This window comes from Gadus macrocephalus, chromosome 14, assembly GCF_031168955.1.
Source record: "Gadus macrocephalus chromosome 14, ASM3116895v1".
Classification (NCBI taxonomy): Eukaryota; Metazoa; Chordata; class Actinopteri; order Gadiformes; family Gadidae; genus Gadus; species Gadus macrocephalus.
In genome coordinates, this window is record NC_082395.1 from 6,159,345 (window position 1) to 6,231,208 (window position 71,864).

Here is a 71,864-nt window from a genome sequence, read left to right on the forward strand (position 1 = left end):
CACCTGCCTCCCTCAGAACACACCTCGGGTCCAGGGTCTGCTCCAGTCTGTCCGGCACACCCTGGACTACCGAGAGAGGACATTTACATTTGGTTAAGCGATGTTTAGTAGGTGCTTTTATTGAGAATGACAAGTAAGGCTGGAAACAATCCAACCATCCAATAACAATTGGAGTAGCTACAACATAGTGGGCTAAGGAATGAAAAGTCAAAGTTTTGGAGTACAAAAACTACAGTAGAGTACATTTCCACCTGAAATAATTATCCGTTGGTCATTATCAGTTGGTAGCCCTGTAGTTCTATGAGACACAAACAGGTAGATATCTCGAGAACCCATTGTACAATTTTGACACTTGACCCCTCTATTGAAAGTTTGGGGCAGATATAACTGAATGACACCAAGCCAGACACTTGCAAATACACCATATGCCCACCTGATGGCGATGAGGACATGTATTTTGATTAAAGGCGATTGAAATATTTCATCAGAAACGTTCTCTTAGTCATTGATTTTAAACACCATGTTAAATTGCAAAATTTAATTAGGAGGATCCCATTAGGAGGATGTGGTTGCGAAGGCATATCTCTCCACTGTCTCCACCTGACTCTGGATGTTTCCAAAGTTGTAGGGTGAGGAGGTGGAGTTAATAAACGGTCCTTTAACGTGGGAGACAGACCGCTGACTGGAGCTTCTCCAGCTCATCTTGGGGTTTCCTGCTGGGCCATTCAGGAGGCACTGAAGATGGCAGACAGGAGATGTGGTAGCAAGCAGACCAGATTTCCTGTAAATCGTGTCAATAGTATTTTTGGATTGTATTGCTATATATCAATACGTTTTATTGATACAAAGCAAATATGACGGAACGGTTCTAGAGATAGGTAGGAAGAAGGTTTATCCAAAACGGCGTGCTGTTATTTCAGTTGTAGCCGACCACTAGCGATTTTTTTTTTTTATTAGGGTGGTTAAAAAACAAAAGCTCAGCGACTCTGCACTTTAATCATGGGATGGATACTAGTTTTATGTATATCGTTTTCAAATGAGATTAATCTCAAAAGGAAACTTGATAGGATATTTTTTATGTCATTACAGAGTCTAATATTTGCTGCAGCAACAAAAACAAAACAATGATGTTGAAATTGAGATGTGAACAATGTTGTCCTAACTGATTTACTGTCATTCATTCATTATACAATATTAAAACAGCTTACCTGGATCTTGGCTTTGCTGCAGTAACAGATTACCTGTCAGGAACAACCAATACACATTTCAATAAACAGTGTGTTACGTTCCTATGTATTTGTGAGGTTTTGGTTTCCCCCCATTTCTGTTTTTCTTTCCCTGTCCTTTGTTAGAGGACCAAAATGATGACTGTTCGGGTGTCCCAACCCAGTCTCACGGAAATACGTGTCATTGTCACGTCACGTCATTTAATCTATTCATTCGTGATCTGGGACACGTAATTTATTTATTTTCGCGCCAAAAGCACTAATTTCTACTCATTCTAAAAAGAAGAGATGAAGCAGCTACCTTTTTCCAGTAGCGGTTTGCCTACAGAGCAGCGCACCTGCATTAAATAGGCCCTATATCCTTGAATTTTCACAATTTCTCAGAATCAAAAGGTGAAAGTAGAAACGGGTGGCGAAAAGTTGTCATATTGTTAGAAAAGTGGGCTTTTTTGGCACGATGACAGTGTCACGTATTTCCGTGAGAGTGGTTTGGGTGTCCAGCTTGAATGATGATTGGTGGAGGCTAACCAACTCATGTTCGTGCATGATCACACAGGCACTCTTGTGTCCCTGCTGTTAGCTGTGCACTTTCTGTGGTTTGTTGCCACGGTGGCCATTGGTCAAGTATTCTTATTCAGTAGGGACTATAGCTGCCCACATCAGTGGCGTGCACAGACTTTTTGAAGGGCAGGGGCGGAAAGAGAAAAAAAGGGCACATATAGCGCGTTCTCACCACTGAAGAGGGCACTTTAGACACGTTTTATATGTTATACAAATGAGGGCACTCTAGCACGCGTTTTGGCTTCAAAGGGGGCAGTTTAGCACACGTTTTGGTTCCCGAAAGGACACTTGAGGGCAGTTTAGCATGCGTTTTGGCTCCCAAGGGGCCCCTTTAATACGCGTTTTGGCTCCTGAGAGGGCACTTTTGCACGTGTTTTTCAACAATTGGGCCACAAGGGGGGGCGAATTCTCTCCTCCTTTCACCACTGGTATTTTAACACCTTCTGACACCATGAAAACTATGAAAATGGACAGAAATACAAAGGCCATAGTACCAGATTTCAGTAAATAATACATAGAAATCATGTTCACATTCTAAACAAATAGTTTTACTTTTAGTAAACTTAAGAAATGAATTGTACATTAAACTACCGTTTTTAAACCGCTATGAGTTGCAGATCTTATTCAAATCGATCGATATCAGTTGGTTTCACTTCCTTGACGGGAAACACTTTTTCTGACCTCTGATCTCTCTGATTTCATGTTATAGACGATGCAAGAGAATGTTACCCAAGCATTTCACGTGAAACTTCCTGTTTGAATGCTTATAGTGGCGACTGGCGAGACAGAAAGACAGAGAAAAAGCATGTTTTGTGTGTGGTCATGTTTCCTTAGAAATATGGGACACAGTAAGGCTGGATTAATCCTGTGAATAAAATGAAGGTCCTACAGCAGCAAATTACAGAAATAGAGAAAGAAAGAGTGCATATCAAGCCAGAATAGCAACACACCTCCTGATGGCCTAATTTATAAACCTCAGGCTCCGTGAAGATTGGGGAAAAGCCATTATTATTCCCCACTATTCACTTAGCCTTCAGCGAATAATTGTTGATTATGATGAAAATCATAAAGATTGTGTTCAGGATTGCTTGTAATTTCGTTCAAATATAAAATAGAGCCTACAACTAAAACGTTATTTTCGATTAATTTAATGTTTTGAATGTAAGTTTAGATGTAAAGGCTAACAAAATAGTTTTCTACATACACAAGGATTTAATTATGAACTAACTACATTGAAACACCAATACTGTATATGGTCATAAATTAAAACATTGACTTTTGGGTAAAAACGTATCACATGTTGAGCATGAGATATCTGATCCCGCCCCAAACAGAAACAAAACCGCCTGTGACATGTAAGAGAAGTCACAACAACAAAGCCAGGTATTCACAATAGCAGAAGTCGGCTGAACATAAACCGCTTGAAGAGATGGCTCCACTTATAGTGTTGCTCATCTTATTCAGAATATCTGCAGTTCAAACAGAGGGTGAGTTATTATAGTTATTATATTCCAAAATATGTTATATGTTATCATTTACAAAATATGTAAATTGTGTGTGTGTGTGTGTGTGTGTGTGTGTGTGTGTGTGTGTGTGTGTGTGTGTGTGTGTGTGTGTGTGTGTGTGTGTGTGTGTGTGTGTGTGTGTGCGCCTGTGGAGCGAGCCGATAGACTAGCCTACTGTAGCCTATATTTGTTTTAAGTCAAAGCAAGTAGGAAGTAGGCTAAAAGATATGCATCTTGGCTGCGGCAATGTATGAACATAGAAGATACAGTTCAGGGTCCATCAGTGTTCTATTTAAAAAACTAGTGTTCTAGTTCTATTTAAATAATATAAATATTTTATATTTGTGTCTTATTTAATAATTTGATATACATTTGTATAGATCGTTGTATTATTTTAGATACATATCTAATTACAATAACGCAGGCAAAAGTGAAGGAATGATCCTAACCCTGAAGTATGTTCTTACTTTATTTTGTCTCAACAGGCGATGTCACAGAATTCTGTGAAAATGTTGAAAGGGTCTGTGACAAGACACCAGAGGATAGCGTTCCAATGTAATGAGTTTACACACTACACTTCATACATCTAACACGGCAATGTTTCTATCTAGTAAATAACTAATTGTAAACAATCTCAGTGATGACAAGTAAAGTATCATTACAGCCATGGTTGTTGCGCTGAAACGATAGTGTATTTTAAATCTGCTTAAAAAGTTGTAAAGAGAAGGAGTAACATAGAGTAGAACAAAAGCGAGAAGATTTTGAACGATAAAAATGCCCCCTGTATCAGCCCCCTCCCCCCTATGTTTCTCCAGAATTGAGAAGTGGTGCCTTCATTCAGACGAATCCCGTTAGGACGTTTATATTTGACTGTGTGGTGCCCAACCCACGGAAGATGATTCACGATTCGTGTGCCGCGATCCTCAAATACATAGTAGCTGTGCCTCGTAAAATGCCATTTATATTTAGCGATCCACAAAGTCAATGAGTCATTCTGTACAGTATTGATGCCGATCTGAATCAGATAAGCATTCGCCACCAATGCTCCTTGGGAATCCCTGCTGCGTAAAACGAACAAAAACGAGGAATCCGAGGTAAACCTACCCTCGGATTCCTCTGTTTACCCGTGCGCACAGATTTAGGGTATTTTTTCTACAATTAAGTGACCTCAGAGGAGCTCCGTACCATGCGATCCACAAATGTGTGAAAGAGGGTACGGATTTATTTTACAAGACACTGGCAGTCAGAGGCGGAGTGGCCATCGGGACGATCGGGAGGTTTCCTGGTTGGCCGGTCAATTTATGTGGGCCGCGGCAGTAATTTCGGTCCGCCGGCAACCCCTAGCGGCCGCTGTGTAGTAGGTCACGTGAACGAGCAATCGCGAAATGCACGAGATGCTCCCGGTAAGAAAAAGTGCCCCACGCAGCCCCTGCTGGCAGTCATTATGACTTTGTGGATCGTGTGTAATATCCATGTGAATATCATTTTACGATGCACAAGCAACATATTTGCACTTGTGAATCGCTTAATAGCCTATCCATGTGGATATCATTTTACGAGGCCCAACTACAATATCTAGATTTGGATTGCGGTAGGCCTAGCCCTACACGAAACGCAACTCATCTTTTCTGGGTTGCGCAGAATAAAGTCCAATAAAAACGTCCATACCCCTGACTTCCCTAATTAGTCAGAAATTAGCCGGGTCTGGAGAAGTATAAAATCGAAATTGTCTCAATCAGAGGCAGGCGCATTCTCATAGTGCATTTCACTAACAGCTGACGGATTGTAGGCCTAATGACATTTCAGACGAATGACACTCAAATTATCGCTATGAATTTGTACCTATACAACCTTTAAGTCATTCAAAATCATGTTGTTAGAATAATTTGATGGATGACAATCGAGATTGTGTCGTAGGTGTTTAGACGAAAAAATGCGTAATTGTAGACGAGGACGAACCTTTCTGCCGGACTTCATACATGAGCAGGTCGACACATCTCAGCAGGTGAGTCACCGCAAGACACTCACACACACATTTATACACACACAGAAACAAACTCACATACACAAATGTATACAGACAAACAAACAGACACATAACAAACATAAACACTCACACACACATTTATACACTGTGGCAACCCGGCGCTCGGTTGGGCCAGGTTCCACGGATGAACGACACTTTGGTGTGAAGTATAAGCCATTGCAGGCATTTATTAACAATCAACTTAAATCAGAACAACGAAGGAGACGCGGTCTCTAGGGCCTCCGTGGGCCTCCGCCCTCCAGGCTCCAGGCTCTCTCGCACCAGAGCGCTACCTTCCTCCTTGCTCTCCCGTGCCGTGCTTGTCAGTCCCTTTATATCGCCTCCTCAGCTTTCGGCCAGGTGTCCCCCAATCACCCTGATTGGGGAGCCAAAAGGGCTGCTCTCGGCCGCCATCTGCTGGGTGACGGCGGTACACGCCGTCCAGGACCAACCCTCGGGTTGGTCCGAGCCGAGGCTTACGGGGCGGGATGCCACAACACACAAACCATCCCATACACACACACACACACACACACACACACACACACACACACACACACACACACACACACACACACACACACACACACATACACACAAACATTTATGCACAATTCCACATGCATTTATACACACTCCCGAGCTTACAAACACACACTCTCTCTCACACACACACACACACACACACACACACACACACACACACACACACACACACACACACACACACACACACACACACACACACACAAAATTGCACGCAAACACTCTAATGTGCTGTCTTTGAAAACATTAGGTTGAAAGGAGTCTGAAGAAGCACAAGGTTATGATTCCCTTTTCGGCTCTGCGGAGCAGCCAGAAGAACGGGAGCAAAACACTCTTGGTCATCACTGTGTTCAACAGCACCTATTTCCGGGTAATGTCTTCTTTTATTTTTATTTTCTTTCCTTTTTTCTTTTCTTTTACTCTAATTCCCGATTTCTTACCCCAGTTTATTAACCCATATTGGGCTTGTAGACCTGTTACATTCTGTTCCTTGTATTGTTTATATCTATTTGCTTATAAATCTACATTGAAAATGCATAGATTTTGTCTGTAACAGCACTTTCCCAACTTTATTCCTAGTCAAACTGTAATGATATTACTGTCACTGCATGTCACAATGCTAATTAACCTCCCCTCTGCTGCTGAAATATCCGACCTTGTCCGCAATTCTAAACCTTCCACTTGCTAACTTGATCCTCTCCCTACAATACTGGTTAAAGGTTGCATTCAATCCCTGACCCCTCTTATAACTGCAATTATCCTCTCATCTCTGGTGTTCTGTCACCCCTCAAATCAGCTGCAATAACCCCTATTCCCAAGAAACCCGGTGCTGACCCCGGCAACTTTAACAATCTCCGCCCAATCTCCAACCTCCCCTTCCTTTCAAAAATTCTGAAAAAAACAGTTGCCTCTCAGATTCATGATCACCTCTCTCACAATACTCTTTACGAACAGTTCCAATCAGGCTTTCGCCCACTTCATAGCACCGAACCAGCTCTTGTTAAAATAACCAATGACCTCCTCATGGCTGCGGACGCGGACTACTCACCATCCAGATCCTCCTGGACCTGAGTGCAGCTTTTGACGGCATTTCCCAGACCATCCTCATCGACCGATTAGCCTCTCTTGGAATATCTGACACACCTCTGGACTGGTTTGAATCATATCTATCTGGACGTACTAATTTTGTCCAACTCAAAAATTGTAGACCCCATTCTTCCCCCCTCTCCTCTGGTGTACCCCAAGGTTCTGTCATTGGAACCCTCCTGTTCATTATCTATCTCCTCCCTCTTGGCCTTTTTTTCCGTAAATATAATATTCAGCTCCATTGTTATGCAGATGATACCCAGCTCTACTTGTCCACCAAACCCCCCACGACCCTCCCTCCAACCTCCCTCTCCGATTGCCTCCAGGAAATCTGATCCTGGTTCTCCCAAAACCTTCTCAAACTCAACTGTGACAAAACTGAAATCCTCCTTATTGCCACCAAATCCACCCTCTCTACAATAAATAACTTCTCCATCTCCATTGACAATTCATCAGTTTCCCCCTCTCCCCAGGTCAAGAGTCTGGGTGTAAACCTGGATGGCCCCCTATCATTTCAATCCCATATCAATAATGTCACTCGGTCAGCATACTTCCATCTACCTAACATCTCTCGCCTGCGCCCATCTCTCTCCCCAAACAGTGCTGAGATTCTGGTTCACACCCTGGTCGCATCGCGTCTGGACTACTGCAACTCTCTCCTCTTTGGTTTACCTGCTAAGTCCATGCATAAATTACAACTGGCACAAAACTCTGCAGCCCGTATCATTACTAAAACCCCCTACATCAGTCACATAACACCTGTCCTGCAGCAACTTCATTGGCTCCCCATCAAATATCGCATCATTTACAAGATCCTGCTTCTCACTTCCAAGGCCATCAACAATCTTGCCCCTCAGTATCTTGATTGATTGATTGATTATTTTAATGACCACACAGCCAGGCTGGTGGAATTTGTTGTCAGCTGGGTACAGGTTCCAACTTACAAAACATATAACACAGATATACATCGAGAAAATACACACTACACAATACATAAGGGCCATGCATCTTACCGAGCTTCTCCATATCAAGACACCCACCCGTTCTCTCAGATCGTCTTCCTCCATCCAGCTCACCCTCCCTCCAGCTCGCCTGGTTACCATGGGGTCAAGAGCATTCAGTCGCTCAGCCCCCCACCTCTGGAACTCTCTGCCTCGTGACATCCAACACTCCAGCTCCATCACCTTCAAATCTCACCTCAAAACTTATCTATTCACCCAGGCCTACTCCCTTTAAGTCAGTTGCATGCTTTGGACTAGAAACACACTGTTTGTTTCTCTTGTACACTGTTATATTATGTTGTTGTTGTTGTTTTTGTTTGTTTGTTGTTTGCTGCTATGGATGTTTGATTTTATAAGGTGACCTTGAGTGTCAAGAAAGGCGCCCATAAATAAAATGGATTATTGTTACATTATTATTAATCCAGAAGAAAGTGTCAAACAAGATATCAAGAAAACAGCAACATTATGATAGATTTTACCCCAATTTGCTTCTGATGTTGAGTGATATGCTTGATCCCCTGTATTGACTTTGAAATTCTCTTCTTGCAGGTGAATGCACATCCGAGGGGAAGAATGTTGTCCCATCAGCCATATGTCTTGGGAGGCTTAGTATTGATGGTGAAGGTAGGCCAGAAAGCAGTGAGCAACCTGTCCGAATGCATCCAGCTTGTCTTCAAAAATAACCACACGGTAAGCTTTGTAGACACATGGATGAATGAATAAATGTATGGATGGACGGATGGATGGATGGATGTATAGAGTGCTATATTTATATAAAATGGTGGTAAAATACTAGTATATATATATCTGTATGTATAAATATATGTGTGCACATGTATATGTGTCTTTCAGGAAGGAAACGGGAAGTGTGTGTTCTGGAATGAAGTGCAAAGAGGAAATGGTGGGCACACCAACGATACATAAACAACATTTAAGCAGACTTATGTTCCACAGAATCCTACGTGCAAATACAAAGATTATACACAAATTATGTGTGTGTGTGTGTGTGTGTGTGTGTGTGTGTGTGTGTGTGTGTGTGTGTGTGTGTGTGTGTGTGTGTGTGTGTGTGTGTGTGTGTGTGTGTGTGTGTGTGTGTGTGTGTGTGTGTGTGTGTGTGTATATAGGTCACTGGAGCCCAGAAGGCTGTCGTACCACTGTGGCCGGTGACACATTTCTTTGCAGCTGTGACCACCTCAGCTTCTTTGCCGTGCTTGTGGTAAAACTATTATCTTCAATAGTTATAAACATAGTTCATCTATACATCCCATGAAAACAGTATCACACAATAAAACTATGTATACATTTAATATAATTAGAACTATAAATGACAGGTAATGTAAAAAATAGTAATACAAAAAAATAATAATAATAATTAAATTACATTATTTTTATTTATAACAGTAATGTAATGTAAACAAAGCATAAAGTGTGTTTTCGTCTCCCACCTTGTACTTTCAGAATCCAATGGTGTCGGTCGACAGCAAAACTGCCGTCAACCTGAGCTTCATCACCGCTGTTGGATCTGCTCTCTCTGTCATCTCCAGCCTCCTTAGCCTCATCATCTACACCAGGCTACAGTATGGAGTCGTTTAAACCTTTGATGAAATACTTGAGTTCAATACATTAGTATCGTAATATATCCAATATTTTTTACTATTTATTTGCGACACTATCCTCCCAACTGAAACACATATAGATATGCTGAATAAATCTTGCATTGTGTACCCCAACTGCCCTTCCAGACGCCGACGTCCCGACAAGTCCATCGGTGTTCACATGAATCTCACTGGGGCCATTCTCTGCCTGCATGTCAGCTTCTTGCTGGGCTGTCTGTGGGCCTGGCTGGAGGGGGGTGGCTGGCCATGCAAGGTCTTTGGGGCTCTTCTGCACTGGTCGTTATTGGGCACCTGGACCTGGATGGCCATTGAGGGCTTCCACCTCTACATCCTATTGGTCAGAGTGTTCAATGTCTACATCAGGAAGTATCTCCTCAAAGTCAGCTTGGTAGGATGGGGTGAGTGCAGTGAGCTTATATTGACAGTGATGATAGGATTTTACTGATCTGGTTGACTAATATTAAATCAATAATTTAAAGCATGCGACACCAAATATCTGTTACGTCAGGACTGTGGTATCTCTTACATCAGGACAGCATCATGTCTTGTTGAAGTTAAAATGTTCAACTCTTTTTTATTTCTACCTTGATGAAGGTGTTCCTACAGTGATAGTGGTGACGTGTGGATTTTTGGACGTCTACGGGGAATTCACACCACCAAACACCGACCCCACCAACACAACGTCCAAAATGTAAGGCTTAGCGTTGGTCGAATCGGTTTCATTCCTAACTATGACTGAACAAATTGGGATCAATGTGACATTTTCTCATTCGCTTATTTCTGAAATGTAGCTGCTGGATCAAGAATATGGATGGGACACCACACATCTACATCTTGATGTGGACTTACATGGGCCTGATGCTCCTGTTTAATTCAGCCATGCTCGCTCTGGTTGTGGCGAAGCTTTGGACCATGAGGAGAACCAGTATTGGCTTCAGCAGAGGGATATCCAGTCGTGATAATAAGTGGAAACTGGACAAGGAGAAGCGCTCGAGACTTTGCAAGGATCTTGCCACAGTGATGGGCCTCAGTTGTGTGTTGGGCTTAGCCTGGAGTTCTTCCTCTATAACCTACTCTGAAGCTGGTTTGTACCTGTTCACCATACTCAACTCTCTTCAAGGTTAGTCTCACCTTTACTATTTCTACATTGCTGAAATAACAATTTGAAAAAAAGTTTATGGATATTAATTGTACCTACATTGAAATGAATGATTTATACATTTTATTCACAGGTGTATTCATGTTCCTCTGGTCCCTGGCTCTAACTTGCAAGTCTAGTTCAGAAAATGATTCCTCTGCCCAATACTCCACGAAGAAGACCATGGAGACCAGCTTTAATAGTTGACAAAAGTGTTATGTCATAAATCTGTCGTCGTAAACACTCTTGGCCTGCATCAGGTCTTTGTTCTGGACAGTAATAATTTACTTCTGACCTATGTTATGCATGAAGTTATATGCAAATAAGAATGAATGATTTTGATATATGTGTGTATGATTAAATAAACAAATCAAAACAATGACGTCACCGATTATTGGCCCCACCCCCATGTTGTATTTCTTTCGCGACATACGTAGCCTTTTTTCCGGCAAGCAGAAAAGACAGCGTCACAACAGATAGCGAGAGACATAGGCGAACAACATGGACCCAAACACGACGATCCTGCGAGTGAAGAGAAAGCGGGGAACGGATCCCGCCGACGCTCTGTTGTTGGCTTGCAAGCGCATCCGACCAGAGAGCTCGCAGACCCCGGGGGAAACGGTTCCGGAGCCCGGTGAAGCCGAGGTGGACAACACGGTCTTCAAACTCGTGGCGACTGTAGCGACCCAGGTGAGCAGGAGGGAGGCCCCTTGGTTCAGAAAACGCCATCACGTCGTTAGCTTTAGGAAGAGATTCATGGCGTTGTTTGGAGAAGACCATGATACGTTTAAACGGTTTACAAATGTTTGAGCACATGGACGCCTTTTTACGCCGTTCGTGGCCCACCCTGTTTAAAGTCTCATTGTGCTGGGTGGCGGACTCTTTAGCTAGCGTTCATAAGAGCTAACGCTGTTAGCCTTTCTCATTAGCCCTTTTCCTTCTGTAGAGAGCTTTTTCTTTTTAGATGTCGACATTCCGGTCCTCAATGAATAAAGTAGATTCCTAAATATCTATCTATATATGTATAGATATATATATTACATTTTTTTTACATTTTACCAAACCTTTAAAATGGACACAGATGAAAGAACAAAGCTAAACAAAGCTCAATTATTGAGTTTTCTAAGAAATGAACATATTTTTTTATCCGTCATTATTCAATGCAACTGATTATATATACACATGTAGGTTAATTATTTAGAAAACGCAAACACTTCATATATATTTTTATACTACAGTCAGATGAGGTTGTCTGATTGGCTGACGATGCTGTCATCAATTTGTATTTGGTAACCTGGATCTTGAGACCTGTATACCTGACCTGTGCCTTTTTATTACTGTTGAATACATATAATTGGCCTTATATCATTTACGACGTAACAATATTGATGCGATGTCAACAATATGTTGCATTCACAGAAATTCAAGAAATATTCGAAACTGTGTGATAACACATTAATGTTATTCAAATGTTCAAAATAAGAATAAATAGTCGGGCAGGAGGCCTAACGTGTCACCGTGTGACTCCTCCCAGGATGCACCGGTCCAGGCCCAGGTGCGCGAGGCGCTGGCCCGCCCCCGCGTGGCCCACGCCCTGCGGCCCTCTGCCACCAGCTCTCAGCGCGTCGTCGGAGACCTGCGCAGTGCCAAGTGGAGCACGCGAAGGGAGGAGCGCTACCGCATCCTCTCCAGCCACCGCGCCGGACTGTCGGCCGCAGAGGGGCGGCCCGCAGAGCCCGTGGGCCGCGGGGACGAAGTCGACGCTGCCGCCACCGCCGACGGCGAGGAGCTGAAGGAGAAGGCCTGGGCTCTGGGGAAGCTGCAGGTGGTGGACCTGCTGTGTGAGCATGAGGAGGACCAGGGGAAGCCGGACAAGGTGAGCTCTAGGGAGGATGCCACTGGGCCTGCTTCTGTATTTTACTTTCTCTATCCTGTCAGTGTTTTCTGACGCGAAGGAGATGTTGTAATAGAGTCCATAGGGTGTCTTAACCTAGTCACCCTTTGGTGTCTGAATTGGATTATTCGCGGATCCATCCATCCAAAAAATTACTGGTGATATTCGACTCCCTCCCTGAATTACTTTTGTGTGTTAGGCTTGGGCAATATGAAGGTATACCAGGGTGTTTATGTTTATGTATTTTGCCCAAGTTTGACGTGTAATTTTTCAGACTGAGAAGGGCTTGTTTTCCACTAATAAGTGGCCAACCTCAAAACTGAAAGTGGGATTTATAGCAGTATAGCGCTGCTGTGGTAATATTTTCAAAATAATCACCCATCTCATCAGGTGTTTATGTAGTTTGAATGTCATTTGAAAGTTATTTTTATGTAAGAAAGACACTCGTAGTCAACCGCTATTCATGCTCTGACTTAAGCACTCTGACGCGGTGGCCTTAAAACAAGATCAGGGGTATGAGCCCTGTGTGCTTACCTGCCGTGGAGAAGGGGCCTCCAAGAAAAACTGTCTGGCAGTAGCACTCCTTTCAAGAGCCATTCAGTACGTTTACATGACAATCAAGAAAGATGAATTATTGGCTTAGTCCAACTATGACTGGATTATTAAGATGCATGTATACACCTTAGTCGGACTATAATCGAATCGAGTTACTCATAGTCGTATTAAGACGCCTAGATTATTCGAATTAAGAGTGCATGTAACGGATTGGATTGCATGGACTCGGATTTTGCGTTCTGCGCATGCTCGAGGTTTTTCCCGGGGGCCTTGATCCGGAAGTATAAGGAAACGATAGTCATGTTGTTGTCGCCGTTGGAAAACGAGAGACGGCAATTTATTTTAAAAGGTAAGACGAGGATGGAGGAAGCCAGTGTCGTGCCAATGTAGTTACCCCTTATAAGAAGTGTATAATCAACATGCATTCAGTACACACTACGCTTCTATTACGAGAGTAGCGTATGTGTGTGCGCGAGAATGGCAGTGTGTGAGTGACTTCAGCGAGTGAGTGGACGAGCGAGGAGAGCGAGCGGTTGCGTGTGTCAGTTTAGTGAATGATTGTGTCTTTGCAAACTAGGGCTGGCCCGAATGCCATTTATCAGGCATTGAATACTCGTTGGTTTTTCCGAGCGAGTATTCGAATAATCGTTCCATAAAAACACACCATCGAAAACAACGTTAATAATCCCTATATACTCCCTGGAACCGATTTTGACAGTATCTGCATTTTTCTTGAAGATTTAATAGCTTTTGAACGTTAATTAGTAGGCCTAAGTAAGTTGGAGTTCCTTACTTTTTCCCCGTGAAAGCGACCAGCTGTAGTTCCGTTCCAAATCAGCTGTCCTCTCAGTCATCTCAGCCCTTACGGGAGCATGTATTAATTAAGGACATAGACTATCGTTCTTGGATCTCAGGGTGGGTTTATTTATTGCATAAAGACCCCAAAAATAAGCACAAGTTCCAAGCTGGATAAAAAAAGCTTCTGTAAGGACTACAATCGCACCAATGGCCGTTAGCCGTAGCAATGGCCGTTAGTTCCCGAAGCCGACAACGGCATTTTTTTTTTACTACTTACGGATCAAAAGTTATTCAATAATTTATTAACCTACACACGTGTGGTGTGCTGTACAGTAGCTCGGGCTCAGATAGTTTTAGTTATTATCAAGTAGGGGTGTAACGGTACATGTATTTGTACCGAACCGTCACGGTACAGGCACTTCGGAGTGGTTACAAAGGTGTACCGCGGTACGTAAATGTGGCGTACATAGCGTTCACATCTCATATGTTGACTACAAACCATGTAAGCAGTGTTGTAAATAAACGTCCAAAGCTTTTCAAATCTTATTTGGAGTTTTATTGGTCCTTAAGGTGCAATGTAAACAATGTACAAGTAATTAAGGTGCAAAGTCAAACCGGAGAAGTGATTCCGGAAATGAATTTGTGGACCAATCACAGCCCTTGCCGTCTCCGTTGCGTCGACCAATAGGTCCACGGCGTCGACGGATAGTTAAAAAATATTGGATGCTCTCCGGCTATGGAGAGGGCTCTCCGTGAATGTTGGTCATCAACAAGGTTGTAAAGTAGTAACTTCGGGCACATCTGTCAAAATATTTTTTTTTTTTACGATCTTTATTCATTCATTGCGCCGCAGCCAAACTGACGGGGATATTCTCTGATATTATGAATCTTAAAGACTGCGTCAGGTTCTCCGACTCTCTGGTACTTCAGCAACTAATAAAGACTCGTAGTGAGGGTTATCTCGGCCATGGTGGAGAAGGAATTGGGGTAAGGAACTTTGGCTTTGACTCTCTGAAGACCATGTTTAAACACGACATAGAGGAGAAAGGGATTGTTGCCGTATGCGGGACAGCTGTCGGTTCACTTCGGGTCAATTTCTCCGACGCTCCATTGTTCCGTCTTCTCGGTCGTATGCGGACTCCTCCGGCTGGACTCCTCCTGCTGCTCCGCCGGTGGAGGAGTCCGCATACGACCGAGAGGACGGAACAATGGAGCATCGGAGAAATGGACCCAAAGTGAACTGACAGCTGTCTACTGAAAACATCTTTCTCGAATGCTACAGCCGCCTGAGTTTGTTCTTGCTAGTGACGTAAAGAGGTCAACCGGTGGCTCTATTCATACTTTGCACTTGAAGTCACGAAGACTGGCTGGCGGGCAAGAACAACGTTCTCTAGCAACTTAGTAACTTAATCAAGGATCTGCCAGGACGTTGCCAGTTTTACCATACGAACGAAAGTTGGTATTTTGAGGTAAATGATATGCCAGATAATTGCTGTGCGATTGGATGTATTAACTGCAGAGGAGTGAAGCCGGGGTTAGGTTTTTACCGGATCCCATCCGAAAAGGAGAAACTGTATTATTGTCGATAAGATTAGAATTTGCCATAAGTAATATTTAAATGCACATTATAATTAAGATTATTTCAAAATGAAAATAACCCTCCCTCTGCCATCATGGGGAAAGCCAGTGTTGCCCGATTGAGTGGGAAATCTGGCCCAATCTGGCAACACTGGCGGAGGCGTCACTAAACGATCCTAAGCAGTTTTATTTCAGAGTGCAGCAAAAAGCTCCGCTGCGCTGGTACGGCAGAAATGCTTGAGAAAATGTAACGTGTGTCGACGCTACCACATTACTTGGTCAATAAAAGAGCTACCGTATTTTCCGCACTATAAGCCGCACTGGCCTATAAGCCGCAGGTGTTTTAATGTTTAATTACCATTAAGGCTGGCCTGAATGCCATTTTTCAGACTTAAAATACTCGTTGGTTTTTCCGAGCGAATATTCGAATACTCGTTCCAGTAAAAAACACCATCAAAAACAACATAAATTATCCCTATATACTCCCTGGAACCGATTTTGACAGTATCTGCATATTTGTTGAAGATTCAATAGCTTTTGAACGTTAATTAGTAGGCCTAAGTAGGTTGAAGTTCCTTACTTTTTTCCCCATGAAAGCGAACAGCTGTTACTCCGTTCCAAATCAGCTGTCCTCTGCCATCTCAGCCCTTACGGGAGCTTTTCAATTCATCCTGGAACGTGCATCTTTTCAGGGAATTTGTACAATAACAACAAATGCTGAATATTGATTGCCTTATGTGTCCATACCAATCTATTATATTGACCGGGTATTCCCAAGACGGCCACGCTCTCGAGCAAGCCAGTCACAGATGATTGGCACAGCGCTGTACAGCGAACGTAAACAAACCACTAAGCTAATGTTAGCATTTCGCTAAGCATTACTTTTCCTCTCGAGATCCCTACGTCAGGTACATAAAAAAAAAAAGAACAAAGCTCAGAATACTGATTTAAGCTTCGAATAATAATTTTGCGAACGAGAATTCGAATATTCGAAAAATTCGGGCCAGCCCTACTCTTTTGTTGTTGTTGTTGTTGTTGTTTACCTGTTTGGCGTGTCTCCCTCCCAGAACGTGTCGCCGGACCCGGAGGTCATCCTCTGCAACAACATGAAGATGCTCCGGGAGCGCCTGAGCGTGTCCGGCGCGGGCCTGGGGGCGGAGCACCGCGAGCAGGAGAACGACTACGTCTACGACCTCTACTACCAGGAGACGGCTCAGGCCGGCTGGATCCAGGACATCCTGTCCGTCCGGGCCTACGCCGACGAGGGAGAGCTGGTGTGTGGACGGACGGGTGGACGGACACGGACGGACGGGTGGATGGATGGGCGGATGGATGGCTAGTTGGAATGATGGACGAGTGGATGGCTTGCTAGCTGGACGGAGGGATGGACAGGCGGGTGGTTGAGTGGTGAATTTGGTGCCATCTGGAATGAGTGGAGTGAGTGTCCCGAGTATTTGAGTTCATAAAACAGTTATGGTCTGTTTTTAAACCGTATTAAAAAAATAATGTAAACTGGAATTACTAGGCATCTTTAAGCCTTCCTTGAGGCCACTGGCATCACTAACCCCATTCAGAGTAATGCCTTCAAAAAGTCAATTAACAATGTTTATTAATCCATGGACTAACATAACATCACCTTGAGAGGGTATTAATACTACATCACACTATGCCAGAGGTTGGATTATGTACCCTTTAAAATTTGACTGTTGGATTTCTATCCCCTCCCCCCCCTGAAAGCACCTGCTCTAACCAGACCACACGGTTATCTGCTCGGCTGAAGCGTCGATTCAAAACCCCAGTGGTTTCGGTTTCACGGCGTGGTGGGGAACGTGAAGCCGATGCCGCTAAACTGACTTCCTTCCTCCCCAGGTGCCCGACCTGGTGGTCAACGAGGAGCAGGTGTACGAAGACGAGGATGATGAGAACGAAGAGGGCAACTGGAGGAACGACTACCCGGACAGCGACAACGACGGTGACAGCGATCGAGAGGAGCGCTACGTTGGTATGTTGGGTTCGGCTCGGCTCGGCTCACTTCCCCATGTGGCTGATTGTGTGGTATTAGGCTGACGGGTTAATGAAACGTACGTGAAGTAGCAGACGGTTGTGTAAATTCAAGTGTCTGCTTATGACAAAACAGAGAACATTGAAGGTCATTACTAGCTGAATCAGACAACCAGTCTGAAGTGGAAAAACCCATCTTGGGATGACGAAGGGTCCACTTCCTCTGCCCGACCACAAGCATTAGATTCCAAGTCACAAGTCTGTTTGATTTAGTGCACCAACGAGGCTGGTAGCGGTCGTCATTTCGGCAGATGATGTTTACAACAGTTGTTTTAGTGAAGCCAGGAGAGACGGTCACACCGGTCGCCTCAGCAGACCGGTGTGGTCCGTTCTTTCCTCTCGGGCCATGCACTGCGTGTCGGGGCCCTGGGTCACCCGGAGTGCTTGTGGTATTTCTAGGGTACTGGGAGGAGGAACACTCCTACAGCAGTAGGAGCTGGGAGAACTACCAGAGGCAGGTGCTGCGGGAGCTCGGCGGGCATGGCGACAAACAAGACGAAGACGACGACGAAGACGACGACAAGTGTGACTCTAATTGATCGCAGTGTGTGCCTGCCACCCCCCTCCCCCCCTCCGTTTCCATCAGTGGATGTTCCTGGCACCTTTTCTTCTGAAATAACACCTTTTCTGCTCTTTTTGTGAATGACCATTGCCCGACATAGCGAGCGATGTGTAGCACTTTGATTGTTGGAAAATGTAACTTGAAAAACGAAAAAGCCAAATGAAGTACTGTAGGAAAGTGTCCTGAGCAACGTTGTATGCCAGAAACCGATGTTTGCAGAACTACCACTTTTAATGACCTGCATGCAAAAGAGGGTGACAGTTACACGCTACATGACGATGATAGAAGTTGAGCAGTTGGAAGAGCAATGCATTTTATTTAACAACCTGACCGGCTATACATTTCCCTCTTCTACACCGAGGGATAAAGAGTAAGGGTGTTATTTCAAAGAAAGGGTCCACAGTGTCTTAAATGTATGGTGGAGTGAAATTTGTGTGTGTGATTTGTGTGTGAAGTTGAAGTGTGTTAGATTTGTTGCACATTAGCGTGGTATGCCTTGTATGCTTTGTGCAGTTAAACACTTAAGTTAGTGAGAAGTCATGGGCAACGCCTGTTTGCGGTTTAAGGTTTTGTGCATGGTGGTGTGTGTGTGTGTGTGTATAAATGTAAGCGTGGGGTAGGTTGTGCACTTATGAAAGTGTGGTGCAGTTTATTTTTAACATTCCCTTTGTTCATGATTGGGTTGCTCTCTGAATGCTTGTTGGATTAAATAACTTTTTTTTGTAAATATGTAGATGTGTATAAAAACAAAGCTTTCAAAATAAACGTAAAACATTTGAACTTGTCAATGTTAATCTTTGGATACATCTGCTTAAAATATGATTTACCAATTCAAATTCTACATAGGTGCCTTAAATTATTGAAAGTTGGCTCAGAATGTTTTTCAGTCCAAAGTGAAGAAATTAAAATTTGAATAGGCGGAACTATAGGGGAACGTAATAATGATCCAAACAAGGATGGATTAAAGTTGGTTTAATTGCATTAGCTTACATACAATTGTAGTAGATAACAGAGTGAAGCCAAACAAGATTGCAGTATTTAAAGTATGCTAAATAATATACATCAGTGTGGTTGGTGCCTGAGTAAACCAAGGTGATTTATGAATCACAAATCCCTTTTATATTAACTTCAATATTTAACATTTTAAAAAGGTACAAAGAACTAATTTCAGAAGGGTAAGAAAAGCTGGAGAACATATTTTGCCTATATTACATGGCTGGAATCAATGAAAATATCCATTCATCCTGTCCTTCATTGTCTAGGAAGCCGTATATAGCATCCTGAACCCTTTTCAATGAATTACTTTATCTGATAAACGTGCCTTCCATCTCAACATATTCATACACCACACACGATGCACACTATCTAAAATCGAAATGGTCTCGATTGTAAAGTCAAATGCATACATTTCCAAAAAAATGTATATATAATTGAGTTGTTGCCCGACCCTTGATCATATTTGTCATGATTGAATAGCACTGAACAGGCCACGAGTGGCATACACGAGTCAAATGCATATTCTTCGGCAGATGTGATACAAAAAATATCTAACTTAAAATTGTCAGTTATATTATTACTAAAATATAGGATAATATGATAGGCACATAATAAAAGGGAGTGTACACAATTACCGTATAATTTGTAAACATCCATTTAATCAAGTACGAAGAATTCAGCATAGTTGACAGAAAATAAGTATAGTAGTAACTAGAGCTGTCAGTTAAACGCGTTATTAACGGCGTTAACGCAAACCAATTTTAACGGCGTTAAAAGAATTATCGCGCGATTAACGCAATTATTTTATAAAAAAATAAAATAAAAACAAAGAAGCAGTAGCCTGACTGCTCTGTTCAAATGAAATTTGTTCAAAGCAGTCGTTTAATTGCACTATAGGCTATTTTTTTGTATCGTCCTGTTTTGATCAGTATATGCCAATGTTGTTATCAATAAAAAATCATTTGCACAAGGCAAGCCGATGCACTTCACCATGTTGATAAGAGAATTAAAATGAGAAAAATTATGGGACAAAAAAATCAAGGGATATTTAGCATAGAAAAATAATTTGCGATTAATCGTGAGTTAACTATGACATTAATGCGATTAATCACGATTAAATATTTTAATCGCTTGACAGCTCTAGTAGTAACTTCTCCCCTTTTGGTTGTTCATCTCTGATGCCAGAGGCGGTAAATGTAGTACAGTGACGTGGTCAAGTAGTTTTACAGTGTATGAAATGTATAGGCGCTAATCAGTTTTGTCCAGCTCTGTGAGCACACAGAAACATGAATATTGGGTGAAATGGGTGACCGAGTCTGAAATGAGAGAGAGAGAGAGAAAAGTCATTACACAAATATGCGTTCTTAATTATATCCATCTATAATAACATTGTCTGCTGGGTAAAAGTTTGGCGCATGATATAAACAAGTAAACAATACCCCATGTGATACATTTGTTCTATTTACAGTTAGTGGGTTTAGTGTTGGGTTGCAAATATTGACAGTATAGAAATCACACTTCAATAAACATCTACGGATTCCGAGCGGAGTATCGAAAGTCAGTTGATGTTGTGAGGGTGATCATTATGAAGTTAATGATTTATTTAAAATCAACATGTAGATGACGTTGACACCCACCTGGTGCGATGGCGGCTATTTAAAACAAGTTTAAATTGGCCGTCATATTCATTCCCATTTAAGTAGTTCCAAAGAACACTACCACTTCAACATAATGCTACCGTCAAGCCAAATCGTGTAAACTTACGCAGCAGTTTGCTGATGAAGGCCGGACGTTTGGATACAGGCAGGTGGATCCCTATAAAGTAGACGGGCACTCCCGATAGAGCGATCCCAATGCCAATCAAAGAATTGATGGTGTCACAGTAGAGCGGAACCGCCACCAGGAAGACTGAGCACATACAGAACACAACCGGGTACAGCAAGGACAACTGCAGGAGAGAGGAGCAAAGGTCAAAGTTATGTATAAAAGCAATCACTTATCACTCATATACGTACCAATAAAGATTGTTGTTGGAGTTTAATCATTTAGATTCTAGAAAATGTCCTCTAGTTCCCATCTGAGTGTATAAGAGATGTTAAAGTGATGACATGACTAATATTTTCTTCATCATTAGATCAAACATAACTGATATGAAATAAATACACGTTTTTGGCAAAATAATGGTTGAGATGGCTTGGCAAAGGCAGTATCGGTCAAAATGACCTCGGATCACATGTTACACGTTCTGTCCACTAGGGGGGCACCTTGAGCGGCCGGGGCCTGTCAGGCTCCTTCCAGCGGAGGTAGAGCTGCCCTGCGATGGACAAGCCCATGAAGAACCAGTAGCTGAAGCTGTAGTAGTTGATGAGCTGAAACACGTCCTTCACCGTCAGGTAGACTAGCGCCATGACACACTAAGGACCACACAGGAACAGGAGAGACGTCAACGACTGAAACGTTTCGTTTTTTATGTCGATTTACGACTCAAGAGATTAAATAGTTATTTAGAAGAAGATAAGTAATAGCCTAGGTAAAGATTGACAATGACATGAACGTCGCGATTGAACAAGAATGCATTGTAAATATGTATTCACCTTACATCCTACTTTAACTCTAGTAAATATTTAAGACCGAGACAGCCCGTGCTAATGTCATAATAACTTCACTGCATACAAGGACCTTGATTTAATCGGCTATACATGACATTTGATCATTAAACCCTTTGACGAGGTGAATGTAGGCTGGCTGCGGAGGACCCCTGTACACACAGGTCGATCGTCTTACATTGAAGAGCAGCGCGGGGACGGGAGTGAATCTCTCCGCGTGGATCATGGACAGAGCGTCAGGCAGGTGGCCCTCACGCGCCCCCACAAAGAACAACCTGGCCAGATGAGAATCGAATCAATGAGAAGAATGTATTGAAATATTATCAAGACAATAGGAACCAAATACTAAAACATACATGTTAGAAATATAAAGATTATTAGAAGCTATTGAAGCAAAAATAATATGGAGGTGCAGTGAAACAGCAAGTTCTTGCAAACAAATAACACAATTCATTCAAATAATCAAATGCGCTTTAAAAAAGTGTGGCGCAACCCCTGCAGCACAGCCCCAAAGTTCATGTGTGATCATGTGACAGTAAAATAGGATGGTCTAAATCCGATTTTGTGTGCGAGTGTGCTTGTGTCTATGCGTTCCCTGTGTGTGTATGTGTGAGTGTGTACCACCACTAGACCTTGAGATACTCTGCATTGCTCACGTGTGGTTTCAATTGTTCTGAGCTCATTTCATGGAAGACCAGGACAACACTGTACGGTACGGCCATCAGACAAAGAGCCCACCAAATAACAGATGGATATGCCTGAGAATCCCAGTGCGGTTATGGTTACAAGCACATTATCCCGTTCACCTTCGTCTTTATGCCATGTCTTAGCTTGGTTTAATTTAGCATTTGATTGTGAAGATGAGGTTGCATTATGCTTAGCTAAGCTATGATACTCTTATTATTATTTTTTTACCAATTCCTAGGCGGATTTATTGAAGCACTTCTGGAACGCAACACATTTGCACAGAGACGACAACACTGGGGGCAGGTCCTCTTTATCTTCATGGCATTAAGGGGTTGTGTGAAGACAGACCAGCTCCTTCCTCAGGAAAGGTGAACTCTTCTACAGGCCTAATGATTATTAGTTCAGTTCAGTCCGTTTATTACACTGTGAAATCCAGGACAGCAGCCAGGAACTGGTGGTCCAGCCATGTGTGTAACATATTGGCGGTCATTAAGCATGACAGCATGTTTTATTCAGTTTGGTTGTTTTTGCAATGGTCACCCTCACCAAGTTACCTCTAACTGCCTATTGGAAGACATGCATTTAAAATCAACAAGTCCCTTTGTGTAAACACATCTGCAATGCTAAATGGTAATGTCTAACGCCTAGGCCCACAGCCAGCAGCTATAGATGGTTCAAAGGCCTGTATTACATTTGCTTTCAGACCAGGTCACGTTGCAAGATACTGCCCTAATGGCTGCTAAATTAGGATTCATAGTTTTGCCTTCTTTAGTATGTGATGGATTGTATGAAGTAGTTTACTGCTGCATAGGAGTCTGTGCCACATCCTATAGAGATGATTTTGCATGTTGCTCAATGCTTGCATCCTGTGTGTGGTTTCTAGATTTACTCTTGATGTCTTATTTCTGCCCGTGACTCATCGTCTTATATCTTCTAAGGGATCAATAAAGTTTCCTTATTACTTTCAGCTGAAGATTTGAGAGAAGATGGAAATGCAGCAGACTCTTGGTCAAGGTGCAAAGAATCAGTTGAGCACTGTGATTAAATATTTACTTAAATCTATTTCCCGAGAATATCCAAAATGACTGTTTACTTAGTTAAAATAACTCTAGTCTTCGGATAAAGAAACACCTATGTACTTGGCAGCAAACCTTTTTGAAAAATACAACATTTGATGATACCTATAGCCCGTTACTAGATTTGGGGTATTTGAACGCTTCATAAATATACATTACATATTTTTCTAAGGTCTTTTGGGTTTATCTGGTTGCTAGAACTGCAGGGAAAAGTGTTTTTATAATGTTTTAATCTTTCATAATGAGGTTGAGGGAAGTTGGATGCAGACTATTTTCTTCTCTTAAATTAATCTGTTAATCTGTAAGAGTGAAAGGCATTTGTGTTGGGTGTGTTTTTTGTAGCATGCCAGTAGAATTTGATCTTTCAAATGGGAAACAAAAGTGCTTTAACAAACAAGCACTCAAGTAATATCAATAGAAAATAACTTTCAGCTTGCCTTCATCTTTGAAACATTGGTGTGACATTGTTTCTGAAATTGTTTTGCTCTCAGGCGGTACCAGGTTTGTAGCCATACTTGTAGCATGCCCTGTAAATGAAACAAAAACCCTTTGAGACCCTCCCAATGGGGTTCCTACACAGTTTAACCCATTCACGCCTTTTCCAAAAATGTAAAAAGGATAGGACCAATCAGCGCTCGGGGGAAGGAATATCAGTTCATTACGAACAAGCCCCCCCATTAAAAAATTATAATGGAGGTGCCCAAAAACCTAGGGTGAAGGTGTGTTTACCTGGAGGCAGCGATGATAGAGGCGTTGAGACCTCCGTAGCAGGACAGGGCTACAGCAATGGGGATGATCCAGCTCATCACCCCTAGAGTTTGGTCGGCAAACGTCTGGTCGACAACAACAAAACCCCATCCCTTAGTCAGCATTGGAGTCTCATTTCAGATATTAGCTTTAACAGAGGAAGAGTTGGTTTGCCAAGCATCTTTTTTTCCACGTTACTTTGACTTATTAGATTTACTTGCATATGTGAATTTGACGTAAAAATAGCAGATATTTACGTTAAATTATATAAAAGCTATATAGAGTACATGCCTCTTTTTTGATGATATACATGTTCCAGCAAAATATGTAATGTATGTGTGCACACACAAATATAAACTCCATACTGACCACAGCCACAGCATCGCTAGCCAGTATAGCGCTCATGTCCAGAACAGTGTAATAAGCTATGTTGGTCAGGATATAGATGACGGTGACTATAGGCATGGAGATGGCGATTGCCAGGGGCAGATTCCTGTGAGACGCACATGTGATCCTTTAGTTGATGTTGCATTTGGAGGGACGCCTAAGAAGTACGACAAACAAACGTTACCCTTATGCTGACGGTGTGGGAAGATGTGCACCTTTCAGGGTTCTTGATCTCCTCGGTCACAAAGTTGAGGGTGTCCCAGCCCGAGTAGGAGAACAGGGCAGAGTAGAGGGCCAGGGCGATATCGCCTGGGTCTTTGGAGGAACCCTCGAAGGAGGACTCAAAGTTGGCCGTGTAACCTGGTGGTGGCACAAAAATTAGACACAGAAATTAAGAAAATCTGAAAACAGCTGTATAGGTCATGAGATACAAAATAAAAATGAAGATACTCCAATTATGACGGTATATCCAATATTTGTCTAAATCTATTCTTCTATTTGACCAGCCTACATATAGGCTGTGCAAATGGCAGAATGGAGGAACGAGACACAGGTAGGAACACGAGAGCCGGTCAGAAAGGTAAGCAGTTAGCACCCAGAAATGTTAGCGGGAATCATTGCGTTTAATCAGGGACCCCAGCCATCCTTGCCACAATCACATGCAATACCATGTGTTAAACCAAGCCAGGTTGAGCCCATATTTGCATCTTATCCCAACTTTTAAAAGCTTTGTACTTTTAAATTAAGATTCTGACCAGGATCAATCCTTATCACTACTGTTCAACACACTACATCACAATTCTTCTAAAATGAACTTTTCACAATCAATATTCTCAATAAATAAAAAACACACACACACACAGGTCCTTCTGTGTGGCTTCCCCCTCCCCTGAGAATTGCTTTTGTTTGCTATTGCTATTATAAACTTATGTGTGTATATATATATATATATATATATATACACACACAGACACACACACACAGACACACACACACACAGATGGAGGCTTCTCCATTGAGAAGAGGGAGGACAATCCTCCCTAACATTGTTGAGAATAAAGAAAGTAGATTGCCCTGACTACTGCAATGAATTAATGCCCTTAAATATGTCTACTTTAATGCCTTTGAATATACAATGTTCGTTTCCCTGGGTAAAGGGACATTAGCACCCCCTATTGCCTATTGACAATTACTTCAGGGAGGAAGGTCCTCCCTCAGCCTCCGTTGACTCCCATTCATTTACCCGAAAGTACTGGCGGCCGGTGAATAACATGGGTTTCAATCATGGTTTCAATGGGAGAGGCGGAAAGTCCTCCTCTGAGTGGGTGTGACCGGCTTCTGATTCGCGCAAAAATCTATTCGGGCTGCGCTATGAACCAATAAGCAGGATCCCGGGCTGGTGGGGAGTGTTGCCAGATTGGGCAGATTTCCCAGCCAATTGGGCTCCTTTTAACCACATTAGGCTGGAAATATTATAATTGGGTGGGAAATCTGCCAAATCTGGCAACGCTGTCGATAACAAACCCGCTCTGCCTGCATTGCCGATCTCAGAGACGCAAAGCAGGTGAAATCATCTGGAGGATATGCGAATAAAGTGTACAATGGAAACATTGGAAACAGAGGACATTGTTCATGTTTAATTACAAAGCATTCCATTCATTGACAGTGCTAAGTTAGCGACCAAAGAAAAAGGTAGACCACTTCGCAAAATCGAGATCACCAAAAGCAATGGCAACGTCAGTGTTGTGGGTGCTACATGGTTTGCTAGGTATTCATGGCTTACTGGTAGTATTACTAGCAATCGACTGTATTGCTGGCCCTGTTTGCTAATGAATAATGGCAAATCTCCAACGTGGGCTGTTCATGGTTTCACTGATGTGAAAAATCTTGACGAGTGTCAAGTTAAGGTTGGTGCTGCAATACGACATTCCTTGCTAGGCACCAAGCCTTATTGCCTATAGATCAGGTTGTTTGAAATAATGTTCTCGTTCTTTTACTAGTTTGCTACTCTGACCGTTCTGTTTGATTTTGTGGAAAGGGTTCATGATTCAGAGCATGATGCATTTTAAATGGCATCACTTTTGAGTCTTTTCTTAAAACAATTTTCACTGAAAATAAACATAGCTAAATTACAACCAATAACTTCAGTCATTGAGGGCAAAAATAGGCCCAGATTTTGTTATTTATTTTTTACAAATCAAGAGTAGGCCTGATTTGACTAATGGGCTTGGCATCCTTTCCTTCTGCCCTTGTAGTCCATTTCAAAGACATGCTTCCCAACAGCTTTCAAATTACAGTGACCCCCCTGGTGGCTTTGTATCAATTTTATTCACATAATTATCCCTCCCTACTATTTTGTAGTTCACCAAAACCCCCTTGAAACAACTTGAGTCTCATATTCTTATGCCACCATACACCAACAGTGCATGCAGGCCAATGGCAACCAAGCGCGCAGTCCTTCCTCCCTCATTTTAAAAACCGCCACTGACACACACACACACACACACACACACACACACACACACACACACACACACACACACACACACACACACACACACACACACACACACACACACACACACACACACACACACACACACACACACACACACACACACTTCCCCTCTACCCCAATGTGTGACATTTTGTGAACTCCCCGTCTAAAGGTTTGGGGTTTGTACCACAATGTCCAGCTCACATGAAGGCCTCCCTATGCATGACACAAATGATGGCGACAAGTAAAGAGGTAGTTTAATTAACGGCAAGATGAATTTGGAAAAAAAAAGCATGCTATGCTAAATGTATCTATGTAATGATGACTGAAAGTTGTGATGTCTTCAAGGGGGAGAAGAAAAACCAAAACATACATTCAACATTTTTTACATATTGTCTCTGGAAAAAGTAAGTGAAGGTGAATGGCGCTGTCACGTTAAAATTGTACCGGGGGAGAAAATTGTACCGGCCTACGTCATCAGTTGTTGACAAATTCCAAACCTGCCTGGCAACAGACGACGCGATCGTCTGTTGCCTGGCAACGGGCGATCGCGTCGAATGACGTAGGAAGGTTCTTGAACATTCGCGAACTTTCATGCTCGTTCATTGCACTCCTTCATTGAGCGTGACAAGACAGGTTTTTGAAACCTGCTTCAAACACTCAGTTTACTAGCTAAATTCGATTAAACAATTCAATACAATACAAATATAAAGTAAAAACAAGCGTTATCTAGCGATCCGTTATTATGTTATTTGGTGTTCGGCAACATAAGTGCGAATGGTTTTTGAAACCTGCTTTAAACACTCAGTTTACTAGCTAAATTCGATTAAACAATTCAATACAATACAAATATAAAGTAAAAACAAGTGTTATCTAGCGATCCGTTATCTGTATTATGTTATTTCGTCTTTGGAAACATGAGCCGAATGTTTTTTGAAACCTGCCCGGCAACGGACAACCCAATCAAATCAGTTGTCAAGTTGTCAACAACAGATGACGTAGGCCGGTACAATTTTCGCCCCCGGTGCAATTTTAACGTGACAGCGCCAGTATGGGCCAGGGACTGTATGGGTGAACAAATGAATGACGGTTGGACTTGCTCACCCTGGCCCAACTTGACGATGCCAGTGATGATGATGAGAATGAGGGCTGCCACCTTAGCGTAGGTGAAGATGTCCTGTACCCGAGTGCCCCACTTCACGTAGGCTGCGTTGATGAAGGTCAGTAAGCCTGAGGAAGGAGGAAGCACACAATGAGATGTTCTGTAGTAGAGATATGTATCGTTCTCAATGGTGACTTAAGAATGTCAAGTCTAGTTGAACTGTTTGTGTTGTGCATCTTTTATTCGTTCATGTTTAATTTCAGATTTGTACTCTGAAGACAGCCTACCTAAGATCCTTACGTTTACAAATACACCTCCTCATTAATGTGCAGTGTATTGTTAGCTGATGTAATTGGGGTATTTATCACTCATACTACTACTACTACACTTACAGTGCTACCCCAACAAAGATGCATAGATGCAATGAGTCAGGACTCAAACCCAATAACTAATACATGAAACCTGGAAGCATTCACAACACTCAACCACATGTGCTCTTAAGACTATGGAATATAATGTACTGTTCACTACAACCAGTCTACTGGTAGCCGATATAAAATCCACCAGAACATTACATAAGCTAACGGTACCAACTACCCAAGAAAAAGTACACCCAAATATGCACTTAATTTAAGTAAACTTAGTATACTTCCATGTGCCTTGAAAGAGGATTGTAATCAAAATGCTCTCGATACAAACTAATGCCTTAAAAAAAAAACATTCATGAATTGCCTTGTTTGGAACTTTAAAAAGAAACAAGTAATCCTTGGGTTGAACGCCGCCGTTGCCCGCCACTTACAGATGCACGCCGCCGCGATGAGCCTCGAGGCGGCGTAGGGCGGCTCGCAGGTGGGGAACAGCGGCTGCACCAGGTAGTTGGCGAAGGTGATGGCGATGACGGCCTGGCCAGTGGGCTCGATGATGAGCAGCGACGTCCACAGCCGGATGAACGCCACGAAGCCGCCGAAGGCCTCCAGGATGTAGGCGTAGGACGCGCCCGACTTGGTGATGGTGGTGCCCAGCTCGGCGTAGCAGAGGGCCCCCACCACGGAGAACAGGCCGCCCATGGCCCAGATGACCAGGGAGAGGCCGTACGACGAGCTGTAGATCAGCACGCCCTTGGGGGACACGAAGATGCCCGAGCCGATCATGTTGCCCACGATGAGGCTGACGCCGTTGAGCAGGGAGATGTCTTTTTTCAGCTGCATACTCTCCTTGGGGGGCTCCTGGGGCCCCAGGGTAGCGGAGGGCTCCGGCGGGGGCTCTGCGTCCTTCCCCATGGCTAGCTGATCCTCCTGCTGCCGTGGGGAGGGGGGGGGGGAGGAGCGGTTAGGACTAGTAGACTACTGGATCAACTAGTAGACCAACTACTAGGACACACGTTGGACCGACCACTAGATCGAGGACAGAGGAGAAGAGGAGCTGTTTGTAGTACATCTTATAGCGTGTCTAGTCCGAACAGCTTCTACTAGACCGGTAAATACACCGACCACTAGGCGGACTAGGAGACTACTATACCGACTTCTAAATCGGCAGGTAGACCGACTACAATACCGGCTAGTAGACCCATGGATAGATCAGATAGTACACTAACTACTATACCGGCTAGTAGACCCATGGATAGATCAGATAGTACACTAACTACTATACCGGCTAGTAGACCTATGACAATACCAGATAGTAGACCAACTACTAGACTGGCTAGTAGACCAACTATTTGACTGGCTAATAGACCAATGACTAGACCAGATAGTATAACAACTACTAGACTGGCTAGTAGACCAATGACTAGACCAGATAGTAGACCAACTACTAGACTGGCTAGTAGACCAATGAATAGACCAGAGAGTAGACCAGATAGTAGACAAACTACTATACCGGCTAGACCCATGACTGGACCGGATAGTAGACTAACTACTGTACCGGCTAGTAAACGGGCTCCTAGACTAGTGGTCCACTAATGTTGTTCACCCTGGGTAGACTAGTTAAGAACATGAAGGCAAAAAAGGTGGCACAGAACAAGAGAAAAGGGGGGTTATCCATGGGTGGCTTTTATATCTTTTCCCTTAGTGTAACAGAGAGAAACTGATGGTGCCACGTCTGTGATAATCCAGCAATTTCAACCCTGGTTGTTGGAGCCACGGGTTCCAGACCCGTTGTGGGGCCCTACACTTGGCATGCTAGTGCGAGCGTGGCAGGGGCTGGAGGTGGAGGGACCGTGTTAGAGGATAGAGGCCCTGGTGGGAACTGGGAAGAGGCCTGCCAGAAACGAGGTCAGGGTCACAGGGCTGTTCGAAATGAGCCTCCGATATATAAGAAGGGCGGATGCCGCGTAGGCAATGAGGTTAGGTCAAGATGTGCAGGGTGCATCATAGGACAGGGAGGAACACGTTGTTCTGTAAGCAACGTGTACGCAAGATTGTGGATTTTTGTTTTCCCTTGTAGTTCCTCAAGGTATTGGTATTGGAACAACTGATCTTGGTCTATCGCACAAATTAGAAAAGTACCACAAACCCCAAGAACATGTGATTCGCAAAGATAAGTTAAAAGAAAATATAAAAGTGAGCGGAAAGCGTTCTTAATGTAGGGCACTTCTGTGGCTCATCCAAAGTTTGTAGTGACCTTATAAATTCCTCTGTAGGCCTTTGAGCTTAGAGGTAGTCACAACTAACGTTTGCTTTTACTCAGGACTTGAGAGCCATTCCATACCTCACTAAGAAATAAAAGGGCTAGGCCTACAACGAAAAAACAAGTAGGCCTTCACTAGTAATTTAATAACACTGCACTCATAAATGGTTTAAATTAGCAATACAAGTGTATGTGGTTGTGTCATCGTCGACCCAAGACAAGCACGTCATCTGTTCAAGACACGAGCGGGAAGCCCAGTTGTAGTGGTAATGCAACCGGCCAAATATAGTACAGTGGAAAAACGCCAATTGTTAAGCATCAAATCATGTCCAAATCTTGCAGACATTTCTAGATTGACGGCCTTGGTGACGTCATTAGTCTGATGACAACTGTGAGAAAGACTACACGTGGGTCTGGACTCTGGAGATAAAATAACTGATCAGCTGAATCAGCCTCAACGCTGGGCTTCCCCTGTCATCCTAAACCCGGAGGCGAGCTCGGGTTATTGTTTGCATGTGTGCGTAATTGTTTGCATATTTGTGTCATAAGCGTGTTAATCCAAAAGACCAGGCAGATCGTTTGATAGCCTAAAAGAAACCGACCCGCAGCACCACTGATCCCGCCGCCATCACTCCGGCAGGTGTCTCTTCTCTACTCATTAGTAGGTACTCAAGTGTAGACCGTCCTGTCCCTCTAAAAATGAATGCTGGACCATTTCAGAAAAAGTAATAGTAGGCCTATCAGTGGGCTGTTCGCTCCGGAAAATAGGATCAAAATGCCGTCGTTGCTTGGGTCGGATGTATGATCCAATATCCTACATCTTGTGGGTAGCTGAGCTTCTGTCTTTAGTCCCCTTTATCCATCTGATTTAAAAACCTGGTGGTGCACGTCCGCTGCAGAATACGTGAACTCATTCTCAGGCATCCTCTTTGTCTCATATCAGCCGCTCCAAAACCTCCTGCTTATATTGAGCATAAACATATACAAATGTGAAGTCTCTTCCTGGCCATCAGCATCAATTGTTCGGTTGTGTTAAAGATATCCTACCTTATTTTCGTTTGTGGTGGTCGTCTACCGGTACTGGCAGCCAGCCAACACGGAGGGGAAGAGACTAGTATGCGGCATCTTGCAGAGCGTCAACAACTAGACTTCACCGGCGCAGCCCCTTCAGAGTCACGTGATCCCCACCATTACCTTTCTCGATACAGGTCTGGGGTGCTGTCAGAGGAGGAAGGTGTCTCAGTGTTGATTCGAAGTCAGAAGTAAAATGAACGGGTTCATCTGGTGGGCTTTGGGAAACCAGAAGCAGGATTTAAGGAATCAGCCATTGGAACCAACCAGCCGTTTGAAGCCCTGCAGGAGCCACCCCTCGCCTCAAGTTCATTCAGGTGTCACTACAATGTGTTGCAATCACAACAGGCCTTCTAGGGACCATGTGAAACGTTATACAAACGGAAAAACAGAGAAACAGAAAGAGGACCGAATTGTGCTTTCGACTAGAATAATAGCCAAAGTTTCAATTATATGCTGTATAGCCTACCAAATAGATGTGTTGTCTATTTAAATTCTAATGAAAAAAAAAAATAGTTTTTGTTTATTATTATTTGTCACTTGTAACAACTAGGCATAGCAAACAGTATGCATATATAACAAACTTGTTCTGTTTGGCCAAAAAGGTGACATTCAGTGATGAGATTCGAGCACAGAGTTGAAAGAGGAACCGAAAAAAAATAAGTAGTTAGAGGATCCAAATCTTGTTTTTTCAAAGAATTCAGTTTCTCATGACTGCTGGACAGGGTTTGGAGGAAAACAGTGGTTCTAAAATGGGCGGTTTTGACCTTCAGGCAGGAAATGCCCTGTGCTTATGTAATGAGAGAATATGGTCCTGCGGGACAGCAGCAACGCAAACCACTCACTCACAGTGAAAACACACGCACAAAGACTGGTATTACGCAACCACCATAAGGAATTTATTTTATCAAAGCACCATGTTAATAAGCCCACACATTCACAAAACAAGCCATAGGCCTATTAATGAGATATCCTAAAGAATCGCTGAACAACCAAAAAAGTGCCAACATCCCAGGATCACTTAACCCCTTCACAGTGAAGACATGCTGGTCCATACTGCCCTAAAGGCGAACTATTAGGGTGTCAATATTGAAACACTAGGCGAAACTGAGACAAATGGCTTCAAAGTTTTATGACTGTCCAGCCATTTGTTTCGTAAGCAGATGAGTGGAAATTGTATTAATAAACAATGATCCAAAGAGGAATTTGATCCCTAAAAAATTTTTTGAATGGGAAGTGCGGTGGAAAATCAGTTTAGTTTTTTCCAACAACAAAAAAATACATTTATTGGAATCATTTGTCTCTTATTATTTTTATTTAGATGTATAGGCCTATGTATTAAAGATAACAATGATGAGATTAAAAAGTCGATGGAAAAAAAAAGTATTATTTTGATGGACTATCAATTGATCGAGTTATCCTAAGATTACGTAGGCCCACAGGGTTCCTCCTTTTCATCATCATTTTAATCTTGTACAAATATCTTAATCTCTTTGAATGGTGAACAGAAAACCACGGCAGTCCGCAGTATCTTCATTGTTGCAGATTCTGCATTCTGGGTTTTGTATTTTTTTTGTAGTTACTGCCATTTTTTCAAATCTTTTATCCTTAAAAAATAGTAAAATTGAACCAAGATAATTTGTCACTAAATCAAACATAGATAGACTACAAGATCATTTAGATTCATAACTACACTTTGCCCACAATTGTAGTTACAGCGGTTGGCCTTTGTAAGGCAGTATAGTTCTAGAATGTTGGGTCCTGCTAGGGCTTCTTCAATATTAACAGATTAAGAATCCATCAGATAAGGCTTTGTATTAATATATCTAAAATAAAATACAGACAAGGTGGGTGGAGAAATCAGACGATATAGAAAATGACTGAATTAATAAATAGTCACTCAATGTACAGTAGATTATCTAAAAAACACAAATATGTGGACATTGGACAACATTACAAATATAAAAACAAGTATAAAAATCATCAGTCATGGAAAATGTGTTAAAAATATACAGCGTAAATAAAAAAGGAAATGATTGATTTGATTCAACAGTATTATTCTATACTTGAAATGTACTGTAATTGACGGAATCAGCTCAGTGTCGGCAGAAACTTGCCAATCCAAAGTCCCAGAGAGTGAGAATGAAAAGGTGCTAGGGGACATCACAACGCTTGTTGAAAAATAACTAAAGTGCTGCTTCAAGCATAAAATCAAGTCTTATGAATCACAAAAACAGAAAGGAAATATACAAAAAAGCTTATCAGAGGTTGAAATAACACAGCTTGTTTTTAAGAAGATGAAAAATAAAACACCTTTGGAGTATTACCCTGAAAAAATTCAGTTGAATTTCTTTCATATCCATAAAACACTTTAAAACCACTTTAAACCTTATGAACTAGACTCAACCCAGTTCTGATAGTTTGTTTGAAGTACAGGCCCCAGTCCTGCACTGTTGGATGGCGGCCAAGAAGGAGCCGGCCGCCTCAGCCCCTCGTCACAGACCAGACCGCCTCTTCATTTGCCTACGAGATACTTCCTGGAGTACAACACAGGGGGGGCTTCTCCCGCTCGCCACCAGTAGAAATAACAGCGCCAGTGTTTGATACCTTAACTCTGTATGCGTAGAATCTCAAACTAAAGGTGACATGGAAACACTTCTAACAATCACAATGAATTTAGACCAGAAACAAAAATGACAGATGAGTAGATACACAGGAACTGAGAGCCTCCAAGGTCTCACGCCTCTAGCGTGCCAACCAACAACACCACTGCTTATTTTTTTAACCACATTGACATGCACGGCTATACAAAGGCCCATGCGTCGTTGAACCACAGGTCTTGTCCCCCATTTGTCCTTTCGTCTCCAGTGAAGTGGTGAGGCCTCTGGCTTCTCTTGCTACTGTTTCTCCTGGACTTGTAGCATCTGCTGCCTGGCAGAGCCGGTCAGGCTGCTACTTCCCAGGGTCGAGTCTCCCTCTTCACGCCTCTTCATCCAGCCCAGCACATAGAAGCGCAGCATCAGGAAGAACCCTGCAGGGGTTAAGCACATGGGAATCAGGGATCAGACTGCATTCATCTCAGACGGGAGGTGCACATGGGTAGTAAGTACAGCCCAGTGGTAGAAATCAAAGAGATAAAAAAGGGAGTAAAGGGTAAACATAAAACATATATAGATACCTAATATGACTAGAATCATTTTAAATGCAAGTCCAAAAAAATAAAAGTGTGTCCCGCAGTCCACTGCTGCCACCTAGTGGGGGTCAGTGTCTCTCATCCTACGTCATCCATCCATTTACCTGGCTCCACGCACCTGCCGACAATCTTCATCAGCAGCACACATCATCGTTGTATCATTGTTTATACTAAACAGTCAGTACTTCGTCCCTGGCCCTTCCATGTGTCAAGATTGTTGGTTATAGGGTTCTTTCCCTAAACTGTCTTATCCCTCTGTTCATTCTGCCGACCCGCCTCTTGCTGAACCCTCACCTGTCCGACTACCCGCCTGTTTTCAAACCCTCACCTGTCCGACTACCCGCCTGTTTTCGAACCCTCACCTGTCCGACTACCCGCCTGTTGCCTAACACTCGCCTGTCCGACTACCCGCCTGTTTTCAAACCCTCACCTGTCCGACTACCCGCCTGTTTTCGAACCCTCACCTGTCCGACTACCCGCCTGTTTTCGAACCCTCACCTGTCCGACTACCCGCCTGTTTTCAAACCCTCACCTGTCCGACTACCCGCCTGTTTTCGAACCCTCACCTGTCCGACTACCCGCCTGTTGCCTAACACTCGCCTGTCCGACTACCCGCCTGTTTTCAAACCCTCACCTGTCCGACTACCCGCCTGTTTTCGAACCCTCACCTGTCCGACTACCCGCCTGTTGCCTAACCCTCGCCTGTCCGACTACCCGCCTGTTGCCTAACCCTCACCCGTCTGACTACCTGCCTGCCATCAAGCCCCTCGCCCCGTTCCCCGCCTTTACTTATTTGTTGCCCTCAGTAAAACCCCTTTTCAATTCCTCTCTGTGTCGGTGTCTCAGTGTTGAGCATTTGGGTCCACCTGCTCTACTTCCCCATAACAATATGCTACACTATTGAAACTACCCTGTAGTGACCACCACCAGGAAACCCACTAGAACAACCAGGTTAGCATGCTTTAGGGAGGGGATGTCTTTACTGCTCATTTTTAGGCTGTATTGATTTGGAACAGGAAGGGGCAATGTCAAACATTTACTCATAATCCTCATTATGGAGAAGTTAATCCTAAACCATAAACCAGACATCATTAATTATTATACCGGATACATTAACTCATGAATCATGACTTTTGCCTTAAGTGTGTAATAGGCAACAAGCTGCCCTTTGACCCTAGACTGCATTTGACAAGGTCTCAGGTGGCTGTTAGTCCTCCAACAATAGGACAATGATAATGTATCATTATGTCAAAGACTTTACATATGCTAAGAAATATATAAAATATTTGTACACCACCATGGTTTGCTTGTTTAAATTAATATATAAAGTTATAATGTGTACGATAACACATTATCATATTGATGACACATCCATGAAGTACTTTTAACTGTAAATACTTGCTTAATAATCAGTCATGCATGTTGTATATCCTATTTAGGCAAATCCAGTTTGACACATCAATATTAAAACCAATGATGTTAATATATTTTTAAATGAAGAACTGTGTGGTCCCAATAGGATACACACTTAAGATAGGACGGAGCACAATGACCGTAAAGGATACATGTTATACTCTGATAAGCGCTAAGGCCTGGATAGCAAGGCAATTATTTCGATCTGATACCACCAACTGCAGGCTGAAAGTCTGTGTCAAAGCATACTGCACAACAGAAGGCTGAAACTGTCAAAGCACACTACACCACAGCAGACTGAAAGTCTGTGGCAAAGAACACTACACAACAGAAGGCTGAAATGTTGTCAAAGCACAGTACACAACGGCAGGCTGAAAACAGTGTCAAAGCACAGTACACAACTGCAGGCATTGTCTGCCAGGAGTTCATGCCAGGAGTCACTAAAAAAATAGGCTCTTCAAACAAACCAACTCAAATTTCAAGAGATTGGTTTCTGAGGTTGTTTCTGTTGTAGAAATGTGGCTATCGATACTTACTAACATAGACAATCTAACAACTCTAAAACAAATGAAGAATACAGGGTCACTGAGACAAAGACTATTGACCACCTTCAATTTGTCAGAAAATGCATGAAAAGATTGCTGAAATATATATATTCATAAGGAAAGATGTTGTGTAATAATATATATTATTTTAACTTAACTGATATCTTTCAATATTAAATACCTAATGCAATGATAACAATCCCCCCTACGACGTTGACCATAATGACCATCTCAGAGACAGAGAGAGAGACTGACAGATCTGCTGCTCACCTTGAAACGAGTTGAGGATGCAGGACAGGAAGAGGACGAAGGTGCTGAGGGGTCCAAAGTCCAGGAAGCCCAGGCCCCAGGTGGTCCCGAAAAGACAGCTGAGCCCCCAGATGCTGAGGAAGGCCACCTTCTTGTGCCTCCACTCGTTCCGGGTGCGGATCTTCCAGTAGACCAGGAAGAGCATGAGCAGGCCTGAGGACACCAGGCCCACCAGCATGCTGATGTTGATCAGGTAGTGGGCCAGCAGGGCCTGTGGAGTGTTCCTCATCCAACACCTGGAGGGGGAGGTACAAGGGTTTAGTCCAGAGGGCGCTTTGACTCCGAGACAGAAAGCTCTGGGTTTGAACCCCCTTGTCCACCGTCTACCAGAAAGCATACTTGAGCAAGAAGCCTAACCCAACCTTCTCATTAATGAATTTACTGTGAGTGAGACTTCATATCGAACAATCTGCTAAAAACGAGTAAATAGGGTATCAAAGTAGGAACAGTGATTTCATTCGATGATGGGATATAGTGATGCAACTGGTGATATTTTGATTGGGCTGCTTGGGGTTTGTAATCTATACGTTGTTGGTTTTTCCCTATTTTTATGTTCATGTTGTGTTATCTAGCCCCACTGTATGCTTTCCCATTTGGCCTGGAGTGAATTAGACAACGGCCAGTATCTTCTGTCCCTGGCTGCCAGTCCTGACTCCCGATCCCAACTGCCGACCACAGACTTACAGAGAGTACCGGAAACAACCCAGGGGCCTCTGTGCTTTAGTTAAACATCTCCCTCCTATGATATAAGGACAGTTGCGGGGAGGGGGTGGAACTGTGTTTTAAAGCCTCAGTGAAACTGTTGTCGGTCACTCTGCTATGGAGGAGACTGTTGGATGCATACATTTAAAAGGTTATTTTCTACAAAAAGAAAATAACCCGCTTCTTCTAAGTCTCCTCTGTCCTAGACGCAATATCTCATAAAGGAATTGCCAGGACAGGTCGCAGGATAATGTCTTGTTTTTCCTGCTTTTGCAATGAAACCTGGGTGGTGTTTATCTCGACTTTTGAGTCTACATGCACAAACCCCCCCCCCCCCCCCCCCCCCCCCCCCCACACACACACACACACACACACACACACACACACACACACACACACACACACACACACACACACACACACACACACACACACACACACACACACAGCACACACGTACTTACATCAAGTAGGGGTTGGAGGGATCATCGCTGGGCACCACCTCCATTATACCGTAAATGTTTCCTATGGCTACAAGGATGAGGACTGGAAGAGCTGGTAGAGCTGAGAAACACGTTGAAACACCGTTACAGTTTGTACTCATATACTTATTTAACCTCTATCGAAATACATCTCCTAAAAATGAGCTACGAGGTAGCCATGTTACCATCTACTTCAGAAAATATTAAGAAAGAGAACTATGTTTAAAAGAAAATGGGTACATTTAAACAATTGACCTTTTCAACTCACTGCAGCATAATGTGCAAAGCTGCAACTCAATGGTAACGTTACTACAGACAAACATGTGACTCACCAAAGCCTATCAGGTACCAGAAGAAGGCCCTGGGGGAGGGGCTAAACACCATGTAGACCATCCAGAAGGTGTAGAACACCTCCATGGCCATCCAGGTGAAGGAGCTGAGCAGGGCGTAGTGGAGCCCCGGCCCCACCCAGCGGCAGAGCCCCTCCCCTCCCACGTTGGCCAGAGTCCCCGTGAAGAAGAAGAGCAGGTTGAGGAGGAAGAGCGACACGGCTAAACCCAGGTGGACCGGGGAAGACTGCTCCTTCACTCTCCTGGAGAGACGGAGGGAGGGAAATGGAGAGGGAGAGGGAGAGGGAGAGGGAGAGAGAGAGAGAGAGAGAGAGAGAGAGAGAGAGAGAGAGAGAGAGAGATGCAGAGTCAGAGACAGCGGTAAAGGGACAGAGATAGCAATAGACAAAGGGGCGCGGGAGAGAGAGATAGACAACAGTTTAAACAAACCACGATTGTTTTGGCATTGATCATATTAATGACATTATATAATTTAAAAATCTCTGCATTATGAAGAATTATTATAACTATATATTAATCTTATAATTAGTCTGAATCGATATCAACACAAATTAGGGCTCTACAGTTGGACCTAAAAATAGACATGCAGGAACCTGAGAAATAATTCATGAGCACGTGTGCAAGTAAAGAAAAATACCAACTGTAGAATTCCACTTTTCATTAAAAGACATCCAATACTACGGAATGCCCAGCTGGCGCAATTTCGAAACCAAAAACAGTGGTTACAGCCGATATATTACTCGTAGACTACTGTTAGATTTAAACAGCAAAGATAGAGACATGTTAGAAGTCAACAACAACATAGTTCATTGCAGCCATTTCAAATTCCAATAATACACGCGCAGCCGAAATGTAATATTCTAGACTAGAGAGTATGTGCCAATCAATGGAACCTTACGCGGAATCAGATAAAGTCGGCTATTTGCTGCGCATAGTGTGTTTCAGAAATCAGCACATTAAGATAAATGTAGTTGTCACACAAGCTATTTTGGATTTTTGTAATATGGAATTATTTCAGGGGGGGAAATGCCGTGAAAACATGTATGCACAGTGCTCAGTGCGTTCAGGATTAGGACTGATATATATGTCGGCCTAGGCCTAATCAATTGTGTTTTAATATCTTTAGCATTCATATTATTGCACTCTATTGTTTTCGTAGGCTACTCTGCGGTTGGCCTTGATGGGGAGATATTTTAACCCTTTTTAACCCCATTTTCCTGCGACATTCCTGCGTCTCCCCCTGCGTCATAGCCTGTTTGAGCACCGTGTCAGTGGACAGGTACAATCCTAAGAACGTCGTGAGTGCAGCGAATAAGCGTTCATGTTAAGAGGAGTTTCGGGAAACGCTCCAAAGAAATTTACGATGGTTCGCAAGATCCATCGTGAGAATGATCGTACGAGCGAAGATCCATCGTTATCGGGACACTGGGCCCAGGACACTGGAAGAGATGTTTAATCACAATGATGATTATTATTTTTCAACTAACCAATAGTAGTTGCTTGCATTTTAAAATGTCAATGCACTTTTCAGCCCTGAATAACAGTAAAAAGTATTTAATAATTGATTTGCATGCATAGTATACTACACTTTCCATTGAACTATTACCCCTGTTACCATAAATGGACAAATTTTATAATGTAATCAAATGCTCACACACACATGTGTGAACAACATATCCTGACATTTATACCCTGAAAATCTCCTGAATAATACTACCCCTGAGGTAGTATTTTCTCTGTAAGAAATGTAAATGACCTTATATGTGAATGAGGAGTAGAAATGACGGTTCTGCATGTCATTAAGTGGCCCCCTACATGATAATCAGCCTGTTGCCTTTTGTTCGCTGAATGGTTAAAAAATATTAAAATGTTATTACTGCTTTTAAGAGACATTAGTGGTGAACGAATGTTATACGTTGTAAAATTATAGGAAAATTCTAATATTATCCAACCCTAATGATGAGTCACTCACCAAAAAGAAACCTCAAACACAGACACCTTGACACCCCACCCAAGGGTTTCTCTTCATGTGGTCTTTTCATGTGGTATTTAAACTTGCTCCTGTGTGTGTGTGTGTGTGTGTGTGTGTGTGTGTGTGTGTGTGTGTGTGTGTGTGTGTGTGTGTGTGTGTGTGTGTGTGTGTGTGTGTGTGTGTGTGTGTGTGTTTGCGTGTGTGTGTGTGTGTGTGCGTGTGTGTGTGTGTGTGTGCAGCCAACTCTGACACTTCACACACTCTCACGCTGCACAGACAATTCTTACCTCCCTGGGTGGAAGTAGTCAGGGTGTGGGCGCAGACAGTCAGGCTATATCCTTAAATATTAGATTTTAAAACCTTGAGGTGTGTGCATGTATGTATGTATGTATGTATGTATGTATGTATGTATGTATGTATGTATGTATGTATGTATGTATGTATGTATGTATGTATGCGTATGTGTGTGTGTGTGTGTGTGTGTGTGTGTGTGTGTGTGTGTGTGTGTGTGTGTGTGTGTGTTTGTCGCACAACCAGTATAAATACTATGTTATCAATTGCTTATTGATAAGCTATTTTACTCAAACATTTTTCCAAATAAATGTCTTTGTGTACTCCTACATGTTTCCTTTGGGAGCACATGGGAAAAATACTCCTTGGGAAAAAGGTTGGTGTAGAGCTGTGGATGGAGGCAATACCGTTTGTTGCAGAGGAAGATGATGAGGGCAACACAGCTGATGGTGGACACGGCGTTGCCCAAGGATGTAATGACTGTCAGGGCCAGCAGGTGGGGCACAGTTCGACGCTCCAGTCGCTGGAAGAGCCCAAAAAGATTTTGCTCAACAATTACATCTCATCAGGGTTATCCGTCTGTCTGTCTGTGTGTTTAAAAGTCCACATTTTTTAAATTGTCAAATAATTGTTGGATCCAATATGATTTGGAAATCCAAATGATCTTTTGTTGTTATATTTTTAGTTTAATTATTGCTTTCCTGAGTAAGTAGCCGTGTAATAAGCTGGATCATGGACACAGCGAGATGGTCAATATTGCAATTTTGCTATATTGACCATATATGCTTGATGACGTGACTTGATCTGCCCCCCTTCAAGAGACACAATGATAAAGACAAAGATGCATGCTGTCTCTAAGGCAACTTACCACCATTATGGTGAAGTATGTCAGATGGTTGCAATGGCACTCTGTTTTCTTGGCTCCCATGTATTCTGTCACACATCCATCCTCCTTCCAGTTGACCTTCTGTGGATCTACAGCAACACAGGGTTTGTATGAAAGACCGAGGTGGCACATGGTGTATACAGGCAGGTCATGGAGATGCTTAATGGAGAGGGTTTCTATGGTTACGATTTGATACACACCTGTCTTGGTGTCCCACGAGACACATTTTCGTGAATGGGTTTTCTGAAAATGGAAAGAATATTAGGATTCAAAATGCATTGGTTGAAGGTGAAAATATCTTCAAGCTAGAAAAAAATTCAAGTATTATTAAACTGCGATCTGCATCAAACACAATATCACATTGCAGAAAGGTTTGAACTATTCACAGCATTGGTCTTATTTGGACCAATGGAGAACGCACATGGAGAGCCTTGACAACAAATGGTCAAACTCTTCTGCAATGTTTTAATGTTTTATTTTTATGTTTTATCGCGGTGATTAATCACTTATATTTGAAAATAGTGGTGCATGACAGAGGCCTTGTTAACAGATTTATTGTCACAAATTCATACTTAAAGGCAAGCTGACATTTAAAAACTGTAGAGATACACTGATCCCTATGTGGATGCACACATGTACCCACACATTCACTTACAGGTAAGGCGTCGTGGTGGAAACCAATCCTGATGCGTTCGCTCAGATTAGTGATGACCTCATTCTCAACGGTAATTCCCACCACATCCTCTAGTATTTTCACATCCCTCTTTGGCTCCTAACACACACACACACACACACACACACACACACACACACACACACACACACACACACACACACACACACACACACACACACACACACACACACACACACACACACAAACATGTAATTAACCTGCAATTATTTACAAACCAATAAAATATTTGTGTTGTGTGTTTCATTGTGTGGGTACAAAAGGTATTTTGTCTTTTGGCTCCACGCCTGAGCTTTTACATTCTCAGGAAATACCACCAGTTCCAGATCACTAGAGTCCTGTACAGACATGCCCCCTGTCCTACTCCCTCTTAAAGGAACAACCAGGTCATGTTCTCTGACAGAAGGCCATGGACTGTACCTGGAACAGAGTCTTGTTTCTGAAGAAGGTGCACACCAGCTTGGCTGTCTTCCCGGGGGCTGGTTTCAGAGAGGCGGGGAGGTGGATGGAGGGGAGGGTCTCTAGGTCCGCACCGTAGGGGGCCTCGAGGACAGAGAGACAGACAGCGTTACCTTCATGTGACCGTAGGAGGAGGATGACACACTGATGAGCCATGAACAGCACCGTGTGGACTGAGATGTTCAGTAGTCAGAGCCTTTGACTCTCAGGAGGTTCTGGGTTCGATCCCCAAACTGCTCCCGGATCCTTATGTTTATTTGTATTTCTTTTTAAAAGGCCTCGTTATTAATGTTGCATGAAAAAAAATATCTGTGGGTAAACCGGGGGAATCATCAATTTGTGCTTGGCTTTAAAATATGAAAAAATCAGGAGTGCATCTTTGCACAGGCGGTGACCATGTGCACAGCGTGCAATAGACAGAATTGGAAAATTACAAAATATCGCAAACATGGCCAATACATTATTTCGTTGGACAATTTCTAATCTATCTTGATTCATTTGACTATTTTGCCTATGGCTGATTTAAGAAATGTTATAGAATAACAGACTCAGTTTGAGGTTTGCATGGGAAATGACAGATCTAGCGTTCTCAGAGGATGTCGTGTCTTCAGACAACGCCCAACTTCTGGTGGTCTCAAAGCCACTGTCAGGTGTTTGGTAATTGGGACTTCTTAGTGAGAATACTGAGAGAACTAACAAGGTTTTCCCAGAACTCATTAAGCTCTTTCATTTCAAGTCCTTGACAGTATCATCCTTTTACACACACAGTAGCCTAAATTGAATTTGAGATATGAAGAGGGCCTTCCAATCCAACATTTCGACAATGAGTCAAATCACATAAACAGAGAATCACCATAACCACCAATCAGGATGTAGATGGGTGTCTCTAGAGGACATGGTCAGCCTCACTCTTTCCTCCACCAGTTCGGTCAGTGTCGCGCAAATAAGCGAACACTCCCACGCCGCGTTGTATTGTTTCGAAGAGAGCACAGTGGAGAGTGTACAAAGTGTTTTCAAATAATTAATGACATGCTCTGTTTGATGTGTGTTTCATTCGGAAGAGCCGATGAGATGGACGTCCTCCCACTGGCTGGCAGTAAATGGGTCTACTTCTGTTATTATTGTCCAAAAAAGTGCCACAAACATACAAAAGTAACCTTGTGGCTGTTAAATCATTTCTAACATCCAACTGCATTGTAAGGTGATTTGATCATTTATTTAATCCTGCAGTGTACACTGTTGTTTCTTCCTGACCTCTGTCGGCTCTGCGTTCATCATGGTGCGAAACCATGGCATGAAGGGGTAGACCTCTACTCAATTACTTGCAGGATAATAGATATGAGTAAAGGTGAGGTTTATCATTGGAGTGGAAATAAATATATATTGTATGATTATTATTTTTTCATAATAGCACAACGTTCTTTTATGTCCTGATGACGTTTCCTGACCTTCCTAGCTCTGTTCTTGACCAAACTAGCCCTGTTCCGGACATTTATAGACCTTTTCCCAAGCCCAAGTAGGCTAGCCCTAAGACTGTGCTGGATAACCCTGTTCCTAAACTAGCAGATCCTCTTGTTGAACTTCCTAGCCCTGTTCATGACCATCCTAGCCCTCTTCGGGACCTTCCTAGCCCTTTTCCCAAGCCTGAGCCGGCTAGCCCTAAGCCTGAGGTGCCTATCCCTCTTCCTGAACTTTCTCCATCGCACCCCCCTCAAACCATGTGGGGTGTGTTATGAAACGGTCCCTCCCCAACCCCATTCACTCCCTGTTGTTCCTGTGCCATTTTGTGTAATGTTTGTCCCCTGTGTTGATTAGTAATTATTATGAGCTGTTGTGGAGTGTGTGTGGAGGACGGCTGAGCATCTTTGTCTACAAACTCTTACAATAAACCATCCTGTGTCCTTGTCTGGAGGAGCCCAGTGAACTTCTTATCATGTCTGGCAGCCACCTAGGCAATAGTGCACTGTAGCGGTGTGTCATCGTTGCATAGATATTGTATAGACCGTGTAATCGCGGTCTGAAACTTTGGTGGTAATTTCCACAAGCATGAAAGTTCCAACCTCTCGCTCAAGCGAAACCTTCACCACCCCTGCACACAGGCTTGCTGCCCCGGATGTAAACCTCTCCTTAGGTTTGTTCAGTTTCGTTTTGATGTTGTTGGGGCTATTCTGCCATTCGTTCCTCTTTGCGGTTACGATTTCAATGAACATTTTCTTTTCAAAGGTACTCTCCAAACTAAAAGAGGAAGTGGTACTGATGAGTCAACCAATTAAATTAGTAAAATATATAAAACTTTTTTGGTTTCTATATATTTTAGCTGTGTGTGTGTGCGTGTGCGTGTGCGTGTGCGTGTGTTTTGGTGTCTTACGGGGGCCTTGAAGTCAAAGCCCTGGAAGTTCTCCTTCATCTCCACCACGGTGGCGTTGGTTTTCGGCAGGTCCACATTACCCACCACATGAGAGCCCATCTCGATCCCCTTGGTGCTAGACACACACACACACACACACACACACACACACACACACACACACACACACACACACACACACACACACACACACACACACACACACACACACACACACACACACACACACACAATTAATGATTGTGATGATATACAGTCACTTATTGGAGTTGCTATACTGATCTAGATGAAAATATCAATGAGAAAATCATGGTACAATGAACAGTTAACATATAATCATATTTGAATATTAAATTATCAGGTATGAAAAAGTCATGATATGAAATGTAGATTAGGTTATGCAAGAATAGTGGCTGCGACTGCAGGTTAATGATCTGAAATGATTGACTAAGAATGGTGCATGTGAGCCACGACCATTTTTGTTGACTGGTCTGTTCCCAACAAGTAGTATGGCTGTTGCCTGGTCCCTACACCAGGGGTGCCCCACCGTCTTTGAACCAAGCATCAACTTTTACAGTTACCAGTCTGCCGAGATCTACCAGTTCAAATAGGGAGCCGTATTACTGGTAGCCTACACACGTAGCCCCGTTGACACCTTCGACGCCTACCCTTTCCTCCGCTCTGCACGCGTTCTCGTCACTCCCTACCACTCGCTTGCTTACGCTTCATCACCCTCAAGCTCCCTATCAACACATATTACGCACTGCCTCCTCCCCTCTGCATGTTCAGCAACGTTTGTTCAGTTGGGTGTCACATTTCTCGACCCGGTATTTGCAAACCAAACTGCTGAAATTAAAGTTCTGTCACAAAACGATATTGTTTTGTATTGTTTGTATCCTTTTTTAGTTTGTACACAAATATCACAGAGCTCTCATAGAGGGTATACAGCGTATACGTGCATATACACCTGCTATATATATACCGACTATACCACTGATTCAAACCAAACGTTTTGTACCTTATATACTGTATGGTCAGAAGGTTTACAAAAGGCAAACATTTTAATAAACTTGTTTGCATTTGAACGTGTCAAGACCGGAAAAGATCAGAAGTTCTGCTTCACACTTTAAATGTCATGCTCATACCTACGCACCTAACACATAACTCTAGCTTGTGACAGTACATCACGTGTGGGAATGTTTTGCGTTAATTCTTGAACTGTGAGACTTCCTCTGTCTTTGCAGCTACCCAGCTTTGATGACACTGAGTCTCATACGGCTGAGCTCGTTTAGGAAGGAGAAGTGGTTCCTGTGAAATAATACGCCATGATCACATTTATGTGGTGAGAGAATGGAGAAGAAAGGAGAAGGTAAATTACATGTTCACTTGGTTGGATCTATGGCTGGCGTTGTCACAGGGCTCCTCTCCTGCTAAGAAGAAACATGTCTGGTGATTATTATGTTGTTCCTCCCCTTCATCCTCCCCCCATATATCTACAGTGACAGACCGACACACACACACACACCCACCCCCCCACACACACAGTCTTGTAATTGGCATAATTACTGTTTACATTTAGTGGTTTAACAGACGCTGCTTTCCAAAGCAAAAGGTTTTTTGAAGAGCCATGTCAACCTGGCAGATGAACAGGAAAAGGGAATCTTCCCAAGGAGCTCTACAGGTAGTCTGTGGACATTGGAGTTGGACTCCAGAACTCTTCAGATGGGAGTCAAACGCCCAAGCCACTGGAAAATCCGCCCCCTCAATTAAATCGGAGACATTTATCCATCTACCAATCCAACTATTCACCCATACATCCATCAATACATCGACCCATCCATCTATCTGCCAACCAAGTCTTCCATCCATCCAGTCATTTAGCTCCCCATCCTTCCACCCATCAATCAACTACCCTTCTATCTATCTGCAAATAGTTCCAACCGCCCCGCCAGTCACCTATCATTCCATCCGTCCATCCAGGGTCCAACATATTTTTTCATCTACCAACAGGGAATGAGCCAGGCAGATGTCAATTTTGAAATCAATATCCATCCAGGATACTTACTGCAGTTGATGGGATCACCCAAGAAGACGTAGGCTGTAAGCACTTTATCCTTGAGTCGATCTCCTCGGATGGAGCCGTTGGCGATGCCATACACTCCGTCTGGCCGGTTCCCTGCCTCAGGCGACAGATCTGGGCACAAGCAGGTCTGCGTGCACGAGGGCTCGCATAGGGTGACTTTCTGCCCATGCAGCTTCTGCTCGGGAAGCTACAGTCAAAAAAAGAAGTACATTGTACGTTGAGTGTTGATGTGACAGTTGAATGACAGTTCTGAAACTCACATTAATGATTTATTTCCCGCCATCCACACTAGTTTAATCATCAGGAATGAGTAAATACAGGCCCTCATTCCTGATGATGTTACAGATCATAGGTTCTAGCGTGGCCTCACATACCTCCAGCCAGAGGTGGTCCTTCAGAGGTTCCCAGTGCACACAGAATTTGGTCCACAGAGCTACCGAGTCAATCTTCAAGGACTTGGACCCGGACTTGGTGCACTGAGAGGTGATCTGTCCGACCACCGACAGTGTACTGTCATTGGCCGACACGGCGAAGTTCTTACAGCCGGGCGAGAGGTCGTAGTTCAGTGTGTGGTTGTTGTTGCCGTGGCGCCAGCTGCCACAGAACTTGAAGTTCTTGTCGTCCGTGCAGGAGCCTGACGAATGGAGGAGACGCAAAATAAGTGCACTGTTAATGACGCCTAACTGCACGCGGTTAACGCAAACAGTGGGGGAACGGCAGACATACTAAAGGTTAGTGCAAAGTCAGACTAGACTCAGACAGGTCCAGAAGGGAAAGCATATCCTAGCCCACTATGTGGGCGCATGGACATTGGTGGCATAGGTCTGATGGTTTTGGTTGGTAGTTTGCTGCTACTTTAGCTTTATTGAAAGTATTAAGCTTTCAATGAGCTTTGAGTGTGTTAGACTACTACAGACGAAAGTATGCGGACCTGTCTGAGAATAGAGAGACATAGATAAGACCTGATTAAGGACTAAACCCCACACTTAAGGACTGACTATTGTTAAACTTGTTATTTGTTATTTATTTAATAAATGTTTCCATTACTTCAGGGACCCTGCACATTTGGCACATTTATATTTATACTTATATTTATATTATACCTCATATTTCATCATATTTATTTATTTACTTAACACACAGGTCACCTACAAACGGACAGTTACATGTATATAGTATGTTTATTTTATCTTATTCAAATAGGTTTGTACTATAATTTTATTTAAAATTAGTAAATTTATTGTATATATTTTTCGCACTTTTCGCACTTCTCTTTTCCCACTGTAAATTCCCAGGTGGTCACCTGTGAATTTCTCCCAAAGGGGATTAATAAAGGACTATGTTATCTTATCTTATAAGGGTATAGCGTGAGAAAGAGGGGACAGAGAGATGGACAGATAAGAGAGTATGGGGGACAGGGTGCAGATAGCCAAGGAGAGATAAAGAGGTAGCGAGAGAGAAAAAAGATAAGACAGACAGGTAGATGGACATGTTGAGAAAGGGGGTGAGTGGGGGGAGTGATATATAGAGACAGGGGTAGGGAAAGATAGAGAGAGACAGAAAGAGGGGCTAGGGAGAGAGAGGGAGAAGCATGAGAGAGTAGAAAGAGACGGATAGACTGATAGATATATAGAGTGGGGGAACAGATAGACCGAGGTAGATATATAGGAGAGAGAAAGGGAGGGGGATTTACACACAGAGACGGAGGGTTGGAGAGAGAGAGAAGGGAGAGAGCAAGAGAGTGGAAGAGAGAGAGGTAGTGTTGTGGTTGTCTCACCGATTGAGCAGCCCACCAGCAGCAGGAGCAACGTCAGCAGAGACCTGTCCATCATCCTGGTTTCCATGAGACCCAGAGGAAGCCAACCGTCGCCCCTGGAGACAAGACGAGCCGGGGGTTACTGGGGGAGCACGGTGGACAGGACCCGCTACTGGACCAAGCTGCCAGATAAGATATGAAGACAATATTTCAAGCTTCATGCAGCATAACAAACATACCCTTCATGTTTCTAATTTATATGGAACCGTCGCACCAAATTCAAAACTGGCTGGATAATGGAAGGACAAGATTTATTTAGTGAAAATAATGAGTGCTCCCTTCATGTTCATTACAATGTGCGTCATGTAGCCTTTTTAAAATAAAGAACTCTGCAAGCGAAAACAGGTTCAACGTTTTTCCTTTTCTGATAGCATTGTTTCCCCGAGGCCTGTATTGCTATCTATAGTCTCTCCTATCAAGATTACAACCGGACACAAAGGCTCAAAATACACACATTGGCCTGTTCTAAGCCCTTATCAATGGAAACAGTATTCCCCTCCAAGTGGACAGCCAAAGCACTGGCACACATGCACACACACTCACACAGTACACAAGCAAAAACGCTTTCTTATGCCTAACTGAAACCTACATTTCCTGGTAGATTTCTCTAGCTTACAGAAACCCCGCCAAAGCCTTTTGGGTAACTTAAGATACTTTACATGCAGTGCATGGTCTTTCCCTGGGTCTGACGACTGGCCTTTAGGAAAAGCTCACCAATGCATGTAAATGGGAAGTAGAAAAATGGCACCTTGGTTCAGCCACTGCTGCCATCAAGTTGTGTCATGCTTGAAACAAGTAAAGGGAACCTGTTAAACCATGATAAGACAACGTGACAGACAGAGGAACTTGTAAACCGCAAAGAGACTGAGAAACGAAAAAAGAGATACAAAATGAAGAGCTACTAAAAGCTACAGTGGAAATAACACCAGAAATTGGATAGAGAAGCTACCTAGTTCAACTTTGTGATTCCATTCCAAACAAAGCAAACAACCAAATGTCCAAAGGTCTTTGTTAAATCTTGCTACATGTTTAGCAAATCAATTCCAAACGTGATAATGATTCCTGAAAATAATAATAGTTCACACACACACACACACACACACACACACACATTTTCATATTGGGTAAATTGTATTTCCACGTGGGGTGTCTAGGAAATGTGTTATTTTCATATTATCATTTTCGGTAAATTGTGGTTATTGTTTTCTTACATTTTTCCCCTTCATTCTCTGTATGAGTACCAAGCAGAAGGGGGGATGTTAATCAAGTGCGACTTTACACTTTAGTTCAAATATTCACACTACAGTCCCGGCCTCCTACACAATATGCTACATATCTATTCCAATGCATAATTGCCTTCACATTGCACTTTCTACAATGCATTTTCTTTACTTTGCCTTTATTTTCTTCTACGTATCTATTTTATTTCATCATTTTATTCAATGACTATGTTTCAATGTGAAGCACTTTGAGTCTGCCTCGTGTATGAAAAGTGCTAAATAATTGAAGTTGCCTTGCCTTGCCTTTACAGTTCACTTATTTTTACTGCTCAATAATGGGGGGAGTGGACATAAATACAATGATAGACATCTTTGGTCCAGTTGTGTTTAGATGTACAACTGTCCTGTTAAACGTGGCTCTTGGTATCATGTTCCCAGCACAGCCGTTTGACTCCTCCTGTACTCTCCAGATTCAAAATACAAAAATTTGTTGGGGAACATGGAAGTCCTTAGGAATCCAGACAATAGCAGATATCATAAACCAAGTATCAATATGCTTACATAAGGAACTAAAAGACAAACATGGACCATAAGATACGGAACAGTTTAGTAGCTATAGAAATAGGGGAAAATTTGAAAAAGGAAGGGGATAAAAAGAGGAGATTAATTAAGGACTACATATGGCATCCTTATTAAATTGAAAGCAATGAACAATTATTAGAAAATATACATAATAAATGGAATGTAGACTTAGACACAAAAGATACGGAGAGCAGGTGGAGGGAATGTTTGCGAAATAAGGTCACTACAAATGAAAACCTACGATTCATTAAATCCCAAGTAATTACACGAATATACTATAGCAGAGATAAAATACATGAATTTGATAGTAACTCCAGATAAATGTTGAAAATGTAGCACACAAAGAGACTCCCTCATCCATGCCTTTTGGTTTTGTAGAAAATAAATTGAAATCTGGGACCAAATTGAGAAGTGGATGTCAAGAATCTGCAACATCCCTCGAAAATTGGAAAAGCGAAAGGACAATGTCGCAAGACAGCAATACACAAAAACAATTTGATGATGCATGGACTACAATTAATGAAGCATTAAATGGAGCGGAGTCATGGGACCGAACAGCTATCAAGGAAAGGCACTTTAGTATGTGTGATGACCAATGAATGTGGTGTGTGTATGGGAGGTGGGTGTGCGGGGTGAGTATGTAGAAAGAACGATTTGAGAGGGTCGGTGCATGGGGGGTGTATGTATGGGTGGGTGGGACTGGGTTGGAGGCGGGGCAAGAAAGTATGTGTGGAAGTATGTAGGAAGAATTATTGGATATGGGTGTGTGAATGAGGGGAGTATGTGTGTGTGACTGAGAACAGCAGGAGTATGAATGAAGGGGAAAAATATAAAAAGACACCTCCCAAAGATCATTATACTGTTTGTTGCTATATTAGACCTAAAATGTACAAATGATTTGATGTAAAGTCATGATCTGGTATTCTGAGGGGAAGAATCAAAGAAGATGACCAGGTTTCATGTACACCGACTGGGAGACTGAAGCCTAAACAAGAGGGAAAGTACATACAATTTAGCTCCATATTGTCTAGATTTGAAGTCCCAGAGTGTCCCCACCCAGGTTAGACATCGACTGCACACACCGGGGACTTCCATTATACTACAATGTAGACCGAGAGGTCTGTGTGTCTGTGTCTGTGTGTATTTGATGCATGTATCCCTGTTTTTACTGTTATAAAGTTATAACAACAACATTTGTTATAAACAACAACATTTTAATGAAAACATGTGTCTGTGGGGAAGTGTATAGGCGGGTGTCTTTGCATGCAATGGCATGTGTGAACGTAAAGGTGTAATTACACCTCAGCCCTCATATTTTCCCTCTCTCTCTCCTCCCTCCTCCCGTTTCTCCCAGCTCCGCCCCCACACCCTTTTGCATTGTCCGGCTTTCAATGGAAACGGCTAAAGAATTTCCCTGTGTTCCCGGACCCACTCTTGGCCTCCAGTCCAAACTCTTGGGTGAAATGCCTGTGGAGTGCCCTGTCCTTCACGTGCACGTCCTTCACGTACACGTGATCATTGAGAGCCAGGATTAGGACACTACATCCCTGGATGTCACGGGATTCGCAACGAAGGTTGAATTTTCTCCATTCATCGAGTTGTTTTGTCTGAACTGTCTGTCCCTAGAGAGGAGAGTGTAAGATCACATTACTAAGGGTGGACTTCTTCATTAGCTGTTCATGCAAATGGAGTGGCTCCATCTGAAAGGACAAGTAACATGATCCATAAAATTACTACTTTTTTGGTTATCTACTAGTAGTCCATATAGTATAGAATAGCAAAGTCAGCATTCATTTTGTCTATTCATTTCTGTTTGGTCACACATCCATTGAAAAGGTACTGGGGTCCATCCCAGAAAGTCGCAGGCTACCCACCACCCCTATCTGCTCTTTAAAGACTTCTGAATATCAGAAATCCATTGTATGCTAGAAACATATGCTAAATGAATAAAGCAATAATCATATCAGAAGGTGCACCTATGTACTAGGTCCTTGCTTGTTGTAGCCCAAGATCTTTGGGGTGAGTATTCAACGAGGGCTTGAGGGCCATGCTGTGGGGTATGGAGACTACAACATTGCAACGTCCAAGCGTATAGATCTTATAATTAAGGAGATGTTATTAATGCGTTATGTAAACGTTAAACTCGTTATGAATACGGTATGTTTACAACCAAAGTTGGAAAAATATATATATTTTATTATTCGAGCGTATGCCAGCGATTCTCTATTTTTTTATAAGTTTGGGATACATCATCCAAATCATCAAGGTGTGACCGGGGCACTGCACACATGAGGGTTCTGAACGGTTTGCTCAACCCCAGACTGTGATATGTTCTTCAGGTCGAACAGGATTGGGTTCATGTCTTCTTCATGTGGAACATTATGTATGTTTTATGGGGAACGTGATTGGGATTATCTGTCATTCATGTCCATAGAGCTGTATCCTCATGAGATAATAAACCTCCACCTCCACCACCACCTCCAGCCTGCTCCTTTGGCCCAAGGGAGGAGGGGATCCACGAGTGAAAGGCTGACTCTGCCATCTGGATGTGGGCTTCTTTTACTGGCTGCTGTCACACAGTGGACTCCACATGGATGTAGGAAGGGCCAAGGCAGTCATTGTGTGTGGACTGCCTTTCAAGGAACAGAATGAGAACTGTGACTAAGCACTGCGTGCATATTGAGGGCTGTCAGAGCCCATCTGGGTACCACTTTGGACCGGGCCATTAGCACTCCTTTGCCATCCAAGAGTCAGTCAGAGTGATGTTCTCCGGCTATGCCTCACCCTGGTCCTGACAGTTTCTGTGTATGTACATGCTGTAGTGCGTTCATTTCTAATCATCAGCTCAAACCAACACTCATCTAGATGAAAACCTGTTAACTTGTTGATACTTACTTCTCTAAACCCAACCCCCATGCCATGGATTCATTCCCTGTTTGTTTCTCTCTCTCTCTCTCTCTCTCTTTGTCTCCTTGCCAGGAAATGTGATGCTTCATCGCTGTCTGGTTATTGGCAACGAAGGGATGACTAACTCTGAGCGTCTGTCAGAGAAAAACCAAACTATGTTCACGCTAGTTGGTAGACTGCATATTGCACGGTGAAGGGTGGCCACGCAGCCAAAACAAGATGAGTCAGACCGAGAGAGAGATAGAGAGATAGTGAGAGGAAAAAAGGAGGGAAAGGGATTCATATTGTTCACCCAGAGAGAGAGAGAGAGAGAGAGAGAGAGAGAGAGAGAGAGAGAGAGAGAGAGAGAGAGAGAGAGAGAGAGAGAGAGAGAGAGAGAGAGAGAGAGAGAGAGAGAGAGAGAGAGAGAGAGAGAGAGAGAGAGAGAGAGAGAGAGAGAAAGAGAAAGCAACAGAGGGATTAACAGAGAGAGTGACAGAGAGAGAGATAGGGGAGAGCGCCAGAGAGGGGCGAGAGGGTGGGCGAGAGAGAGAGAGGGAGTCGGTAGGAGACTCCGGGGGATGAATAAAGAATGTGACCTGCTCAGTGACATCACAGCTACTTGCCGATGAGTGGTCTGGTTCACACAGGTTGGGAATTTCGGTTAAACACAAAAGTTACGGTAAGGGTCTCGAAAAATATCGTCATGAAAGAGACCATAAAGTGTTCCAATCTGTCCAACGCAGTCACAAAATGCTGTCAGAGCACAAAGCTAAAGTATCTGTTTCCTATATGTCTGATAATGTTGAACTAGCTAGTTGGGCTAGCTAATTAATAAGCTCATTAATATCACAGAAGAAGCGGCTTGTGCGCTACCGTTTTCTCTTGTTGTGTTTTTTTTGTTTTTTGCCCTTCAAACCATCGTCTTCGTAACCAACCAGGGTGAAAAGAAAGAATGTGCGAGGATAGCGTGACAAAAGCCGTTCTTTGTTGTCCGCCTCTAGATTGGGAGAGACAGGGAGCTGGAGTAGGGGTGAGGGGTCACCGGCTAGTCCGGCGTCTAGTTAAGCCGGGAGTTTAAAGACACACAGGGCATCAACATGCAACCGCACTCCCACACAGAACCCACCATTCGCCCACACCCGTGATTTGATAAAGCCCACACGCACATACATACAGACAGACATGCACCCACACACAAAAACAATCATGCTGATCACTATACAGAAGTGAAAGTCCAATTGCTGCAGATTTAGATAAAAAATTGTTATCTCGATCAGCAAGAAGAAACTGTGTGCCGTGGGAATTTAGTGTGGGAAACCTACCTAATAAACCAAGTGATCTCTGAAGGCTTCCTTCAAGTTTAAATCGCTTACTGATTCATACCACAGAATAAATTGAAATCAAGCCCTGTTTAAAACAATACAACATCATCAAAGCTGAAACGCACACCTGCTCCTCTCAACCACCAGTCCAGAAACAAGAAAGTGTCTCTCTCTGAGCGGAGATCGCCCCTTTTTAACCACCAGTCGAACACACAGCCCACTGTATCCCGTCTCCTCTGCTTCACAAGGTCATCGCTGTGTTGAGTGTGAATGGATGAATTACGTGCCACTGGTAACACACATGGGGTTAAAGTTAAACCGTCAGTCTCTGTCACAGTGTGTAGTCGAACAACCAGCCACAGCAGCAGCTGTGGTGACGGTGATACACTGCTCTGTCACTAGCATGGAGATCATGTGAACTCACAACAAACATAGGGTAGTAGTAAACCTTCCGTCTTTTCGCGTTTACTAGTAGGGATAGTTTTACTTTTCAGTAGCAGACTCCCCCAAACCCCAGTCGGCACTTCGACAATAAGCCACAAGTTCGCCAGAGTACCGTATGCAGTTGGCCGGGGCAGGACTGTTTGTGACCGTTTTAAGTTGAGTCTGATGCTTTCTTGCACAGATGATATGGAATGTTATGTTTGATACACGTAGCCCTTAGGTACACAACGATTGGGGAAGAAAGGCAGTAATGTTGGGTTACTGTGTGTGTGTGTGTGTGTGTGTGTGTGTGTGTGTGTGTGTGTGTGTGTGCCTGTCTCCAGGTCTGTGGTGAGGAAATTGGAGGAGCAGGTGGAATGCTGCAAATCTTTCCTCAGGGGCTATGAATAAATCAATAACACAACACACACACACACACACACACACACACACACACACACACACACACACACACACACACACACACACACACACACACACACACACACACACACACACACACACACACACACACACACACACACACATTAAATCAACCAGGCGTGGGTCTTAAAGGTGTGGGTCACATGGTTTTGCTGGCCATCAGGGGCTTTCTTTTTCTCATTATGAACAATGAAGTCGAAGCACAAAGGAGCGGGGTCGAACCTTTGACGTAGTAAAAACAGGAATAAAATAAAAAAAATTAAGGAAATATTGCTGATCCCATAAGAAAAATAGGCGCTTGATTTTTTTTCAATAATAAATAAGCGGATATAATAAACATGTGTATGTAGGCCTACTAGCAATATTGTTGGAATACGGACGCTCCGCCGTTATATAGGAACGTAAGCAAGAGTTTTGCAAAGAGCGATCTTAAAATAGGCTTACGTTGGCTCATCTGAACTCGTCGTTTGGCAGGTTCACCCCAAAAAACGTACATTACGTGTGTAGTTTAACCTTCTCATCCGACATAGGCCTACCTTATGAAGTAATCAGTCAGTGGTCGTTTGTCTTTTCCAAAAGGTGTTTTTGGTGATGTCGAGATCCAGCGGTAAGCTTGATCCGAGCTGCGTAAAGTTTCACCAACAATCGTGAATTTAACCCTTGAAGATGTGGCAGGATAGTAGGGTGGCCCACTCCAGCCCTCCGAGCGCGATCCCTCAGCGGGCTTTGCTGAGCTGAGCCGTGCGGGACAAGAAAAATACCCACACCAAATGCAAGACTTTCCGCGCACCAAAAGACGAAGACACTAAAAGCAGTCAAAGAAACATAACGCCCCGGCTCCCGTGTGTAATAAAATCATGGAACAACAGCCGTGGTGGGGATCAGTGCCAAGCGACGAGTATTCCACCAGAAGAAAAAAAAAAGCGAAGCCGGTCCTTTGGGAAAAGCTGTCAACGGGAGTAAGGTGCGAATGATAAAGACGGACTGGTGACAGCAGGGTGATCTGTCGAATAGAAAGTGGGGGAGGGACCACACGACATGCAAACGGTGGTTTCGTTCGCCTTCTATTGACTATGAATCATAATAACATCTTCAGTCTATGATATATTTTGTTTGTGGTTTGGCCAGGAACTTTATATTCTTATTGGACTGAAATTGAGATCCAGTTGAGGGCTACATGTTTGCAGGATTATTTTTAGACCAACATGATGACACTATACCTACCATGTTTATTAACGGATCCATTTCAACGGATTTTACATTGGAGAGCTGCTGCAAAACTAGTCTAGTCAAACACACAGACAAAATAAGTGTGTGTGTGTGTGTGTGTGTGTGTGTGTGTGTGTGTGTGTGTGTGTGTGTGTGTGTGTGTGTGTGTGTGTGTGTGTGTGTGTGTGTGTGTGTGTGTGTGTGTGTGTTTGTGTGTGTGTGTGAAAAGTGAGTGAGGGATGGGGGAGAGAGCGAAGCATGGCACCTGGCGGCTCTCTTTTGTGTCTACTGTCTGGAAAAGGATTTGTCTGTTGAATTGTGTCGCAATAAAAGCCCAACTGTATGGTGGCTGCAGGTGTTTTAAAATCCCACCAACCCCCAGTACACACACAGACGCACACCCACGCACAGACTCACACACACATATAAAAGACATGTGTACACTGCACGCCTCCATAAACTTCCCTATAACATGAAAGCCAGAAGATTTACACCCAGCAAAGAGAAAGACACACACACACACACACACACACACACACACACACACACACACACACACCTAGAATGAGAAAGAATGAAACAATAAAAACGAGAAATTCCTCAGATAAGCTTTGAGACTTTTTGCCTGTGCAATCTCTCTCCAGACAAGGAAACAAAGCAGTGAATGATATGTTTGATGTTGGCTGTCGAAAGTTGAACGTGTCCATATAAAGCATTTGTATTATTTAGATGTTTCGAATGAGTGGAACTCTGGAGGTTGGATGAAAGCCTGGCTGGCCCCAGTCATACCAAATAAACCACTTATAACTAATACAAGGTTTTTTCATGGTTTATGTTATCTGATATCCTGAAATGATCTTAACACTTTGAGTCTGCTAAGAGGAACTCCCCACATAGAATTGAGTTGTTACCTGATGAGATCTGTCTATGTGCCCACGTCACGTGTATGAGTCCATCCGTCCATCCTTGGTTAGGGGGTTGTTCTCTGGGTTTCTTCTCTGGGTTTTCGGGGTGTTATTCCTTTCCCGTGAGAGGGCTGAGGGTGACAGGGATGTTGTATAATGTGGGCCTGTGAACCGTTAGAGGCTGTAACTTGGATTAAAGACTATACAATTAAAATTTACTTTGAATATGTTTCCTTCTGGAAGAGATATAGATGAGGCAAACTAGCTTTTGTGTTAACTGAAAGGCCAAGAGTGTGGGCTTTGCCTCTTGTTAAACACCCAACCGTAAATCGTCTTTTGTGGCCTGCAGCTTCCATTCCAGTTAGATTTCACAGGTTAACGGCTGCCCAATAAAACCTCAGAGGCTGCAAAAGAGATATTTTAAAAGGATCCTTCTCTGCACCTGCCGGATTCGGTCTGAATCTATAAAACATCTAAAAAAAAACAGCCCGAGAAACACATCTTCCTCCCAGAGACCATTTGAATAACTTCTTGTAAGGTTACAGACATCAGTAGTAATATTATAAGTGCTTGAGGCCCTTTTATATATATAAGAGACCCAAGGTGTCTAGCTTTGGGCTCAGTCAGACCAAATCTGGCATGGCGGTGAAACGCCGGTTCAGCCATTCATTTCAATGGGGCTAGTGTGTTGAAGCTGCGGCGGTTGGGGCATCATGGGGTTGGGAAAATTGGTCGTTGTTTAGGTCCTAGAGGCCTTTTTCATACAAAACAGACCCCATGTCTCTGGCTCACTCCCAAGTGTCCTTGAACCCTACTGCACCAGCTAATTGAATAACTTCCTGTAGAGCTATGACCACGATGTTAATCGGGGGTTCAACATCTTCTACGTATTTTGAAAGTCCCAGTTACTCTTCAAATTAGTAAATATTATAATAATTTGTCTAGATTATCTTGCTATGTGTGTGTGTGTGTGTGTGTGTGTGTGTGTGTGTGTGTGTGTGTGTGTGTGTGTGTGTGTGTGTGTGTGTGTGTGTGTGTGTGTGTGTGTGTGTGTGTGTGTGTGTGTGTGTGTCCGGGACATGCTGCGATTCCTCACCACCCTCATCTCATCCTCCCTCACTTCAGGCCGAAACCAACCCTTGGCACCACTGACATCCGTAACTATAGAACGGTTTCTCCTCTTTTATTCCTTTCTAAAACTCTGGAACGTGCCATCTCTTACCAACTATCCTGCTATCCCTAACAAAACAACCTGCTTGACCCCCATCAGTTAGGCTTCAAGGCTTCAAGACAAGGCTAAGTGCCCTAAATGGTAATTTCAACACCATGTACAGTACATTCACTGAACTGAAAATGTCTGAAAATATTTTTTATTTCTCGCTTTCAATTTTTGTCAAATAAATTTGAATGCCAGACTATCTTACAATGCATTTTCCACTGACAATATGTCATCCATGTTGTTTATGCTGACAGACACTTGAAATACGTGATGTATTGCTAGTTTCTTCAACCGGTCCAAAGGGGCACTGGACGAGTGGAACACCCATCTGGGTTCTGTTGGTGCGGGTTAACAAACAACTTACTCTGTCATTTAGGTTGGCGAACAGGCTGTGTGTACGCTTGCGGTGAAAAGATTACAAGTCAAGAGTTGTGTACATAGTACAAAATCCCACAGTAGTGATGCAGAGTGAAGGCAACAAATAACAAAAGATACTCTTCAATATATGTATAGGACAACTGCTGAGTAGGTTGTTATGTAGAATACATAATGGAATATATTTCACAATGAGTTGAACCTGATTGAAGCCGCATCTCACCTCTCTCTCCTTATAAATAACACTCCCAACGACAACTGCTGTGAATAAACACGCCAGATAATGCAAGAGCTGCCTCCGCCTCACTATCACCACGTCCTTGAAGGAAATGCCATTCTCATGTTCTCTCCGAGCCACCAAGGGCAAACAATCTGATCTGGGCGGAAGTATTGTGGTACTAGGGTTACGCCTGGCCAGGGCCGAGCAGCGCTTTTTCTTTACATGGTTCTGATTTGGTGGCAGTTGTCCTCTTCTATCTCATTCTCTCTGCTGTGCCATTCATGTCCGTAACATCTGTACTATATTCTTTGCAGTTATATTATTCACAGGCTTTTAATCAAAGTGATGATTTTGTATTTACGGGCAGGTAAGTGCTAAGGTTTCCAGCTCATGGATGCCTCCTGGTTCCAACGTAAAGTACACCTTCACTACAGCAGTCGTCAACACACACACACACACACACACACACACACACACACACACACACACACACACACACACACACACACACACACGCACGCACACGCGCGCACAGACACACACACACACACACACACACACACACACACAGACACACACACACACACACACACACACACACACACACACACACACACACACACACACACACACACACACACACACACACTACCAGCACACAAATAAACATGCAGGCTGTCAGAATGCCAGAGTGGTGAACATTAAGCAGATTCCCCTCTCCTAGTATCACTGTATCGCTGTGTAAGCAATGGTCAGAGGCCCAGCATGCAGGGGTAATCACCCTAAGTGGATGTCCAAATTCAGCTGCACTGCGTGGGTTTGTGCGATGGTGTACGATCAGCATTTCGCCCGCACAGTTGTTTCCCCCTTCTGTCGCCCAGTGTCTGTTCCATCTCCATCTCTGTGTCACTCTTACGAAGGCAAAGGAAGTGGCTTTCATACCGCAGGGGAGAACTCAAGAAAAGAAGAAGAAAAAATGTCTTTTCACTGAATTTAAATTATCACAGATGCACAGTCACTGACCCACAGAGACAAAGAGACGTCACACACACACACACACACACACACACACACACACACACACACACACACACACACACACACACACACACACACACACACAGACATTTGTGCAAACACAGGCAACAACCCACAGACAGACACATTTGTGCAAACATGCAGACATGTGCATTCAGACAGACATAAAGATGGACGACTCCCCCCCCCCCTCCACGGACATAAAGATGGACGACTCCCCCCCCCCTCCACGGACATAAAGATGGACGACTCCCCCCCCGTCCACGGACATAAAGATGGACGACCACCCCCTCCTCATCTTCCCTGCATGTCTGGCCCCCTTTATCGATCTCCCTCTTTGTCTCTCTGTCAATATACGGACTGGGGCTTTGGGCATGATCAGACACATCAATGCACACGCACGCACCAATCTCACACAGACCCTCACACACCAAACAGGAACACACGCACACATACACGCCACCGACACACAGGACTGCCCTTGTAAAATTGCTCTTGTAAAATCTACACTAGGGTAGACTCTCAATAAATTATACATCACCATTACGCACACAATCACTCGTTACTCTTGTTAAATAACCATTAACCCCCCTCATGAATAAATAAATAATACAGACTAATCAATAGGTGACTCTAATGTATTATTTTTTAGATTGTTGATAGTGTTGGTGGCACACCAGTAAGTATCAGCATTGGTTTTATAGTACAACATGTTTTACTTTTTAAATGCAATACTTAAATAGAACACAAGTACAACTTATCGACTACACACAAAATGTTTACAGCATCATAGAAAACAGACATTCAAACGCCTGTGCATGCACACATAGAAACACACGCAGAGGTACAGATACGCACACACATGCATGCCCACATTCACACACACACACACACACACACACACACACACACACACACACACCCACACACACACACACACACACACACACACACACACACACACACACACACACACACACACACACACACACACACACACACTACGTTATTTGTGTAGCAAGAGAGCAGACAACAAATTACCTCACAATATGTGTTTACTAGTTTACAAACCCTTTTGTAAAATTGTTTGTTCTATAAATCCAGGCAAAATTACTAGACCTCATTGTATTTCTTTTTATCACGCTATATTGAATTGTGGCCGAAGCTTTTCTTCCTGTACATTTTAACGAAGTACTTCTCACATAAATATGAGAACACACAAACCAACTCATGCTGAACATCTGCTTCTTATATTTAATCATTACACACATTGAATTCAGCTTTCGAAAGGTTCCCAATCATAAATAATTGAGCTCCAATAACCACAGTCTGAGCAACAAGCTTAATGTATCTAAAACAAATGCATTGGATACGAACTTCTGCTAAATGAATAAAGAGAAATAATTAATGGTGTATAGTGAAGGTATTTTCTCCCCCCTCATATGCCCTGCTCCAGAATCCCCTGCATAGCAACAGTATATGGAAATAAGCAGCATCAGGACCGCTATGTGCAGCAGTCTGTCCATCTGCATTAGTCACTGCATCAAAAGCGTAAAAGCCTACGTTTTAATTTAGGAAATAAGTAAAGGATAATGGCTTATCCTTTTTGTCATTTAAAGCATCGTTGCTTATGCTTCTGTGGCCTGCATTGTGTTTTAAATGAAAGTATAGGCAATGTTAAATATTGTAGAAGCAATACTGCATATTTGCATGTCAACCCATGACTTTGAAACTCAACATTTTTTACTTTGTTCTTCCTTTCGAAGACAATCTCTGCTATAAATCTCTGCTTTATGGCAGAGCAAACCCGGATATTTCGGTTTTTCTTGCAACTATATTTTCTCGCGACAATTTTGTGTCTGAATGTGTTTTATGCTTGGAGTACTTAAGCCATGGGTTATAGTGGCCATAAACACAGTTCAATCAGGAGAGACTATTAAAATGAACCACAACATTTATAAAGAACACATTCGGCGATTAGACTCCATCAAACGATTCCTCATGCGACCTATCGATCCATGAAGAGTGCCGGGAGATGAACTCTCCCCTGGTGGTGTCTAGACGCTGGTGTTGGTGTGACTATATATGGAGTTCCTTGGCCCTTGAGTATGCCATCTCTTTCTCCGCAGACAGGTGGAGCCTAGACACAAAGGTGAGCGGATAGTGGAGGGCTGCTACGAGTGTCACTGAAAACATGAATCTATAAGTTGTCTGGAAGATGAGGGACACATGCTAGGCCTGTTCTAAAGTAAAAAAATAATTACTTTTGGAAAAATTATTCCAGAAGTAAACCCTACAGAAAAAATAAGAACACACAACAATTAGACTTCCTCGGGAGTAAATCGATGCTGGCCACTGGCTGGACCTGGGACAGAAAGGCAGTAATTATACCACTCTTCCCTTGTGGCTATCTTGGGATGGCTAGTGTGAACACTGGAGAGGAGAGCCAAACGGGCCACGAAGATAATACGGTTCTCTGAAATGTGGACTGATTCCAACTGCAAAGCCCTGCAGATATGAGGACAATGCAGTTTGAGTAGAGGCTCCCATCAATCGATAACTCCCCCCCATTGCATTACAACTAAAGTAATGAGCCTGACGCAAAATGTAACGAGTAGAAAATGCAGGTAGTAAAATAAGAAAATGTTCATAAAGATTAAATTAAGTAGGCCTACAGGTATCTGAAAATTGTAGCCTACCTAACTTAAGTGCAGCAACAAAGTAGTGGTAGGCCTACTTTATTAGGGGAGACCGGGTATGGTTGTAACACATTTCCTTCAGCACCTAAAACTGCATTTTCTTTTAAAGCTACAGTTCTAGACCTTTTAGGCAAATTACCCACATTTGTCTACTACAAGTGGCAACCATTTAAATCTCCTCAACTATATCACGGAATCTGTGAGATTATGACAAATACAATGTATACCTTTGTTACAACCTACCCCACTACCGGGGTAGGTTGTGTCTGCGTGTGTGTGCATGTGTGTGTACATTGGCAAAGGCAGGCTGGATACCACACACGTCTAATGAAAAATGGTAGGCTACATTAAGTTACTGTAGGTATACAGAAAAAAAAGAATCTTATAACATACAATCCCTCTTCACATAGAGAATAAAGATAATATTAATGTTATGAACAAAATATAAAAAGCATAACGTTCATACATTGTGTGTATTTGTGTCTCTTGAGTGATAGCTCTGAACAGTTGTTTTTTTTTTAGAAACAGGGCAACATCTTAAACATCTTCTCTGGTAACAACTTTGTATGCAAGCGGATGGTGGTAACACTTTCAAAACATGCGTTACAACCTAACCCGCACTGTCATCCATTACTGAACTAGCTGTATTGGCATGGTGCTTTGACATTGGCAAGGTAGAGATCCACCATTATTTATTAGAGGAACTATAGTTTGACCTTATATAACTCATACAACTTTATCTGCAACGGTAAAAGTACTAGAAAACAAACAAACAAAAAAGTTTCTTTCTTACCTTAAAGGTCCCATGACATGAAAATCTCAATTTATGAGGTTTTCTAACATAAATATGAGTTCCCCTAGCCTGCCTATGGTCCCCCAGTGGCTAAAACTTGCGTTTGGTGTAAAACGAGCACTAGCTGTTCTGCTCGCCTTTGAAAAAACGGAGGCTCAAGCGCGCTGATTTGGAAATCTGTGCTCATGACGTCATGAGGAATCTCAGCTCCTCCCCTTACTCTGCCTGGCCCGCCCAGAGACGTTGGCCCGCCAATGAGACTCGACCGTGCGAGCGCCACATGTGTGTGTGTGTGTGTGTGTGTGTGTGTGTGTGTGTGTGTGTGTGTGTGTGTGTGTGTGTGTGTGTGTGTGTGTGTGTGTGTGTGTGTGTGTGTGTGTGTGTGTGTGTGAATACACACACTGTAACGCAAGTGTTTCTTGTCGGTTCTTTGACGTGTCTTGTATTTCCACAACGAGACTGTCGTGGGGGTTATCTGAGCCATGGTTGAGAAGGAATTGGGGGAAAGGAACTTTGGTTTGACTCGCTGAAGTACATGAACTGCGACATGCCGCCGGTTGCCGCGAGGCACCATCGCCCGGCAGCGGGCAGCCGGCAGCAGGCAGCGCGCGATTCAGTCGACTTCAGGTTGATGTGAAAGTGGAAGAACCAGAGACGTCGCAGAACCCGACAAAGTCGTTTGTGATTCATAATATCGTCTGGAGGCGCACACAATATGTTATATGATATAGATATCTATGTATTATATGATATTATTTAGATATAGAGCTCCAGGACTGTAACGCAAGTGTTGTACACTTCCTTGTTATTTGGATAACCGTTCTGCTGTTGGTGTGATGGCGCATCACGTCGGACTCTCGTCTCTGGTATTTCTACAACGAGACTCGTATTGGGGGTTATCTCAGCCAAGGTTGAGAATGAATTGGGGGGAAGGAACTTTGCCTTTGACTCCCTCAAGACCATGAACCACGACAAGGAGGAGAAAGGGATCTTTGCCGGGCAGCGCTTATGCACCTCCGCCTCCGGCGGTGGTCCCTCAGCGGGGCTCAAGCGGGAGACATTCGCCGCCAACAATCCCTTTCTCCTCCATGTCGTGGTTCATGTTCTTGAGGGAGTCAAAGCCAAAGTTCCTTCCCCCCAATTCATTCTCAACCATGGCTGAGATAACCCCCAATACGAGTCTCGTTGTAGAAATACCAGAGACGAGAGTCCGACGTGATGCGCCATCACACCAACAGCAGAACGGTTATCCAAATAACAAGGAAGTGTACAACACTTGCGTTACAGTCCTGGAGCTCTATATCTAAATAATATCATATAATACATAGATATCTATATCATATAACATATTGTGTGCGCCTCCAGACGATATTATGAATCACAAACGACTTTGTCGGGTTCTGCGACGTCTCTGGTTCTTCCACTTTCACATCAACCTGAAGTCGACTGAACCGCGCGCTGCCTGCGGCCGGCTGCCCGCTGCCGAGCGATGGTGCCTCGCGGCAACCGGCGGCATGTCGCAGTTCATGTACTTCAGCGAGTCAAACCAAAGTTCCTTTCCCCCAATTCCTTCTCAACCATGGCTCAGATAACCCCCACGACAGTCTCGTTGTGGAAATACAAGACAAGTCAAAGAACCAACAAGAAACACTTGCGTTACAGTGTGTGTATTCACATTGACGTTGAAGAACCAGGAACGTCGGAGAACCCAACGCGGTCGTTTGAGATTCATAATATCGGCTCACACAGCTTTTGGCCGTGATAATATATATTATATGATATAGATATCTGTGTAGGCTATATGATAATATTTAGATATAGAGCTCCAGGACTCCCGTGTGTTCTAGAATATTTACAGAACACGGCTAAAGGGTGTGCGCCTCGCCATTGCGATACATCCACTGTAAACAGAGCCCATGGTGGCTGCAAGCTGCTCAGGGCCACACCCCCACCCTCCTCCTTGACACGCCCACCGAAACAGCGCATTTGGGGGAAGCTCAATGTGCGACTGGCTCGGAGTGGCTGTAACTCTGCACCACGGCTGAATTTAGGGAACGTCTTTGAATACTGTGTTAGTTGCCCACTAATACCTATATTAAAGAATACATAAAATAGCATGTCATGGGACCTTTAAAATTTGAATTTCCCTCGTAACTCCTGGAAAAATGGCGCCAACTAGTGGAACATTTCCATGAGTGATAGTAAAGGAAGGAGGAGGGAACTGAAACTGTTATGTTATTGTGCTTAGATGTGTATAATTCATGCGCATATTAGAAACATTCTGGTCATACGTTTACTATTGCCATATTATATGTTTTTTCTCTTCCTTCCCTGCGTGAATCTGCATTTCATCTTAACTGTTCATTGTTTGTTGTTATATCACAGAGACATTGATTCCACTATAACTTAAGGGAGATGACTTCTTGACTATTATTAAACAATGGTTCTACCGCCCTCTAGTGGTCTAGAATGAAATTATGGAAGTAATACTAAATAGGTAAAATGAATAATTGTAAACTACACATTCTGCGAGAGTAAATACATTACGATAAAAAAACAAAACGCATTCAATTATGAATCCTTCCAAAAAGGTGCTTTAATGTTTGATTTCTCCGTCTAAATTAGTTTTATAGGATCTGGCTCCTCTCAAAATAAAAAAATATATATAATCATTGCAGCTTACCATACATTGTTTCAATAGTTCTTAATAATAAAACCTGTGCAGCCTGATTTCCTTTTATTCTATCTCTCCCTCTCTCACACACACACACACACACACACACACACACACACACACACACACACACACACACACACACACACACACACACACACTCGCTGATCTCTCTCTCTCTCTCTCTCTCTCTCTCTCTCTCTCTCTCTCTCTCGCTGATCTCTCTCTCTCTCTCTTTATCTATCTCTCTCTTTCAAACTCTCTCTGTCACATACACCAAGATTATTGTGTTCTCCATGGAAAGATAAAAAGCAAAAAATTAAAAGACAGAAAGAGGGAATTGGGGTGTGAAGAGCGCATGATATGTTAGGTTAAGGATAATATATTTTCAATTAATATTTTCTATCATACTAGATGATAATATTAACATTATTTATGGGATTTGGCTGTCACAGAATATATTATTAAAATAAGATTCAAGCCATTGATGGATATAGAGACAAAATACTGCTTTCAAGCAGTGTCAAACTGTTTATAATCAGCATAAACAGTAGGATAACCATTTGATAATCATTAAACTGATTCCAGTTACATCCTTTCCAATGATCCAAAGGTGTCGCCCTCTTCTGTAAGCTGGTATAGGTCGAGAAATGACACATTGAACCAATCAGGAATGACCTCAATCGACCCGGCTTTCCCCTATCGCATAACCCTGCAGCCTTCAATAAGGATTTCAATACGCGCTAACAGTAGATCCCCGTCACCCCCTTGTCCGTTCCATTTGGGAAGACGCAGAGGTGAACTGTCCCCCGCGCCCCCTCCCCTTTCCCCTTCTCGCACGGCTTCTGTGCACGGCACCTTCTCAGCAAGCAGGAGCGCCTGCAGCCGGAGGGGGCGCCAATATGCCTATTCCCCACACAGTGATATGATCGATCATAGAAAACCGTTTCGCGGTCCCTGCTCGTCCCGCCCCCCACTTGTCATGAAATGACAGATGGAGGGATCAAGCTTACCGCCTCACCTCATCATCAAAACACCTTTAGTAGAAGACAAACGACCACTGACTGATTACTTCAAACATAAGGTAGGCCTATTTCTGATGAGAAGGTAACTGCAAACATAATGCACGTTTTTTAGGGTGCACCTGCCAGCGCCGAGTTCAGATGAGTCAATATTCTTAAGATCGCTGTGTGTGTTTGTTTGTTTGTTTGTTTGTTTGTTTGTTTGTTTGTTTGTTTGTTTGTTTGTTTGTGTGTGTGTGTGTGTGTGTGTGTGTGTGTGTGTGTGTGTGCGTATTGTGAAATGTATGAAGGTATTATTGTAGCAAAAGTCTTTAGCACCTGTAACTGCAGAATTTGAATGCGTACACTAAAGTCACAGTAAATTTGAAGTCGTATAGATTTATTTTGCATGTGTACTCTAAAGTCACAAATGTGTAACAGTACATTTGTCGTCGTAAAAAAAATATAAATTTTTTTATACCATTGTAAACACAAAATAGGGTCTACGAGTACGCTAATCTGTGTTACAGGTGCACAAATCCTTTTGCTACAATTATTGCAGCGCAGTTGGTGCAAAACACATTCGCACACCCGTGTTTCATAATCTGAGAACATGCCCAAAAGGTGTGCATTCGTAAACCCAAATTTGAACAAATGCATCAGAAGTTGCACATCTGTGAACGCTATGTTAATTCAGCATTTTAATGAGCGAGCACAAAACCATTTTACAACTGCTCGAATCTGCTCCTGCAAGTCTCAGCTGTGGGTTTTTTTGCAGGTTGTTTTGCAACACCCCTAGGTGGTAAATGTGTAGCAAAAGTATTCGTATCCGTAGATGACAGAGCGTCCGTGAGCGGGACAAAATAGTCCCGCCCATAATTTCCTAATCCAATGAAATTCGCCGGCAGGGATGCATTTCTCAAATTACACTGGGACCCACCCCGTGCCAGCCATGGAGCTATAAAGATCGCAGCATACTCAGCACGGGATACGTTTCTTTCTGGAGAAGTACATAATGTAGGATACCCACCTCCGTTCAGTAGGACGCCCTCTTCACTTCTCCAGAAAGAAACGTACCCGCGCTAAGAATGCTGCGATCTTTATAGCTCCATGGCTGGCACGCGATGGGTCCCAGTCAGGGACGGCTGGTATAAATGGGCTAACAGGGCTAAGCCCTCAGTGAAAATAAAAAAAATATTATTAAAAACTTAGAACATATTGTTTTAAATTTTGGTAGAACCTAAAGGAGCAACAGCACCAAAAAGTGACAGAAAAACCCAGGATATATATATCTTCGTTTTTTTCCTGTGAATGGGCTAAATGTATTCAGCCCAAGCGCAGTAGCGTAAGCTTCCATTGACGTTTGATTGACAGGTGCCCTGACACGCCCCCTTCATATGCTTCCCATTTGGGCTAAATTAGTTTAGCCCAAAGGCTGACCTAGCACAGTAGCTACAGTACAGTGTCCTTCGACTAATCACAGCACAGTAGCGCAAGTGCAGTATGGCGGGCGTTAGCATGAAAATGAATGAAGTGGATTATTTACTTTCTAATCGGTTTTCTTTAATGTCTTTGGAGGAAAAATTGGAAGTGAAAAGATTGGGGACACATCAACCTAACGATGTACAGATTTACTGTCAGGAGTGCGGTCAGAATATGGCCGGTAATAGTGCATTTGTAAGCGGGTCAACTACGTTTCGTATCGAAACATTAAAAAAGCTGTCTAAATAACCCAACATGACGTGACAAGTGTGTAGAGATAGTGGCCCCTCTCCAAGCTGCATTTCAGCGACAGGCAGTAACAATAAGGTTCTCTAAGGAATCGGAAATGATCTCATTTAATGTTGCATACAACATTGCCAAAGAGGAGTTGCCATTCTCAATTTAAATCCGAAATTATTCTCATGAAGAGAAATGGATTAAACATCAACCCGACGTAGGCCTATAGCAATGAGATGGCATGTGCACAATTCATTGCAGTAGGCCTAATGGGCGACACCTTAAAGCAAAAGACAGCTGCGGACGTCGGAAACGCCACATAGGCCTACATGTCCTTCATGATTGACGGCGACACAGACGTCTCTACCAAAGAGTGTGTGATCGTCTACAGCCGCATTTTGCGCAAAGGGAGACCAGTCAACATTTTAATTGTGTAATACTTTAAGCACAAAAAAAGTTTTATTTTGCTTAATGGTTAAGTTCGAAATGTTCAATTTCAGCTCAGTGAAGCACTTTAAACACCTTATTTTTCTTTTTATTTATAATTGTGCTTCAAATAAAGAAATGCCTTTCTCTACACCTTAATCTTGTTTAAAAATCATACACATTATATGAAAGTTATGAACAGAGATATAAAGGTGACCTCATGGCGTCTGGAGCCCTGTGAAGTATTGATAAATGTAATGCATTCTTTAGCCCACCCACCCAAAATCACCACCAGCCGTCACTGTAATTTGAGAAATGCATCCCTGCCGGCGATTTTCATTGGATTAGGAAATTATGGGCGGGACTATTTTGTCCCGCTCACGGACGCTCTGTCATCTACGGATACGAATACTTTTGCTACACATTTACCACCTAGCTGTCCGTCCACACCAGAAGCGAATTGAGCGACCAAATCGCCGGAAGTCATTCACTTTCTATGGGCAAGAGCGACCAAAGCGACCAACGCTACCAGCGGCCAAAGTTGAGCGACCAGAGCGTCAAAAAGAAGTTGAAAACTTTTTAACTTTATGCAAATGACTATTTTTCGCTTCAGCGACCAAACACTGACAGCAAATCGGAATGTAGACGCTCTTCGCTTGCGTGGATCCCAGGGAACATCGGCAGGCACTTTGGTTCCTACCTACCTTTATTCACTCACTGAACAAAATGTCGGCTGAAGTATTAATCGCGGCTGTAACTGGGCACCCGGTGTTGTACGAACCCACCCTTTTTCAGTTCAGAGATCGAAACGCCATAGTGGTTTGGATATCAAGTGATGATAAGCTGGAGAATTTATAGGCTACATCTAGAACGTTCGTATTTAAGCGGGAATCATTATAATTTGCTCTACATGCCACCAATCTAACCAACCAATCGCGTGTAGCATGCTTTAAACAAAACCGTCACATAAACAAACTAATCGACAAGACGAGGGATAAATGAAAAGGGATATATCTCTTGTCTTTTATCCCTCTATTCCCCACTATTCACGGAGCCTGAGGTGAATAATTTTTAATTAAATAGTCTAGATAGATAGATAGTCAAGTCTTTATTAATACCAAACGACACAAATCGTCGGGAATCCATTTAGGTGGTTCATCCCACACAGGACAGTAGCCTACAAGACCACACAG

At 43.1% G+C, this 71,864-nt stretch overlaps 5 protein-coding genes across 7 annotated transcripts in view; 3 read left to right on the forward strand and 2 right to left on the reverse strand.

Annotated features, from left to right (window-relative positions):
- The first annotated feature begins 3,127 nt into the window (after positions 1-3,127).
- LOC132472239 (adhesion G-protein coupled receptor G5-like) lies at positions 3,128-11,084 on the forward strand. Its single transcript, XM_060071760.1, has 12 exons — positions 3,128-3,274; positions 3,778-3,847; positions 5,210-5,297; positions 6,115-6,234; positions 8,501-8,641; positions 8,804-8,852; positions 9,076-9,167; positions 9,410-9,528; positions 9,694-9,965; positions 10,162-10,258; positions 10,359-10,687; positions 10,800-11,084. The coding sequence occupies exons 1-12, from the start codon at positions 3,217-3,219 to the stop codon at positions 10,910-10,912; spliced, it is 1,548 nt and encodes a 515-aa protein (XP_059927743.1). The 5' UTR covers positions 3,128-3,216; the 3' UTR covers positions 10,913-11,084.
- A 60-nt stretch (positions 11,085-11,144) lies between these two features.
- On the forward strand, positions 11,145-18,937 carry slc7a6os (solute carrier family 7 member 6 opposite strand). Its single transcript, XM_060071762.1, has 5 exons — positions 11,145-11,395; positions 12,240-12,581; positions 16,598-16,804; positions 17,400-17,532; positions 17,991-18,937. The coding sequence occupies exons 1-5, from the start codon at positions 11,207-11,209 to the stop codon at positions 18,128-18,130; spliced, it is 1,011 nt and encodes a 336-aa protein (XP_059927745.1). The 5' UTR covers positions 11,145-11,206; the 3' UTR covers positions 18,131-18,937.
- slc7a6 (solute carrier family 7 member 6) lies at positions 18,240-32,246 on the reverse strand. The gene is made up of 11 exons (XM_060071761.1): positions 31,927-32,246; positions 29,051-29,549; positions 28,254-28,379; positions 24,868-25,012; positions 24,635-24,758; positions 24,248-24,351; positions 21,934-22,030; positions 21,414-21,563; positions 20,914-21,097; positions 20,291-20,465; positions 18,240-19,851 (listed from the first exon to the last, which is right to left on the reverse strand). The coding sequence occupies exons 2-10, from the start codon at positions 29,529-29,531 to the stop codon at positions 20,398-20,400; spliced, it is 1,479 nt and encodes a 492-aa protein (XP_059927744.1). The 5' UTR covers positions 29,532-29,549; positions 31,927-32,246; the 3' UTR covers positions 18,240-19,851; positions 20,291-20,397.
- A 576-nt stretch (positions 32,247-32,822) lies between these two features.
- Positions 32,823-57,189, reverse strand: LOC132472238 (adhesion G-protein coupled receptor G5-like). Of its 2 annotated transcripts, XM_060071759.1 has the most exons (15): positions 56,930-57,189; positions 49,475-49,569; positions 48,072-48,331; positions 47,680-47,884; positions 46,993-47,044; positions 45,615-45,729; positions 43,208-43,330; positions 42,749-42,865; positions 42,294-42,336; positions 42,076-42,182; positions 41,615-41,730; positions 38,927-39,186; positions 38,577-38,676; positions 37,372-37,646; positions 32,823-34,981 (listed from the first exon to the last, which is right to left on the reverse strand). In XM_060071759.1, the coding sequence occupies exons 2-15, from the start codon at positions 49,539-49,541 to the stop codon at positions 34,848-34,850; spliced, it is 1,974 nt and encodes a 657-aa protein (XP_059927742.1). In that variant the 5' UTR covers positions 49,542-49,569; positions 56,930-57,189; the 3' UTR covers positions 32,823-34,847. The 2 variants fall into 2 exon arrangements, with proteins under 2 accessions (XP_059927742.1, XP_059927740.1); XM_060071757.1 differs by lacking the exon at positions 56,930-57,189 and having other exon boundaries at positions 46,993-47,041.
- Positions 57,190-68,405: 11,216 nt separating this feature from the next.
- The window catches only part of LOC132471829 (adhesion G-protein coupled receptor G5-like), a 29,307-nt gene continuing 25,848 nt past the window's right edge, over positions 68,406-71,864 (forward strand). Inside the window, exon 1 of one of the 2 annotated variants that reach the window (XM_060071128.1) lies at positions 68,406-68,609. The gene's annotated coding sequence lies outside the window, so the exon portion shown is untranslated. The remainder of the gene's footprint in view (positions 68,610-71,864) is intronic. The other variant, XM_060071127.1, reaches the window with a different exon arrangement.

Excerpts from the sequence above, each read along its gene's own strand:
- LOC132472238 (XM_060071759.1), bottom strand. The coding sequence starts at position 49,541 with ATGGAAACCAGGATGATGGACAGGTCTCTGCTGACGTTGCTCCTGCTG. Across the intron at positions 39,187-41,614 it reads ATCTTCCTCTGCAACAAACG|GAGAGTGAAGGAGCAGTCTT; the intron begins GTATTGCCTCCA and ends CCGTCTCTCCAG. Across the intron at positions 34,982-37,371 it reads CATCCTCAACTCGTTTCAAG|GGTTCTTCCTGATGCTGCGC; the intron begins GTGAGCAGCAGA and ends TAACCCCTGCAG.
- LOC132472239 (XM_060071760.1), top strand. The coding sequence starts at position 3,217 with ATGGCTCCACTTATAGTGTTGCTCATCTTATTCAGAATATCTGCAGTT. Across the intron at positions 9,168-9,409 it reads GCTTCTTTGCCGTGCTTGTG|AATCCAATGGTGTCGGTCGA; the intron begins GTAAAACTATTA and ends TTGTACTTTCAG. Across the intron at positions 10,688-10,799 it reads CATACTCAACTCTCTTCAAG|GTGTATTCATGTTCCTCTGG; the intron begins GTTAGTCTCACC and ends TTTTATTCACAG.
- slc7a6 (XM_060071761.1), bottom strand. The coding sequence starts at position 29,531 with ATGGGGAAGGACGCAGAGCCCCCGCCGGAGCCCTCCGCTACCCTGGGG. Across the intron at positions 22,031-24,247 it reads TCTATCATCGCTGCCTCCAG|GTTGTTCTTTGTGGGGGCGC; the intron begins GTAAACACACCT and ends TCATCTGGCCAG. Across the intron at positions 21,564-21,933 it reads TCCCCGCGCTGCTCTTCAAT|TGTGTCATGGCGCTAGTCTA; the intron begins GTAAGACGATCG and ends TGTGGTCCTTAG.
- slc7a6os (XM_060071762.1), top strand. The coding sequence starts at position 11,207 with ATGGACCCAAACACGACGATCCTGCGAGTGAAGAGAAAGCGGGGAACG. Across the intron at positions 16,805-17,399 it reads ACGCCGACGAGGGAGAGCTG|GTGCCCGACCTGGTGGTCAA; the intron begins GTGTGTGGACGG and ends CTTCCTCCCCAG. Across the intron at positions 17,533-17,990 it reads TCGAGAGGAGCGCTACGTTG|GGTACTGGGAGGAGGAACAC; the intron begins GTATGTTGGGTT and ends TGGTATTTCTAG.